Source organism: Barbus barbus (assembly GCF_936440315.1).
Source record: "Barbus barbus genome assembly, chromosome: 10".
NCBI lineage: Eukaryota > Metazoa > Chordata > Actinopteri > Cypriniformes > Cyprinidae > Barbus > Barbus barbus.
The window spans coordinates 27,969,906-28,041,994 of record NC_136738.1 but is presented as its reverse complement, the minus strand read 5'-3'; the positions used below and the strand labels follow the sequence as shown (position 1 = coordinate 28,041,994).

The 72,089-nt window shown below is 36.5% G+C and overlaps 3 protein-coding genes and 2 pseudogenes across 5 annotated transcripts; 4 read left to right on the top strand and 1 right to left on the bottom strand.

The window, feature by feature from the left end:
* Nucleotides 1-22,367: 22,367 nt before the first annotated feature.
* On the bottom strand, nt 22,368-25,255 carry retsatl (retinol saturase (all-trans-retinol 13,14-reductase) like; the record flags this gene model as incomplete). Its single annotated transcript, XM_079427259.1, has 11 exons — nt 22,368-22,513; nt 22,594-22,750; nt 22,835-23,001; nt 23,089-23,198; nt 23,274-23,412; nt 23,535-23,654; nt 23,781-23,978; nt 24,063-24,258; nt 24,339-24,580; nt 24,667-24,849; nt 25,096-25,255. The coding sequence occupies 11 exons, from the start codon at nt 25,253-25,255 to the stop codon at nt 22,368-22,370; spliced, it is 1,818 nt and encodes a 605-aa protein (XP_079283385.1).
* Nucleotides 25,256-30,852: 5,597 nt separating this feature from the next.
* Nucleotides 30,853-48,671, top strand: LOC306875672 (villin-1-like). The gene is made up of 20 exons (XM_079426351.1): nt 30,853-31,056; nt 37,449-37,554; nt 37,650-37,724; nt 37,808-38,004; nt 38,648-38,756; nt 39,782-39,892; nt 40,023-40,225; nt 40,313-40,391; nt 41,238-41,336; nt 42,009-42,162; nt 42,992-43,092; nt 43,172-43,309; nt 43,514-43,672; nt 44,201-44,380; nt 44,482-44,627; nt 45,089-45,233; nt 45,321-45,509; nt 45,588-45,656; nt 45,851-46,006; nt 47,943-48,671. The coding sequence occupies exons 2-20, from the start codon at nt 37,477-37,479 to the stop codon at nt 48,054-48,056; spliced, it is 2,502 nt and encodes an 833-aa protein (XP_079282477.1). The 5' UTR covers nt 30,853-31,056; nt 37,449-37,476; the 3' UTR covers nt 48,057-48,671.
* Nucleotides 48,672-49,999: 1,328 nt separating this feature from the next.
* On the top strand, nt 50,000-54,594 carry LOC306876229 (spermine oxidase-like; annotated as a pseudogene). Its single transcript, XR_013785850.1, has 3 exons — nt 50,000-51,829; nt 52,715-52,898; nt 53,921-54,594. The product of XR_013785850.1 is annotated as a spermine oxidase-like (transcript).
* Nucleotides 54,595-55,404: 810 nt separating this feature from the next.
* LOC306875655 (spermine oxidase-like) lies at nt 55,405-57,548 on the top strand (annotated as a pseudogene). The gene is made up of 3 exons: nt 55,405-56,594; nt 56,816-56,999; nt 57,429-57,548. The product of its transcript is annotated as a spermine oxidase-like (transcript).
* Nucleotides 57,549-58,452: 904 nt separating this feature from the next.
* Nucleotides 58,453-71,541, top strand: dnajc10 (DnaJ (Hsp40) homolog, subfamily C, member 10). The gene is made up of 23 exons (XM_079426879.1): nt 58,453-58,528; nt 59,075-59,350; nt 59,442-59,610; nt 59,722-59,772; nt 60,498-60,580; nt 60,685-60,816; nt 60,909-61,002; nt 61,352-61,429; nt 61,522-61,565; nt 61,697-61,828; nt 63,293-63,382; nt 63,588-63,698; nt 64,138-64,252; nt 65,028-65,155; nt 65,425-65,541; nt 66,595-66,696; nt 66,789-66,944; nt 67,810-67,943; nt 68,029-68,082; nt 68,336-68,483; nt 69,216-69,338; nt 69,436-69,543; nt 70,488-71,541. The coding sequence occupies exons 2-23, from the start codon at nt 59,153-59,155 to the stop codon at nt 70,497-70,499; spliced, it is 2,379 nt and encodes a 792-aa protein (XP_079283005.1). The 5' UTR covers nt 58,453-58,528; nt 59,075-59,152; the 3' UTR covers nt 70,500-71,541.
* The last annotated feature ends 548 nt before the right edge of the window (nt 71,542-72,089 follow it).

The following is a 72,089-nucleotide window of genomic DNA, read 5'->3' as shown; positions in this document are numbered from 1 at the left end:
CTTCCATAACGCACCTTTTCCGTTACTGTGTCCAGAGCTGGCTCTGCCAGGACGGATGAGTGCAATCAAATAATGCATGCAATCCACAAATAAACTAAATGCTGAGATTAATCTTCATTCTCAATTCCCAGAAAATATCATCTGGAAAAGATTAGGAAGTATGAAAACAACAATTTCAGAAAGGGTGAGTAAATCATTTCCATGGAAAGTCTGATTTGAGTTTATAGATTTGTCTGCCTTAAAATAAAAATGATACACAACCTTTAGTTGTGCAAATGCTTGCAAACTCTGAGCTGCCCAGTGCTGGAGAATAACTAACTCAAAAGTAGCGATCATTTTATGTACAGTTTTCAGTAGTGTAAAAATGGTTCAGATTTGACCATTAAAGCTAAACTTTTTCCATCTAGAATCTGTTTTTACAAACAAGTAGCAGTGTGGTGTGACAAAAAAGCTAAATTTTGTGCCTCCGGCTTTAAAGGAATGGTTTGACTCAAAATTAAAATTTGGTGGAAATGTACTCACCTTCAGACCATCCAAGATGTAGATGAATTTGTTTCTTAATGGAAACAGATTTGCAGAAATGTAGCATTGCATCACTTACCAATGGATCCTCTGTGGATTACCAATGGATACCATCATTCACCAATGAATCCTCTGTAGTTAATGGGTGCCGTCACAATGAGAGTCTAAATAGCTAATAAAAACATCAATAATCCAGTGACTCCAGTCCATAAATTACTGTCTTGTCAGGTGAAAAGCTGTGTGTTTATAGGAAACAAATCCATAATTAAAGTGTTTGAACTTCAAACCATTGCTTCTCCATAATAATGCTTATCCATAATGGGATGTTTTTAAATTTGATTCAAATGAAAACTAAAAGACTTTCAAATCACATGAGCCAATATTTTATTCACAATAAAACAGAGAAGAAACAGAAACAGAGCTCATTTCAAATTTGATGCCTGCTACAGGTCAAAAGATTCAGCTGGGAGAACATCTAGCTACTAATTTAGTTAATTGACATCAGGTCTGAAACATGATTAGCTATAAAAGGGATGTCTAAGAGAGGCAGAGTCTCTCAGAAGTAAAGATGGGCAGAGGCTCTCCAATCTGTAAAAGAGTGTGTAAAACGATTGTGGAATACTTTAAAAACAAAGTTCCTCAATGTTAAATTGCAAAAGCTTTGCAAATCTCATCATCTACAGTGCATAATATCATCAAAAGATTCAGAGAAACTTAAGAAATCTCTGTGCGTAAGGGACAAGGCCGAAGACCTTTGTTGGATGCCCTCAGACGACACTGCATCACTCATCGGCATGATTCTGTCATTGACATTACTAAATGGGCCCAGGAATACTTCCAGAAACCACTGTCGGTAAACACAATCCACCTTGCCATCTGCAGATGCCAACTAAAGCTCTATCATGCAAAAAGGAAGCCATATGTGAACATGGTCCAGAAGCATCGTCGTGTCCTGTGGGCCAAGGCTCATTTAAAATAGACCAGTCCAATTAAAATGGACTAGTTAAAATGGACGAGTCCAAATTTGACATTCTTGTTGGAAATCATGGACGCCGGTCCTGATGGACCATGTCCATTAGTGTCCCTGATGGTATGGGGGTGCATAAGTGCATACGGTATGGGCAGCTTTCATGTTTTGGAAGGCACTATGAATGCTGAAAGGTATATAACGGTTTTAGAGCAACATATTCTCCCCTCCAGACGACGTCGATTTCAGGGAAGGCCTTGTGTATTTCAGAAGGACAATGCCAAAACCACATACTGAAGCTATTACAACAGCATGGTTTCGTAGTAGAGCAGTCCAGATCTTTCACCTATAGAGAACATTTGGTGCGTCATTAAATGAAAAATACGTCAAAGACAACCACAAATTCTTCAGCATCTGGAAATCTATATCAGGCAAGAATGGGATCAAATTCCAACACCCAAAACTCCAGAAATTCATAACCTCGATGCCCAGACATCTTCAAACTGTTTTGAAAAGAAGATGAGATGCTACATCATGGTAAACATGCCCCCGTGCCAACTATTTTGAGACCTGTAACATGCATCAAATTTGAAATTAGCTAATTTTGTGCATAAAATTGTAAAATTTCACAGTTTAAACATTTGTTGTATTAGCTATGTTTTATTGTGAATAAAGTATTGGCTCATATGATTTGAAATTCTTTTAGTTTTCAGTTTATCAAATTTAAAAAAATGTTCCAACATTTCCGGAATTCAGGTTGTACACCTTGTATATTACCAGCACATTTTCATTTTTGGGTGACCACTGTGCACATATTTCCACACCACAATATTTATTTGAAAACATTGCTGTCAGCCAAACCAAGATTCATTTATTCAAAATCCCCCATTGTTTTTTATCCAGCATAGTATGCTAATTATGAATTGACCTCTTTCAATAGCTTCAATGTCATTGACTACTTTTTGTTAGTAGCTTGTAGTGTGGCTAATTACTTCTCAAAAGAAGCACTGATGTACTTTGAATTATGTCGCTTTTCAAAGACTAGTGAAGAGAGTCTATGAATAGATTGAGTCATTTCAATCAGAGGGGTCGATTTTGATGGTTCCTGGCCCTGCCAAAAGAAGGGGGTAAAGAGGTTTCTCAATAAAGTGTTGATGAGCCGTGAGGTGACTTCAAAATATAAGACAGACATTCACACAGGTTTGGGACAACTTGAGGCTTAGTAAATAACAAAAGAATTAAATTTTTTGGGGGGTTAGCTATCCTTTTAAGAGTGAATTTGTGCATACATCTATAAGGAAAGTGCATAGTGTGTTATTGGGAGAAATGTGTTATCAAGTAGGAAGATTTGACAGCTGCAGTTAGCTGTTGTCTCACTTTATTTTGCAAAGAGAGCAAGATATAAGACTGTATTCTGGAAATAAACTCTTCAAATATTGTAACTACCCATATTTATAAGCAACTTTGTGAGAAAACAAACTTAAAGTAGCTTATAATAAGAGGACATGGCAACACTGACTAAAATCTGTCTGCATCTGTTATGGAATGAATGTGGATTGTGGTTCTTGTCTGTTATGCGCACAGCTGAATATTTCAAAACACTGGGTTGTAAGATAAATTAGCCTGAAAATTATTGTTTCTTCAGCATGCATTTCACCTAAAATGAAACTCCAAAACAAGAGGAACAGACTCGGTGCGTCAAATGATTTTCATCAAACCATATGAGTCACCATATTCTCTTTTGCAGTCAGTACAAATACCATTTTCACTGAGTACACAGAAATGAATTGACACCAGCCGAACGACCAGCTGCCTTGTACAGACAAACATTCAAAAGCCAGGATGGAGAAAGACAACATTCAAACCAGAAAAACAGTGATTATCCTGATAGCCTGTCTTTCTCTACTTGGGGACAAGAAATAATATAGATATCTAGACCTTATTTTCTCCATCCACAAGTGCAAGTTCACAAGTACCTTGATCATGAGATGAAACGTGCCCTGTGGACTTTCACTTCACATCCAGTGTGTTTATGAAGTATTATTCAATACTTTGTTAATGCTTTCAGCAGTCAGTAAGTGTATAGTGCTCTCAGCTCAGTTTGACAAGTTTTAACACGATTTCCCCCTAAAATCAGTGTGATAAATGCTATGGGCGTAGTATAAGTGGTGCATAATCACATTGCTTTATGGGAATCCTTATCACTTTAAGGGAGTCGTATGCGTCTCATTAATATCCGGGTGTTATGTTTTAAGCATCGTATTCTGGTGTGATTATGGATTGCTGTGTTCTCGTATGCATGAGCACCAGTGAAGATGACCTCATTTCTCAGTGGTGAATTCAGCCCATGTCGTTCCACATCAGTGACATCAGAGCGCTCATTTGGGGGACGTGGGCTGCATTGATTGATTATCTAACACTGGCCGCTCAACAGACCTCAAAGTTTCCAAGTTATCCTTTTGGGGAAAGCCCATGCACACTAAAATGGAAGGAACAGATAGAGATATAAACAGTCACAGGAGAGTGTGAGTGAGAAATAACACAATTTCAGTTTTCATAATTTTCATATTTTTCCATTCCACTGAAATGCTGGTATAAGAGTTATTCAATAACAAAATCCTGCCTACTTAGAAGGAAAAACAATCAAATCATAATGCAATTCAATCTTCTCACTGAGGCACAGAACAGAATATTACATCCTCAAGGACTGATTAGAAAACATTAAATAACAGATAAAGAGTGTGGAAAGGACAAGAGCATAAAGAGAAACATAGTGAGGAGGAAGCAGGAGGACCAGGCATCATAGGGGTCTTTGCACCTGGGGGTCAAATCTGCTGGACACATAGCAACCCAAATTTTATCCTGACTGAAACGTGCAATTATAAAGCAAAAGGGCAATGAAATGTTTGAATGCAATGATAATGCTTATTCGCGAAATATTGGTACCATATCAGTTATTGGCTGTTATTAGAGATGTTTTTTAAATTCACACTGATATTGATTTTGTACGGATATTGAATACATATCAGCCAGTATATTGAATATTTAATTGTGCATACTCATTTACTCATTTTTTTTAACATTTAGATTAGCTTTACTGTCATAACACTAAAATAAAAAGACTAATAATTTATCCACAAATTAAATGTTAAATGTAAACTTTAGCAAATGTATTATTTTTTATTTTGTACATTATGATGTCTAAATACAGTTTCAAAAATATTTTAATTATTTGTTTTTATTTATTTACATATTAGTTTATATATTTTAATTTTAAAAGACGAAAAGGTATAGTATTTTAATACCTGTCTTTTATTCCATCAGCCATAACATAATAATTATCTGCAATAATTTAGGCATTGTACATTATAAAGCCTAAACTTTTGCAAATATATATTTATTTATTTAAAAAGTCAAAATAGTGTATCATTTTCATATACCAGTCATTTATCAGATATCATAACATCATAATTACAGTATCTATAATAATTTCAAGATATTGTATTTAGGTATTGTGCATTAGAATGCAAAAAAATTATTTATTTTGTTTGTTTTATTTTATAAGACAAAATAGTACACAATTTTAATACCAGTAATTTATTGGATATCATAACATGATTATCTGCAATAATATTAAGCTTTTAGTTTCCTCTGTGTTAAATCAGTCTTACTTTTGCATACAAAAAAATTAAATAATCATTAAATAGTTTTCAGTCTACTTGAGCTTTTCCTGCACATCTAGACCAAAATTGTACCTTAAGACCAAAGGGTTCAAGAGCTGCAAGCATTTCATTTTGAGTGCTTAAGAGGGGTTAATAACTCATGTTGATTTCTAAAGTAGCTTTACATTTGAAACTGTCCAGAAATTCATTTAATTTTGTACAATAAACTCAACATCAGTTGTATATACTCTCCAAAATAAACACAGCAATTATGGAAGCCCAGACTGAAATTCATGCAAGGGAGACAAACTGAATGATGATATGTGGATTTACATAATGTTTATATAACTATGCAGAGCAGAAACATTCACTGTAATGGAAACAGCATTGACTGTGTATTTAATTGTAACTGTCTGCAGGGTACTGACAGAAATGATAAGCACCATTAGCATATGAGCTCTCATTATGCTCAGAGGTCATTTCAATCAATAGCTAGTTCTGTGGGCCTGTTTTACCAACACACTGGGAATAAAAAGAGAGTGAAAAATGGGTTTAAGAGAAAGACAAAGAGAAGAGAAAGAGAGAGATGAGCTAATTTAATCTCTCTTCGTGTGAGGGTAAATCTCATCAAACCTGTCAAGAACATGCCCAGGCCACATTTCACCCAAAATAATCAACCAGAAGAAATAAATTATATTTTGCATAAAGAAAATAAAGATTTTTTTTTTCATAATTTTTTTGCATCAAATTTGCATGTAATGTAATGTGATGTAATACACAAAAATATTATTTTTTTTATATTATTTCAAATGTAAAGCATTCATACAGAATGATATTATTGATTGAATTATCTATCATTTATGCTGATTAAAATAAAAAAGTGACAAAATATTTTATTTATTTCAAAATGCAAAATACCCCTTAAAAAAACCGTACTATGCAACCCTTAGATTTAGGGATGAAAAGTGACCTGGGCATGTTCTTGACCTGTTTTGTGAGATTCACCTATGAGCTTTGTCGTGTAATTATATTATATTATTATATTTATGTTGTGTAATTTATTAAAAAAGAAATGCACTTTGCTTTTGCTACAAGAGAGACAATATTTTCTGAGTGGCGCTCCTATGCAGTGTTATGAAATGTGGTAATGATTCTTTTTTAAGTGACAAATAAACTGAAACACATGCACCTAGAGGCTTTTAGACACTGTTTACAGGAAAAATACAACCCTGGAGAAACCGAACTGATACTAAAGCAAGACAATATTAACAAATAAGCATCATGCAGTGAAAATATAAGGAAATTGAATCTCATCGTGCTCAAAGATAATAACACCTATGAATTCACTGGGAATAAAATACGTTGGGTTTATACTCTATCGACCTGGAATACGACTCCAATATGGGTCTAGAGAGCCACTCACTGCCCCGGAGGGAGAGAGGCTAACGGTTAACAGCAGAGATTGCAGGGAAGTAGCTGTGCCGACAGATTTCAATAAAGCTAACAGGAATTCCTCGCAGAGGTTTTTCAAATTAATAGTCCAGTTGAGGAGTCGGGGCAATCATTCTAGTGGAGCTGTCGGAGCATGGCTGCGGCTCCTGAATAATGAATGTGCAGGGGCAGACAGTGTTTGGACATGGAGCAGAGCTCCGTTAGGCCCCCGTGTTCTGCTCAGCTGTGACCTTGACAAGTTGCCGCCGCTGCAGACAGGTGCAAGTCAGAGCCCAGATGGGACTCCAGCAAAGAAAACATGTATATGTCATGGAGAGCGTCGGAGGACTCTGGGAATATGTGCTATTCGTGAACACAAGTTCATCAGTTTGGTAAATAACCTTTGCTGTGATATACAGCAGTTTCATAAAGGCTATCAACTCACCTCTGCATCAAAACTTTCATTAGATGGTAAAATACCAGTTGAGGAGATTTTTCAATAACTGTCCTCAGTAACTTTAAGAATGACCCGGACCACCACCAAGCAGACTGCAGCAGTTTGTTATCTATACCACCACAGCACAGACAACAAATCTGTTGTACCACCATTATAGAGGAGAACAGGAGTGATAGGGATCAGGAGGAAGCTGTTATCATACCTCCCTGCCACCAGTGGAGAGCACAGAACCCGATCCAGAGCGCAGGTGGGCTGGTGTTTGCCTTGATCACGTCTCCTCCGCTCACTGGGGGTCTGTCCCGCAGCGAAAAATGATAGTTCTCTATTTACAGACCTTAATCCTCTAGCTTGAAGCCACTTGTCATCTTCCCTGTCAATTTTCCTCTCGTCACAAACTGTCTGTCATAAGTACAAGTAGGCCAGCATTGCATAAAATGAGAGACCTGTAGTCAAGAGGAGATAATGAGAATGCTTTTAAGGAAATGTTAATTCTTATAATTACAGTGCAAGAAAATTATTTGATTTGAATGTTGTAAGCAACAACAGTTCCATAAGAGTTCTTACATGTTACATTTACTGTTTCTCTATATTTTGCAGAAATTGTGAGAGTAGTACAGTAGGACCTTGTTTCAAGCACAAAAAGTGTTGTTTTAGTATAAATGATATGCTAGTATTTATTAATATTTTAAATTAGCCTTTTTCAGTTCTCATTTTAACTTTAATTTTAATTAAATTTTTAGTGCATTTCTGGTGATTGCCATTTTTGCAATTATTTTGTTTTTTATTTTTAAAGAAAAATATATATTTTACATTTTTATTCATTTAGTTCATCTATTTAGATTTGATTTACGTCAGTTTTTGGTGATTTTAATACTTCAATTTAGACTTATTTCTAACTCTTACTTTTTAAGTTTAGTTTTTTTTTTTTTATATGAATATTTTGTTGTACCTTTATTTCAAATAATGATTTTTTTTTTGCAGTTTTAGTTAACAACACTGGTGAAGAACACTGGTGAGCTGATCATCTGCTAAAACATGGATCAAATTAGAGGAGATGGAAAAAAGGATCTCTGTAATCAAAAACATGAGAGCTATGACAGATACAAAACTATATCTGATCCTCAGAGCAGTTCAGATTAGAAAGCATGACATGAAAAGAACAAAAACACATGGTCTATGTTATGGTTGGTAGATTTCAAACAGCTTTGCACACTGTTGCCCCTAGTGGCAGACTGCTTATCCTACAGTATGAAATGGGTCAATTTGTCGGTGTTTTTATACGTCTATATGACTGAAATTAATCTTAGACTGCGAAATAAACAGTAAGTCTAAACGTGGACATGAAGTGATCTGAGATTTGAGGGTGGTTAAATAGATAAATGTAATGGATTTAAATCTGTGTATTTGCTAAAACTGCAAACTAATCTACACAAGCCATACAAACCCAATATAAACTAGACAAACTAATATTTAAAGGCCATGTTTAACTGAACACAATATTCTCAGTGGAGTTAGTGGACTGTATTGTGTTTGTCCACTTTAATTGCAAATGTGCACTGAGATTGAGTACCGCTTATGAAGAAGCTGAATGTTAATTTTAAATGGTCTCCTAGGAATTCAATAATTGAATTGACAATATAATATTTCCTGACCATAATATAGATGCAAGCAGCAATTAGGGGATCAAGCTAATCAACTGGAGCATGACACGCAAAATGAGCATGTCTGAAAAATTGAACGATTCCAAAACAACAGAGAAATGGAAAGATTATACATGCATTCCAGTATAGCTCAAATAGTAGACCGTAACACCCCACAACGCCACGGTCATGGGTTCGGTTCCTAGGGAATACATGAATTGATAAAATGTATAACTCAATTACAATACAGAAATTTTAAAGGTGCAGTATGTAATCTTCACAAATACTGTAGCAGTTAAAATGGGCACTGCAGTCCAAATTCTAAATATTGGAGAGTATTGTTTTTCCTTCCCTCTCCACCCCAGACTCGACACTCACGTGGGTTCCCAGATTGAGGATATGCAACAGGAAAAAAGACAATTGACAATGGAAGGTGACAATCCTTACACTATGAGTTGATTTATCCATTCTAATAAGCCTCTCGTCATGGAGCTTTTTAGCCAAAAGCCCAGGCTTTTTAGGTTGGGTAGAATCTGAAATCTCCAGCCCAGTTTGTTTGCTGGCTTCCATGGCTGCAATAGACTGGGTTTTCCACCAACTAGAAACCCAGGGTGTCAAAATACTATTAGGTAAACTGTCAGTCGGCAGAATCACACAGATCAAAACAAAAACAGACATTCCGACATGGAACGGACATTTCAAAGAATAAATTTTTATGCTTTAGTACAGTCAAAAAGTTAAAGACAGAACTTTTAAGGTTAGGCCTGGCCTTAAGATAATCTAAAGTCTGGAACACATGCACAACCTTCATAATTTTAATAGATTTTAAAAGGCATTACTTGCCTTAACATAGACTTTGTAAATAGTTACAGAGAAAAACTGGGCATTGCAAGCTAAAGGAATGAGGATCACACACTACCAGACTTTTAAGTCGTTCCAAACACAAACTCACAGAAATATGTGCCTCATTGCTAGGAGACAAAAACATGTGGGCTACATAATGGTTGGTAGATGTCAAAGTGCTGCACACACTATTGCACAGTGTTTCTACAATAAGAAATGGGGAAATTTGTCTGCTAACACTGCAAGTAAGCTATGCAAGCCACACAAACCTGGACAAAATAACAAGTGTTCTAACATCAGCACGTTTGATATCCTCAGACTGGATGGAATCAGTCTGTGAAGCTAAAAATTCAGAGTGTGTGCCCATCGTACACTGTCATTTTCTGTGAAATACATCAACTACAATTACCCAAAATCTGCAGACTGGTTCTGACTTCGGGCAACTAGCGTCGACTCGTCCAGACTGCATATTATGAAGTGTCCTTCTGCCTTAAGCAAACTTTCATGAAGACTGAACAAAGTTTCTAAGAACTGTAGTGAAAAAAAGAGAAAACAGATTTTGTAGTTATTCAAAACAACAGTTTGTCCTGTTGGTCATGCTACCAAGACAACATCTGCAAACTACACTTGTCAAATGACATCAGTGTCAACAAAACATTGACTTTTTAAACGCATGTTAATCAGATAAGCTGTGTGCATTGAGAAGGCAAACGATATGACCTATATTAGACTCAAATTATTTTCACACTGTCTAGACAGCTTTCTTCTGAGCTCATATTGAGACAAACATGCTTCCCCTTTCACAAGTAAAATGTCACCTGTCAGAAGACATCGGCAAATATGCGGTGGTGGTGGTGGGGGGGTGGGGGGCAGTGTCCATGCATGAAATTGCAGCATAGACATGCATAATTTAAAGCGCTGCTGACTGCTGGTAGCTTTGGCCTCAGATGTGTTATGCAGCACAGATTTCAAATCCTTCTTTTGAGAGCGATACAGTGGCATCGTAAACACCAAACAAACAAAAGTGTGTTTACTGGCAATATTCTGATGTGCTTGAACAGATGCAATTACATGCATGGAGCCAGTCCCACATGTGGCCGTGAGGGAAGGAAGCTGCCGAGTCAGCAAGAAGGCATTTGCCGCACTGACGCACCATTCAGCCTGGCAAATCATCCTTGCAGACATTTCAAGTTAAGACCGAACAAAAACTGACCATATTTTAGTTTCTTAAAACAGGTTCCTGGTCTCATTGTGTGCAATAAATCAACGAAAGTTATTATTATAAAATTTCTTTGGAATCTTTAATCAAAACGGGATTATGCTCCACCTTTGCACTGAATTTCTTTTCTTTTGATCAGCTGTTTGGACTCTCATTCTGACGGCACCCATTCACTGCAGAGGATCCATTGATGAACAAGTGATATAATGCTACATTTGTTTTGATAAAGAAACTAACTCATCTACATCTTGGATGGCCTCAGGCAAATTTTCTCTGCATTTCTCTGTTACATATTATATTTTCTTAAATCAACACCTCTATTCACCCTCATTAACAGAGTCTGAAAGCTTTTCACATCAAGAACCAAAGGCAACATACTTCAATGAAACAAAAACACTCTAAAGACCCCTTGGATCTGTCTCAAAGAAATTCATTCCATTTAATGCATATCTTTGGCTGCAGTGCAACTTTCTGCTCCGTCAGCCACTCCTCCTACTCATGCGGTTCAAAGCACTGCAGGCCCAGGCTAAACTACAGGAAGAGGAAGTATAAAGTGGGCCTGCTTTACACTACAGCTGACCTCTCCATAAATCAAACATGCACTATAAACGGGAGTATAAAGAGGGATTACACACCCACTTGCAATGCCAATCACTGCTGGACCACAAACATCCTGAGAGAAGAGAGAGAAAGACAGCAAGAGACTGATGGGCATTAAGAGGAAATGAGAGAGTACTGAAATGTACTGAAGAGAGATTTTTCAGCATAGCTCTCCAGCATAAAAGCAGGGCCAAAGCCGTCCATTGAGAATTTTAATCCATTCTTACATGCACACATTATCAACTGAGTTTGGAGTCCCTCTGAAGAGTGAAAGGAAAAGCGGAGATATCTGTTCTCACATACCTTTTTTTACAAACTATGATTTCTCTGAACAAAATGTGCTAACAGATCCAGCAGATCAGCAAACAAATAGGTGCACTTAGCTATTATATAGTATATGCAAAAGGTATGTCAAATGAGAAGCATGAACGGTAGGTAAGCAATACCTGGATGATCTACTGCATCCACTGAGAATTTCAAGTGGACACTTTGCTACTCCATAATGCCACAGAAGCGGAGGAGCCATCAGATCTGAAATGTTGAAAAAAAATGACAGGAAACCATTTTATTTGAATAATTTTAATAGTGAACATCATATGAGGTGGAAGATACAGTAAAATACTAAAAATAGACTGAGTTCTGCACAAAAGGCATTCTGATAATATAATATAATATAAAGTGGAACTAAATATTATAAAACAGACCTGTTTTACTAGAAGAGCACTGGGCATAAGATACCTCCAACTGTTCTTCTGAAACACTGTAAGAACAAAAAAATATATTGCTGTGAGGTACAAATGTACTTTAGTGCCAATAAATATGCTGCGCATCACATGAAGCTGCTCTCAGTAATTAAATTGATCCAATTAAAACTCTCTGATAGGAGTTTATCTCTTCGCCAGTAACAAGCACCCAAGGGACATGAAACAAGAGACAAGGGAATGAAAAAAATGGAACAGATTTTTTATTCCTGCGCTCTGTCAGGAAGGCATTTTATTTTGCACCCCTGACTAAGCATGACTGGTATGTCAATTTGTTTTTTGCAAAAACGGTGCTTAGTATGTTAGAAAAAAATGGTACATGTTAGATTGTGAAGATGTGCACATAAATATAAAATTAATCAAAAAAGAAATCGAAAGTAAAACAATTGAATTAAAGTAAAAGCAAAAAGTACAATTTACCAGATTTTAAAATCTCACAAATTTCATGATCAAATAAATAGAGTAAAAAATAAATAATAATTCAACCACATAAACATTAAGCATTATATACAGTGCTGTTCAAAAGTTTGGAATCAATACAATTTTTTATGTTCTTCTTAGAGTCTTACCAAGGCTGCATTTATTTGATCAAAAATATTGTGAAATATTAACATTTTAAACAACTGTTTTCTATTTAAATATACTTTAAAATATAATTTATTCCACTGATGCAAAGCTGAATTCTCACCAGCCATTTGAAGTCTTCAGTGTCTTTCTAATATCATTCAAATATGCTGATTTATTATCAGTGTTGGAAACAGTTTTGCAAAAGAACAGCGTTTATTCAAAATTGTGTTTTTTTCCAAATCATTTTTTATCAATTTAACATCCTTGCTGAATAAAAATAATAATTTCTATAAAAAATGCCTACTTTTGAAATGTAGTGTTTAATGTTATAAAAGACTTACTTTAAAATAAATACTGTTCTTTACTTTTTATTCATAAAAGAATCCTGACAACAAGTATCATATGCATGTGTGTGTGTGTGCACCTGGTATTTATCACGTCCTGGGGACCAAATGTCCCCACAAGGATAGTAATACCAGTAAATCTTAATCTTGTGGGGACATTTTTTGGTCCCCATGAGGAAACAAGCTTATAAATCATACAGCACAAAGTTTTTTGAAAATCTAAAAATGCAGCATGTTTCCTGTGAGGGCTAAGTTTAGGTGTAGGGTTGGTGTAGGGCAATAGCAAATACAGATTGTACAGTATAAAAACCATTACGCCTATGGGATGTCCCCATAAAACATGGAAACCCAACATGTGTGTGTGTGTGTGTGTGTGTGTGTGTGTGTGAAATTTTGAATGTCTAAACGCCTATTTCAAACATATCAAAATACTGCATAATGCAGAAGTCAATGGTTTCTATAAGGCCCAGGCTGTTTTTCAGTCCCAGTCCATCTGTATGTGTCAGTTCAAATTCAAGTGTGATCATTTCTCACCGAACCAGGGTCCTGAAGGAGAATGGAATGTTTCTATCCTCTCTCTCCCTCCCTCCCAATTCTGCCATAAAGTCCATTTCAAACTTTTTTCCTTTGTGTGTGACCTAGTTTAGCAGCACCACTTTTCAGGTGAGCTTAGTGGCTTCAGCCCTGATGAGTACTTGTGGATGTCATTTCTGTACGGGATTTTTCTTTTTCTGTTTGGAGCTGGGGTAGCGTGTATTTGGTTTGTCATCGTGGATGCTGTCACATTAGTCTCAGACTTAGACAGCAGAGCTGCCTACAGTCCTTCAGTGACTGTCTGGTGCATGTGGCAAGCTCTAATCTGATTGGCTGGCTTAACACAACCTCTGGGAGTAAGGACAGACAGGATTTTATCAGTCTTCCTGGAAACAAAGTGTTTATGAAAAGTGCATCTTATATTAACTTTGTAAAGAATGAATCACAGGAACTATCAATGGTTATTAAAGATACTAAGTACAGTTTTGCTTGTTGGAAGCATATTAAAGGAATGGCCCATCCAAAAAAGAAAATTTGCTGATTTACTCACCCTCAGGCTATCCAAAATGTGTATGAGTTTGTTTCTTTATAAGAACAGATTTGGAGAAATGTATTATTACGTTACTTGTTCACCAATAGATACTCCGCTGTGAATGGGTGCCGTCAGAATGAGAGTCCAAACAGCTGATAAAAACATACATAAGTAATCCACACAACTCTAGTACATCAATTAACATCTTGTGAAAAGGTGTGTGTTTGTTATAAACAAATTCATTATTAAAGTGCCCCTATTATGGGTAATGAAAGGTTCATATTTTGGTTTTGGGAGTCCCCAACAACAGGTTGACATGCATGCAAGGTAAAAAAAAAAAAAAAACACTTTCATTGTCTTATAATATGCATTTATTTTTACCTTACTTGCTCAACGACTCCCAAACGATTTGCTCGATTCATTTTTCCAAACCCCTCCTCTGTGTGACGCTAATCTGAAGGCGACTGAATCCATAATAGGGACAATTTACAGCATTTTAACATTTAAGGATGTAGAAAAAAAAAAAGAATTCCAAAAAAGAAATGCTTTTAAAAAATAAACTTTAAATAGTGGCTTGAAATTAATGAAGGCATGAGAGAAGGAAGGAATAAAAGAATGAAAGGAAGGACGTTTGTTCATTAATTTGTTCGTTCTCTCATTCGTGTTTGCTTGAAAACGCCAAAATCTTCAACATTTAAATAAAATGACAAAAAAATAAATAATTTTAGCTACTTCAAATCAGAAAAAAAGAGCTACATTACATCAAGAAAATTCTTCCTTTACCCAAATGGTGACTGGCTCCTAAAGGCTTCCTTTCCTTTAGCCACCCTATTCAGCCTTTCAGTGTCTTGCATTAGTTTTTCTGCACGTGGTCTATCCATCTCAGCCCCAGTCAGCAGCACAGGAAGCCCTCACAATGCAGTTTACAATGTCTCAGCTAATATTGAATGCACCAATGTCTTATCAATACAGCCCAAGGACAGGCACACGATGTACAATGCTTTTTTTTCATTAGTCTGTTCAAAATAACTGCACATCAGGAGCATCAATCAAAATACACAGACTTTAGTAAAGACATCTTGGAATAAACCAGCAAATCTGTCAGCGCTGTGCATTTGAAAAGAGAAAAGCCTCCACATTTTTATATATAAATATATGAAAATAATCCTGCTTTCTACAAATTTATAGAAAGTCCTGTGTGTGTTAACGACCCGTGAGCAATTTATTGTGAATTCTCAGGTTAAGCGCACACCTGACGGAACGTCTTGACTGTTTGCTGAGAGATGCTTAGGGTGGGGAATTGGAATGGGAATAATGGGACAGAGTCAATTCAGAAAGATGAATTGCACACAAACACGCACACTGCCTGCAGACAGGATAGTCCATCCGGAGAATGTTCCAGAGACAACGGCACCACGCCAACACAAAGGACTCCAGCACAGCAGGGACACTCTCCAAGGTAAAGTTCGGAGCAGTCCATTAAAATGGAAAAACAATCATGAGCGGGCGGTGATGGAGTGTACACCATTTCACGGTGGTGTATTGAGAAAAAGACTTATTCCTCCCCCTAAATGCTAAAGATTTCCGAGAAGGGGCACATTGTATGCACAGTTGGATAATAAACTACTAAGTACTATGCAGAATCACCGTCTGATTCATTCAAAAACAATGCGGAGATAAACACTAGTGTGTTATGGACACAGTGAGAAGGGGATTTTGTTACATGGCTCTTAGGCTGCACACAGGCCTTGACCAATCACGAAACTTCAGAATGGTTCACCTAAATCCTTTCAAGAAAGGAATAGTTCACCCAAAAATTTAAATTTGCTCAGTATGTACTCATATTCAGGCCATCCAAGATGTGGATCAGAATGAAAGCCCAAACAGCTGATAAAAACATCACAGTAACCCACAAGAAATCCACACGACTCCAGTCCATCAATTAATGTCTTGCGAGTTGAAAAGCTATGTGTTTAATGTTAAACTGTCACTTCTGGCCAAAATATGAGTCTATAATAATCCATAACACTTCTTTCAGTGAAAAAAATCTATCCCCTGTTGTCCTCTCACATAAAAAAAACACCAAAATATTTGTTTACGAGTATTTTGATCTGTGCATATTTCTCTCCTGATTCAGAATTACATGCCACTCTTTCACTGGAAGCGACAGTTTGAAGTTAAAAACATCTTAAAGAGAGATTTGTTTCTTACAAAGACACAGCTTTTTACTTCACAAGATGCTGATTGATGGACTGTGGATTACTTGTGGATTATTGGGATGTTATTATCAGCTGTTTGGACTCTCAATGTGACGGCACCCATTCACTGCAGAGGATCCACTGGTGAGCAAGTGATGGAATGCTAAATTTCTCCAGATCTGTTCTGATGAAGAAGCAAACTCATCTGCAACTTGAATGGCCTGAGGGTGAAAACACTTTCAGTTTTGGATGAACTATTCTTTTAATTCCTCAAAAAAAAAAAAAACTAACAATGAACTAACAATATTTGTAGAAAATATTGAATATATAGAATTTAGAAAAACCCATGCATACTATAATGTGAATACATTCTTTCTACATTTTTCTTTATCTAAAGTTGTTTATTTTTCTTTCTTTTGCAATGTGTTCATAAATGAAAAATGACAAAAGCTTAACTTAAATCAAATTTACATGCTATTCAGAATATGTAAATAAATATGCTGTTGTAGTAAAATTATGATATACATAATACCCTAAATAAGTTTTAAAGCATGAAAATGCATTAACTTTTAAAATGTTAGTAATGTACGTGCGTTATCTACAATTTAGAAGAAACAGTTTTCATGTGCTGTATTTTGTTTGTCTTCATACTTGACACATTTAAAATAACCTAATGTGAAAAAATATGACAAAACGACCAAGAGAGAAAGAATGTTATACAAGTCCTTGTCTTGATTTGCTGTTAAAGAGAAAGGATAATAACCGCAAACACCAGTATCCTACATGCATTTCTATTCTTGTTCAAGTCTAAACAAGTAGGCAGGCTTGTGCTAAATCATTCTGGAAACTGAGAATAATAAGCGCAGCAGGGGGTGGAATGAACAGTGAAATGTTGTCAATTATCACAAAATGTAGAGCAGTTGGATCCAAATTTCAGCTGAGAAAGTTTTCACTCTGTGAATGTTAGGTTTTAATCACAGCCCTCATACAACAAATAATTTGAGCTGAATTCAAATCATGTACTTGTAAGTTAACTATATGTATACTTCACAAAGCCTTGCTTGAACAGGTCACAGTACAAAATGGAACAGGTTATGTACAAAAGGATGGTTTTCATAGAATGACATATGATAAACAGACAGATAGAATTCCAAGTCTAATTTAACCTGAAAAAAAATAATAAAAAATTCTGAAATATTCTAAAATAAAGACACAAGTCACAAATCAAATAACATTTTACTTAAGTCTTTTGGCTGATATACAGTGGTGTGAAAAAGTGTTGCCCCCTTCCTGATTTTTTAGCATGTTTGTCATGCTTTAATGTTTCAGATCAAACAAATTTAAATATTAATCAAAGATAACACAAGTAAACAACATGCAGTTTTTGAATGAAACAAAATCCAAACCCACATGGCCCTGTGTGAAAAAGTGCTTGCCCCCTAAACCTAATAACTGGTTGGGCCACCCTTAGCAGCAACAACTGCAATCAAGCGTTTGCGATAACTTGCAATGAGTCTGTTACAGCGCTGTGGAGGAATTTTGGCCCACTCATCTTGTTGTAATTCAGCCACATTGGAGGGTTTGAGCATGAACCGCCTTTTTAAGGTCATGCCACAGCATCTCAATAGGATTCAGGACAGGACTTTGACTAGGCCACTCCAAAGTCTTCATTTTGTTTTTCTTCAGTCATTCAGAGGTGGATTTGCTGGTGTGTTTTGGATCATTGTCCTGCTGCAGAACCAAAGTTCGCTTCAGCTTGAGGTCACGAACAGATGGCCGGACATTGTCCTTCAGGATTTTTTTGATAGACAGCTGAATTCATGGTTCCATTTATCACAGCAAGTCTTCCAGGTCCTGAAGCAGCATAACAGCCCCAGACCATCACACTACCACCACCATATTTTACTGCTGGTATGATGTTCTTTTGCTGAAATGCTGTGTTACTCTTACGGCAGATGTAATCGGACACACAACTTCCATAAAGTTCAACTTTTGTCTCGTCAGTCCACAGAGTATTTTCCCAAAAGTCTTGGGGATCATCAAGATGTTTTCTGGTAAAACTGAGACGAGCCTTTATGTTCTTTTTGCTCAGCAGCGGTTTTCGTCTTGGAACTCTACCATGCAGGCTATTTTTGCCCAGTCTCTTTCTTATGGTGGAGTCATGAACACTGACCTTAACTGAGGCAAGTGAGGCGTGCAGTTCTTTAGATGTTGTTGTGGGGTCTTTTGTGACCTCTTGGATGAGTCGTCGCTGCGCTCTTGGGGTAATTTTGGTCGGCCGGCCACTCCTAGGAAGGTCCACCACTGTTCCATGTTTTCTCCATTTGTGGATAATGGTTCTCACTGTGGTTCGCTGGAGGCCCAAAGCTTTAGAAATGGCTTTATAACCTTTTCCAGACTGAATTACTTTCTCATTTGTTCCTGAATTTCTTTGGATCTCAACATGATGTGTAGCTTTTGAGGATCTTTTGGGCTACTTCACTTTGTCAGGCAGGTTCTGTTTAAGTGATTTCTTGATTGCGAACAGGTGTGGCAGTAATCAGGCCTGGGTGTGGCTAGAGAAAGTGAACTCAGGGCAAGCACTTTTTCACAGAGGGCAATGTGGGTTTGGATTTTGTTTTCCCTTCATAAAAAAAAACAAAAAAAAAACCCTTCATTTAAAAACTACATGTTGCGTTTACTTGTGTTATCTTTGATTAATATTTAAATTTGTTTGATGATCTGAAACAAAGTGTGACAAACATGCAAAAAAAATTAAATCAGGAAGGGGGCCAACACTATTTCACACCACTGTATATCATCTTACAAGCATCTTCACTACTGGTCTCAGACATTTTGACTTCTCTTCGTATTTAACATTATTTCTCTAAATGGCAAAACGGCAAACTGAAAGCTCTTGAAGTACACTGTTCCTCGTGCCAAGATGCAAGTCAAGCATTTACACATTTTCCAACATGGAGGAAAATAAGTTCATAATCTGCACATCAATTCTAATGAAATATCAAGGACTAAAGATGCACTATAGGAGCATTTCGACCAGATTCCATAGTGCTTGTGCACATATCAACAGATCAATTCAGCAGCTGTGTTGTATTGACAGAGAGCCTTTGAAGTAACTTTTCCAATCAATGTCCAAGGTACACATCTATGGAGTAAAAGATTTGTTGCCAAAATATAAATAATTGTAATCCATCCTAAAAAAAAAAAAAAAAAAAAAAAAAAAAAAAAAAAAAAAAGAGGCTGCTAACTGGACCAGGACTCCAGTCCAACAATATCAGCTAGCTAAATATAAAATAGTTTATTTATATTAAAATAAAATAATTGAAAAATCGCATTGCTTTAAAATCCAAATTACAAAAATTAACAAACGCAGTGGGTCAGGTTCAGAACTATTCGAAATGTGAAAAAAAAAAAAAAAAAAAAAAAAATGTAGTTTGTTCTTGCAGAATATAAAATGATACCCTCATATATATATATATATATATATATATATATATATATATATATATATATATATATACACATATATATTTTATTTAAAAATAAAAGGCTTCTTTTAACCATTTGTTTATAGTGTGGACAACATTTTAATAATCTGAATAACTTTTTCCACTTTCTAGAACCTTTTGTGCAATGAAAACCTTCAATAGATGTTAAAGATTCTTCATGGAAACGCAGATGCCAATAAAGAACCTTTATTTTTCACATTGCAAAAAGTAGTAAAACATGTCTCCTGAACACTGCTTACAGTTGGGTAAATAGCCATTTTCCATACTCACCAATGATGCTGCTGTGTTGGGCTTTTTGGGATTTTCAAACAAACAGATAGCACCACAGAGACAGTGTTTACTTATTATTTGGGTGGAATTATGATAAACCAGTATTAGAGAATGTATTTCACACAAAAAAAGCCCACCTGCATTACCCTGTGCGGCTTTCCATTTATTATAAAAGCTGCCTAGGTGAAACAAAGATATAGGTTAAACAATATCTTGTGATTCGTCATTCCTAATGGAAGTGCGGGATGCAGAGCAGAAAGGACATTTTAAGCTAGATGTCAAACCGATGAGCAAGAGGTGAGAATATGTATGAAGGAGACAGAGAGACACACTCAGTGTGTGTTTGTATTTGTGTACAACAGTGTGTGTGTTGTGGAGAGAGAGAGACGCACTGAGGGATGAGGCAGAAACTGCTGCTATTTATATCCCCTTCTGTAGCTACAGGGAGCAGCCACCATCTGCATAGAACAGGCAAAATCAGAACCTGAATTTTCACAACTAGAATCCATGCAGCTTCTGAAATAGCAGTGGGAGCCAATCCTGGTAATAAAGAGCATGAATAACAACATTCAATTATACTGCAGTGTTTGTATTAAATATTAAAATTGGATTTGTGCAGAAGGCTCCATTCACCTCTGGTTGAGATGGATTGCGTGCTCGCTTACATCAACAGCTTCCTGTGGGGAGCTGGCCGCAGCATCTAATACTGTCGGAGTCGCCGTTTATATGCTTGGGCTATTTATACAGCAGCAGCAGCTTTTAATAGCTCTGTTCGCCCCTGCACACCATCCTGCTGCTGCACTCACACTACTGCAGTGATCTGTTCTCAGCACACTGAACGAAAGTGGCAAGAGACAGAAAAAAAAAAAAAAAAAAATCATACATCGAGTTGAAACAGGCCAGAAATGCATTTAACTATTTCTGCTGTATGTACCGTATATAAAATATTGAGCACTCTCACAATGGAGTGCAGTCACTTGACTTGTTTACAATGTGAAAAGAACATGCAATGTGGGTAAAAAAAAAAAAAAAAAAAAAAAAAAAAAAAAAAAAAAAAAAAAAACACACCTGCAAATTTCTGCATACAAAGAATAACAAAGACCAAAAGTGTACTGAAGAGATGTCATTTTTGTATCAGACTGGTTCCCCTGACAAAAACTCAGGATTTTCCATTGGCTTTTGGATTGCCAAAAAAAAAAAAAAAAAAAAAAAACACAAAAGTTATTCATTTTGTTCATCACAACTGAATATTTTATGAACTCCGTATCCTAAACACAATTACCAGACGGAAAAAATTTGTACACAGCACATAATTCAAATGAGTAAGCAATCTAGTAACTTTAAAAAAAAAATTTAGCCATGATCAATATTCTTTGAAACAAACCCTTAAACAATTTAATAACTGGCATCACATTGAAAACTTAAAAAGCAATTAAGAATTCTTTGAAAACTTGGCATTGGCTCTGCACTCAACTTTCTACCAACAGCAGGTTTTTTAAAGTTGTAACAGAAAAGGACAAGGTCAAACCCTCTAAAAAGGACCACTTATTTGTCCAGGAACCCTCTTAAGCATTGCATATTCCATCTCTAGCTAAAAGCGCTGAGGATTTCCTCTGGTTTGTGAGCAAACTGCTTTGTAAATATTTTTACACAGCGTTTCAGACCACAAGGTTTAACAGCACATCTGTAACCTTTTCTCTAGCGTCTAGCTCCTGTAAATTAAATGTCACATGTGAAAACTAGTTTTCACAACATATCCTGATCAAAGTGAACGGACGAACACAAGCACATTCTAGAGTAATTCTGTAATGCAATCGGTTGCAACCCATTTTGTGCATAAGATGGCATGGATTTTCTCCAAGTGTAACGTCACCAGCACCATAGAGTCTGGCTGTGGGCTGAAAGTCCTTGAAAACTAGAGTATAAAGCAGCAGATTGAGCACTGTAATGCTGCCATCTAGTGACAAACCATAAACACTTAACCAACAAGTCAGAAGCCATTTAAAGAGCCAAGTTAAGTGTACAAGAGGCCTGGTGGATGAAGAGCTGAGAGTCACTGGATATGCTAAGGCTTGACACCCCTTAGAGTTAATTTTGGGACACATATTTGGGATATTTTCCGTTACAACCACTTGTCAAGTCTAACCACAAAACTCAAGAGACCTAGCACTGGCAGTATGAAGACAAAAGTTTGACCAAATTCCATTACCAGTAACGCATTGTGCAATATTCAATTTTTATTCTGAGTTGCAGAGAACAAATGTGCAGCACAATACAGCAAGAGAACGGTGCAAATGTAACCCCTCATTTCTCACTCTAGTTTCTTGACCACCTTCCTCTTCAGTTTCTTCTGTTGGAGCAGGAGGTCAACATACAGACACCGATCCATAAGAGTTGAAGCACAAAGAAGTCCACCATGTAGAGCACCAGAGTAACCCCCGGAGAAGACATCTTGCCCTGAGGTGATACGAGACATCTTAATATTATAAGCTTATAAAATAAACATTAGACCACACATTTGACAAACTCCGTATTACCTGACAGGTAGAGGTTCTTGACAGGTGTGTTACACCTGGTTGTGGCAATATTCAGAGGCTGGTATCGGTCCAGACTGTGCTCTGCAGACAGCATGGATCCATACGCGGCCTCCAGCCCATGCATATTGATGGAGGTGACTGCATGCAACATTGCTAACTACAAAAGCCCCAAAAAACACCCCACCCACAGGGTTACACTTTTGCAGCAGTTCAAGCAGCACTCATAACTGACAAAGTTCACCTTCTCTTTCAGTTTGGGGAAGTGGACACAAGCCCATTGAAAGAGATGATTAGCAAATCTCATTTTGTATCTTCCATATTCTTCATCCCTTTCAAGCTCATTGACATCGTTCCACTGTTCAAACCACTTTGGATTGACCATGGTATGGATCACCATACGTGACTGCCCTAAAACACAGACCACCCACAAAAGACAATTTAGTTGGTTCGTTTAGACTGATGGTTTTGGATGTACGACAGGGTGTGAAATTTAACCTGGGAAACGAGTGCATGAGGTGGGATCCTTAGCAGAGGGGAAGGAAACATACATCATGGGTATGTTTTCAGGTGCGGCTTCCTTGTCTGAAGCCAAGTACTCTTCCATCCTAAAGCAATAAAGGAAATTGTTACAGAGATGCACCTTTTAAGATGCAGAAAGGTGAATGGATGTGGACGCCTACATTTCATCCATATTGTTACTCCTATAGAGTCGCATGTTGGTTGAGGAGATGCCCAGGTCTTCCATAGTTGCGTTAAAGCCTGCAAACACCTGGAAAAATCCTTTGCCTGGTTTCAGAGTATGAAGATAGTCTTGGACCTCTGGGAGAAGCAGATGCACAGATTACCCCAGAAAAAAAATAGAAAATACTATCCAGTAGTGCAGTTTCATGTTAAGAGAAATGACTATTTTCAATGCAAGCGGTACAAGGCATTTCACTTACTCTGATTTGCCTGGACCTCCGGAGGCAGAAGCTTCTTGAAAGTAGTAAACATGCCAGCATTAGAAACGATCACAGGAGCCCGAACTTCAAAGTCTTGATCTCCGCTCTTCACAGTTACTCCTAGTCAAAGAGAACACTGTGATAACCCTTGTTTTATTCATCTGCAAGTAGTGGAGCCCAATATGCTTTGGATGGGGCAATCTGTTAAACTTAAAAAACACAGCCCTAGCTCATACAGGAACTCACCATATGCATTTTGTTTTTTATCAACTAGAATGCTGGACACCGGAGCATTGACGAGGACCTTCCCTCCATGATTTTCCAAAACCTGGATGATGTGGTATGGGATCTCACTGGCGCCACCCTTAGGATAGTACACGCCACGCTTTGAGTGGTGCAAGAAGAGGGCATCAATCATGCAACTGGATTTTTTGGGTGGGACACCTTAGAGTAACAGTAATTCTAGTTAAAACCCACAAACACATTGAATGTAATAGTAGTTAGGAACAGGAGTAGGCAGTCTCTTACCATAAAATATTTGAGAAAACACTGTGAGGAGGTCCAGGTTGCTGGTAAGAGACTTGACTACATCTGTTGTACTGGTGCGGGAATATTTAAAAATTGGGGATATTAGATCAGCAATTCCACTCCACAGTATGAAGCGAGCAAACCATAGCGGAACCATCTTCAGCATACACAGCAGATGGACCTTCTTGGAACAGATCTAAGGAAAATACCATTTAAGAGGACATTAAAAAGGCCATACACCGTGTGATAAATATAAGCTTTAGAGTATGCAGATACCTTCATGATTTTGAAAAGCTCCTCCACTGCTTTAGTATCATTGGGAAACTGCTTCTTTAGATGAGCCTCCATCTGCTTCTTACCATTGTAGATCGTGTACTCTTTACGCTGAGTTCCTGTACCAATAACAACAGTGTCCACATGGGAACCCTGCTCAGCAAAATGCACCTGGCCATCAGTGATCAGATCCAATGCAACTTTCAGGAAGCTGTTCTCATGAAGTTGTCCAACATAATGAAAGCCTGACAAAAACATTGAGTAAGTGATAGAAGATATTCAGGTTTTGATCACTAGTGCAGCTCAATGAATATCAATGAGAGCATCTCACCACAATCAAACTCAAAGCCTTTTTCAGTGAAGGTCTTACACAAGCCTCCAGCCTGTTTATCTTGCTCCAGAACCAGGACTTTCTTTCCTAGTTTGCCCAAAACCGCTGCTGCCGTCAACCCACCAATACCACTGCCAATCACAATGACATCCAAGTCCTTGGGTACTTCAAATTCACCAAATGCTATAAGCAAAGTAACATTTGTCAGCAATAAACACTTGTTACTTGCACAAAACACCAAAGACACTGCAGATTGTGCATGTCTCCCTCACTTAACACATCCGATTCAACTTAGTAGAGACTGCAAGACATGAACTGGGTGCAGCCTATGAAGGAGACATACAAAACGTGCAGCGGTTAGGAGTTACCAGGCCAAGTTTGTGAAGCATTAACTTTCACAACACTACTTGCAAACGAAAGCTTATGTACCTTTCCGAAGAAGTCGGTCCTTTTTCTTTTGGTCTACAACTAGTGGGCCTGGAGAGTTAATGGTCCCCTTGCACAGGCCACTTCTCCTGCCAAACAGATACCAGTATGTGCCACGTGCCCAATCCACAAGCCATTCTATGAAAAGCAGAATCCACCACATTTTCAATCACTAGAAAAAGATCAGCTGATGTTCTCAGTTTCCGGAATGGCTGTACACCTTTAACAAGGTGTTTAAAAACTCAAGGAGCTACTCTTCCAGAGACTGCCACCAAGAGTTTAAAGCTGGTGATTGAGTTAAGGCCTTAGTGATTAGTCTAAATTGTGGGAGGAGAGCTTTAACTTGCTTGCCTGCTATTGGTGTGACTTGACTCAATCAGTTTAGCAGACTGATTGTTTGCAGTAGTTGCTTGAAATGATTAACTTTGTTTTGCATGAAATGATAAAAATGTGGGTGTGCAAGGTTGTGGTAACTTAATCAAATTCAGGTTCAATGAGTCAGGATAATGTGAAGTACACGCTTATTCTGAAGCAGCCCTTAATGTCGATCATGGATCAAATCGATCCACCATAGCAAACAGCGACTATTTGTGGTGTTTACTGCATTTGAAACATTGTGTTTTCCTCAGTGCATAACTGATACGTCACAGGTATATTATTAAATCTGTAAATGTCAGAGAGTCATGCAAATATATCCATTTAGCTGTCAGGAGTGGATGAGGTTTACGCGAGAGAACGAGCGCTGCGGGGCGCATGCGCGCTACACAGACGGAGCAGAATAGAATACTAGCGCAAGAATTCTGAATAAAATATACATTCTGCTAAAATATTTGTTGTTGGACATTAAATGTGACATAATTTTAATTTCCTACATATAAGTGTTTTTTTATGATAGCAGCAACTGTTAATCACTAGCTCAAAATATGTGTTCCTCTTATCAGTTAAAATGTACTCTGATTTCTATTATTTATTTACATTTTTAATTCAGTGATTTTAACTTTTGATTGTGTTTTTATGCTTTAATGCTTTAAAGAGCCATTTTAGATGTTTTATGGTTCTAATAACCATAAAAGGTACAGCTGTCATATTCAGAGAGAAAGGCTGCATGGCTAGAAACTTCTGATCAACTGCATGCACAAGTAGCCACAATGTTAAAATGTCATTCGCCTGCATTTTGGGCACAATACATTAAATACAGTTGGCTGTAGCCTATTTTTTATTTATTTGATTATTTAAGGTGTATTTTCTGTATACTTTTATTTTTGGACCGATAATAAATTAAACTGACTGTATGTGAGAGAGTCAGTGGTAATATCGATGCGTTCCTATTGGTCAGAGTTAGAGGAGCTCAGCCTAGCCTGACGGTTAGCCTGCTCCTGACCAGGTTAGTTTGCCAGCATAAGTTGCCACAGTGACTGAGCTTGAGCTATGGTAATTTTGCTTTCAGAAACCAAATCAAGTGAAAATAAGTCAGAATTACTGAAATAAGCCTGGCTTATTTGGTAAACTTGTTTTATGGAACAGGCCCCAGGGGACTGTTTCATAAAAGACGCAAAGAAAAGCGAGGATTAAAGTCCAAAACCTGACTTGAAATAACCTAACAAATCAGTCGGAACTAAAGCGGTTTCATAAACGACAATTTCAGTTCAGGCAATCTCACTAAATCGACCCAGGTTCAATGAGTCAGGATAATTTGATGTGCACAAAACAGCCCTTAATGTCGATCATGGATCAAATCGATCCACCATGGCACACAGCGAATATCTGTGCTGTTTAATGCATTTGAGACATTGTGTTTTCCTCAGTGCATAACTGACACGTCACAGGTATTTCCATCTGTTAATGTTAGAAAGTCATGCAAATATATCCATTTTGCTGTCAGGAGTGGGCGAGTGAGTGCATGCGCGCTATACAGACGGCGCAGAATAGAATTATAGTGCAAGAATTCAGAATAAAATATACATTCTGCTAAAATATTTGTTGTTGGACATTAAATGTGACACATAGAATTTTAATCCTACATATAAGTGCATTTTCATGATAGCAGTAAATGTAAATCAAGTGTTCCTCTTATCAGTTAAAAGTCGTCTGATTTCTATTGTTTATTTAAATTTTTAATTCAGTGATTTTAACTTTTAGTGTTTTTAAAGATCCATTTTAGATGGTAATGTTTTAATGTTCTAATATGTTTTTAAAATACAGCTGGCATAAATTCAGAGAGAAAGGCTGCATGCCTAGAAACTGCTGATCAACTGAATGCACAAGTAACTAGTTAAAATGCCGTTAGCCTACATTTTGGGCACAATACATTAAAAAAGTATCATAAAAGTAGTCTATATTTATACAGTACACATATGTTTTGAGCTTGACTGTATAAATAAACATCCAAACAAAGTCATAAAACCAGCATTTATGTTCCTGTAACCATTTGACATTTGAAAAGTGGCATACAGCACCTAGCCTACATCTCGCTGTAGAGCCGACAATGTAAATATAGCTCTCTGTGTGGGAAACTAAGCCATATTTCATAGGCTGATGTGGTACATAGACCATTTGTACGTCTATGGCAGTCATTTGTTTGAGATGTGTCACCTGCATCACACTTACTTCTGCTAAAAATATCATCTGCTTTTTTCAAGTTCACACTTTTCTGTTTGATGCCTTGCACAGCTGCTGCAAAACTGCACAGGTATAGGAAAGGTTTGTTTTCATTACTAAACAGCAATGACAAGCTCATTTTCCATCATTTTAAATAGATTAGGAAACTGAACTATGAGGAATTATGATAATAAAGAATGCTGTTTTACACTAGGAAATGCTTCAGGCAGTGTGTCTGAGGGGCCTTCTCCTGTTGTTGGTGGGAAGACAGGGTACGTGCATTGCATACATATTATGTTCTTTACACTGTGTCCAAAACCTGAAAAATACTGCCTGTGCAAAGGTGGTAATAATTTCCTGTTCTGCATATAATATCTTCCAATCCTGTGCATGCAGTTTGTTCAAAAAACAAAAATGGCGTCTGATGTTATAGTGGATTGGAAGCCAATCAGAAATCAGTTTCATTTGGACCCAGCTAAGCCTTGTTTGAAGAATTTTGGAAACGATTTAATAAAAAAATCAAACAAGCCCCTGATTGCTGGTGCAAATCCAGTGCAAATCCAACCACAAGAAATGCAACTTTATCGTAGACCAGGTATGTTACATTCTTACAAATCTACTGTATAGCTCATATAAAACAACTTTCTTTTTTAGTGTACGTTTGAGCCTGACTTTCAGAGAACAGAGGTGACTGAATATGTTGTTTTCTCAGGGTTGCCCCAAACTTCTGAACTAAAATTTAAAAGGGCAGAAGGCTATCCAGTAGCTCTCTACTACCTAATGGATCTCTCATACTCCATGAAAGATGATTTGGAGAATGTGAAACAACTGGGAAATAATTTACTTACTGAGCTCACTAAAATCACTGGCAATGCCAAGATAGGTAATTTGACAAGTACTTTGTCAATGTTCTTAAAGACAGAGGTAGACCCAGACACAATATCTGAAATATTAAAACATGCACTAGTTACTTTGGTTCTGTCATTGTTCACCCTCATGTCATTCTGAACCCTGCTGTTGTAAGAATTTCTGAATAATTTTTATTGTCTTTCTCTTTCTATACAACAATACAGTAGTTTATAGTGACAAACAGCTTCAAAAGTAGTCATAGGACTTTTTTATGATGATTTTCATACTTTTTGGAGCTAGGCAGCATAAATAACAGTATAGAGGTTTGCAACAACATGAGGGTGAGTAATTCATGCCAGAATGTTCTTTTTTGGACAAATGTTCCAGTTTGCATCAAGATTTCTACCTTTACGTTTCTTGTGTTAGAATGTCCTGAGGTGCCAAACATAGCAGCCATCGTAGGAGGATCTCTGGTAGCTGTGGCGTTGATCGGTCTCCTGATCCTCCTCATCATCAAGGGAGTTCTGTATGCAAGTGACCTTAGAGAATGGAAGAGATTTGAAAACATGAAAAAACATCTGTAAGTGGGTTTTCTTTAACCAAAAAACCCTACCCTTCATATTCATGAAGCACAAAGAGAATGTGTATTAATGAATCTAAGGGTCTGATGCATGATTATTCAATAAAATAAAATAGCTTTAACTTTTGTTAAAGTTCAGTGAGACCTTTAGCAACTTTAGAGAGGCATGAATGTTTGCAAATTCTTTGACATTTATATATTGGTTTTATTGTATTTCAAATGTTTAACGTCATACATTTTTCATTAAAACAGCTTTTTTATGATTTCTGTGATGCATAAAGATTGGTCACAATAGATTTATTTTTGTATACACAAAAATATATTCAGATATATCAAATTTTATACTTATTGAGCTTTGATGACAATGAAATTTAGCCATTTAATGAGTGCAAATTGTCCCATCTGGAAGTCATTTATAAATGAATGTGTCATTCACATGTGTGGAGTAACTCTTGCAAAGATTTTGGCAGTTCCACTGCTGTAAAGATTTTTATGTCTCTGAAGTTGTGCATTTGTAAAAGCGTTTATGTTTTATAAGCTCTCAATACACTGACATTGTATGTTTTGATGTCTGTCCAGATGCAAATATCTGAAAACTGAGATCAGTATGCAATGCCCCTGTACTGCATTTCACAGATTCCTCATCATGAAGCGTGTACTGAACATATACATTGGCTTTCCACATTATTAAGATAATAGACTTGTAACTTGAACCTTTACTTATAGCTTTACATTGTAACCTGCCTGTTGGACTTTGAAAATTTATAGAATATGTGTGTTTGAGGGCTCTGTAAATGTCTTAAAAATAAATAATACAATTGCACTTTCCAGGAACTGCCATGTGATTTTATGAATTTTGGACATGCATTTAGTTGTCGGATGGCACAAAGCTATTTTAAAGCTGTAAATAAGACATTTTTATTTCTATAATTTAGAAATTTGAAATAAAATCTAGGAAAATAAATGCAAATTTTTGAATAAATGTATTTTATTTTATTTGATATTGTCATTTTGAGTACTTGAGTATATTTTGAGTATGTACTTTCTTCTTTGAATGTACATTCCTTGGCTTCAGATTGGCTTCCAAGGTCCCATAATGTCATGTCTCATGATCTAAAAGGGAAAAAAAATAAGTTTTAGACAAAACCAACTAAATGAGTACAATGCTTAGTTAATGGCAAAAATAAAATCATAAATAAGAAACACTGTAGTCCTTTAAACACCATTTTTATTCTTTCTTGTACAGAATAGTTGGATATCATAGGCAGTTATGAGCATATGTAGAAGACTGCACAGGTTAAAAAAGGTCTACTAATGTTCAGTATTGAAGCAGTATTGTTGAGCATGAGAGACTTCAACATTAAAAACATATGCAGACCCTAAACTAAGACAGTAAGACAATACCAGTATATATATATTTTGAAGTTTAAAAAGAAAAATCAATACAATCCAACAGTTCCATGGGGCTGTAGTAGACCTTTACATCTCCACTGCCTTCAAGAAAAGACCAGATGAAGGCATCTTTGTAGACATGATGTTATGCAATCATTTGGACCTGTTTTGATGCCTTCCTACCTTGGTTTACCTGTAAAGGCAGTATTTTTTAGATTTGGCACAGAATGGCTGAAGCCCAACCTCCACTGAGGCCTAACACACTCTGCAGCACATTCACAAAAGCAGGTTCATGGAGTTGAACTAACACCGTGTTAACGTGTGCCCTGGATTATGTAAGAGAAGGGGTTGAGTTAGAACTGAAGTACTGGTGGCTCACTGCTTTCTCCCTGGGCGGCAGGGGCTGGTTAATGAGTTTGAGGAAGGAGAGGGGAGCGGTCACATTCTGGAGGCTGAAGTTCACCTAGAGACAGACTGAAAGTGAAAAGATAGGAGAGGAGCCTTACATTCAGCTGCCAAGGACAGAAACACCCTGTCTAACGAAGGTAGGAAATATTCCCTGGCAATGCATAGAATTTCTTTGAACTAAAATCTGTAATTTCAGAGACTTTTGATGGAGTTCAAATCATTTGATGTAAACTTCATGCATTATCTAATGCTAGAGCTTGTGCAACCCCTATTGTGGTCCCATTTTATGGTGGAATGTGTGTTGCAGGTTAAGGGAGGGTCTTGTATATCATAAATTTGTAAATCCAGTGCAATTTTGTTCTCGATTTGCGCTGTTTCCCATGCATCTTTCACAACGTCATTCTCAAAGGCTCTACTGTTGGGTTACTGTAGTAGGCTAACAGTGAGCCACTGTAAATCTCACTAATCACCAACCCACTTTTGATGGTCTGTTTAACTCTAAAAAGATCTGACCAGCTCAGTGGTGCCCGGGTGTTTCGTAACCTACTCGCCATAAAAGATGGTCTGCATTGATGCTATAGAATACACGGATGAATAGAGGGAATATGCTGAGGTTCACAAAGGGCGGATTCAACTAGTTCACAACAGAGGAAACATTCAACATAACCTGCATTTATTTTTAAACCTTTAATCCACTTGTCATGGCATACTTGATTAATTTGGTAATTATGCATGGACTTTGGACTTGTAGTAAGTTAACCTACCAGTCAAAAGTTTGGACACACCTACTCATTATTTTTTATCATGATTGTCCACATTTTATTATTATAGTAAATATATGTATATGTATATATATATATATATATATATATATATATATACATACATACACACACTATATTGCCAAAAGTATTGGGTCACCCCCTTCTAATGAACAGGTTTGACTAGTAATTTCCATGAGTATAATGTTTAATGTTAAAGCATATAATGATATTCTAGGGAATTGCGTGCTTCTAATTTTATAGCAACAGTTTGGACAGGACCCTTTTCTATTCTAACATGACAGTGCCTCTGTGTATAAGCCACGGTTCAAAAAGACATGATTGATTCAGTCAGTGTGGAAGAACTTGACTGGTCTGCAGAAAGTCAAGTCCTGATCCCAGCTGAACACCTCTGGTGTGACTTTATATGCAGACTTTGAGCCAAAAACTCATCACCAAACACCAATGACTTGTACATACACTATATGGGCAAAAGTATTGTGACACCCTCTTCTTTAGAACAGAAAAAGGCACTAACAAAACTGTGGCAACAAAGATGAAAACATAGTTCATGTATTTAAAAATTGTATTTCAATCTCTGTTGAAACAGTGTTGAAAGTGTCTAAAATGACTGTACCCATATGTACAAATCATTGGTGTTCGGTGACGAGATTTTGGCTCAAGGTCTGCATATAAAGTCACACCAGAGGAGCTCAGCTGGTTAACAGTATTAGAAATATAAGTTCAGTCAAGTGTGTCCAGACTTTTGACCTGTATTAGTTGCATGTAATACCACAGAAGTGAAAGATTTAACCAGTAATACATTCCAGTCCAGATTAGAGCTATTTTCGCACTCTTTGAATTTAAGATCAAATCAGGGTTATTTTGACTCAATACATATTTTTATTATTTTACATTTCTGTTAGAAGACTTTAGCTTCTTAGAAAAGTCTATTTATAAGGATAGTTCATTTAAAAATGTTAATCCTGCCATAATTTGCTCAACCTCATGTTGTCCCAAACCTGTATGACTTTCTTTCTTCTGCAGAACTCAAAATGGGATATTTTTGTATAAGTGTTTTTAATCCCACAATAAAGGTAAATTGGGACCAAAACAACACTATGTTGACAAATACAGACATTCAAAAAATATCTTCATGTTCTGCATAAGAAATCTTGGAACAACATGATGGCAGCATTTTCATTTTTAGGTGAAACATCCCTTAAAGGTTCACAAACAAGCTGATGTCATCTAAGTAACCACCATTATCTCATAGTTATATATGACCTCAGGCTTTTGAGCCTCTCCTTCTCCTTAAGTGTATATTTGTTTCTGAGCAGATCAGATATGAGATAAAGTATGCAGAACTTAAGGGAATGTGTTCCCAGAACACAATTCCTCCTGCACAAATAAAGAAATACATACTGCACTTGGGAAATTTAGGAAATGTCTTCAGGTATAAGAAATCAGGAAAAATATATGGAATTCCATAGAATATCTGGGAATTTAAAATATATAAGGGAATAAAATAATATAAGGGAATTTTAAAAATAACTGAAGACAGACCGGAATGTTTTAAAATAAATAAATAAAAATATAAAACAATAATGAAAAAGGTATGGAAAATATTTAGAAATGTATTTTAAAATTTAAATGTAAAGCCATTGAATGTCATACCTGGGAAATATCACAAAATCATGAAAGATAGTGCATATATTTTTTTCTTGTTATGGTCAATACATTTTTCAACAAATAAAAAAATCATAATTTTGCATCAATTTGGAAAAAAATTACTGGAACTGAAATTTAGTGGTCAGAAGGAGATATCAATGGTATCAATATCATTTCAAAACAACACAAAATGTAAAGGACAAGTATGTGCGACACCAGATGGGCTGGGGGTGGAGAGGTAAATAAACAAATTTGTTTCGCTCTATTGCTCAGAGATATCTACTGGGGAGGGGGGCGAGATGAACGACTTGTGCCTGTAACCACAGATATGACACACCTGTATGCATATCACCTGCTCTTGCCATATATGGCCCTGAATGAATGAACACAGAGAGAGATAAAGTGCAAGGGTTGTAAAGTAGAGAGAGAGCGAGAGAGTGTTGCACAGTCTCCACCACCGTATGTGAACCAGCAGCACCTTTACCTGGCTGCTTCCTTCTCGATTCCTCCGGTGGCAGGTGAGTTCCTCTTACTCTCACGCATTCCACTGCAGAAAAAGACCTTTAACTGTGAAGATGCTCATTAAAGTGATTCATTAGTCAAGCAGACTGTAAAAGTTGACCCTGTAAAAGAAGAAAAAAGGAGTACCCAGTTGTTAATTTAGTACATAATGCAGCAATGCTTTTTATTTGAAATATAAGAATAATATTAATCATTTTAATTAAACTTCTGTCATCAGCGGTAAAAACAACAGCTGAAATAATAAAAACGATTAAAAAGCTTTTAGAAATACGCTGGACAAATGCCTGTCTTTTGTTTGAAATCTAACATTAAATATATTCCTTGAATCAATTTAAGTGAATAATTTGAAGTGTTTGACAAAAATGAACAACACATAAATTTATACTTAAAATATTCCCTATTATTCCGAATGAGAAAGTCCATTTCCGACTGTCTTTTCTAGGATAAAATGCCTTTCTAGGTGAAATTTCCTTCGCTTGATATTGTTGGTTTGGAAATATCTGTTTGGTGTTTAAGCTTGTTTGCTGTTATTCATTTTGAAAGTTCATGCCAAAAGACGATTAATGTCGATTAATGATTGGTGGCCAAAAACATCCCTTTAATATAGTGGCTTTATATTTGAATTTTTCTATATTATAAATAATTATGCATTGCATAATCTGATGTGCTCATATGCTTTTGTCTGAAACAGAAGGTTAGATTAGCCATGATGGACAGTCTACAGGAAGAATATTAATCAAGGTTATAGGGAAGGAGGTTGGGATGAGACATGTACACAGCGCTGTCAGGCCTGATCAAACACCGGCCGGTTACATAAAAACTCTGCACACTTTCCTGTTTGCTCAGACACACCGCATCTAGTAATTCTAGAGGGCAGATAATTTGTAATACGCCATTGTTACTGTAACAGCAGAGTGGAGCCGTTAAGACATTATTGCATGTAACTTCTGGATTTAGTTAGGAAATATGAACCTTTGCACAGGACCGAGGGTTTGTGATTGGTGACTTAAGGGTTATTGCAATCTGCTCGATACAACCCCCTAATAAAACCCAACCATCCAATCAAACAACAGAGGCTGAGTCATCCGCATTATCACACCATATCAACATCTATGCTGCTAGGTACCAGGCAAACATAAAAAGATGTTGATAAGAAGGCTCATAAATTTGGGATATGCAAACAAAAATGATCCTCTAGGGGGTGTGTAGATATATATAGAGTCTGTATATTATATGCGTGTATATTATTTGTTGATAACGACCGGCTTGCTGTACATGAGCTGAGATTTTGCTTGGCTACTTGTAAATAAATTGATTTTAGTAAAATTATTTTGACGTGAGAAGAAAAAGACTAATGTTTTATGATGACTATCGAAACTGACACTGTAAGGATGAATATGTCACATTGACTGAAAGATGTCGTTAGCACAACGTTCCATGTAAAAGCTATTATCAAGTGCGATGAATCCACATGATTTGATAGTAGCTTCCTGCTTCATTTGTTAAAAACAACACCACAAATTCATGATAGTAACCAAGCAATGGCAAGTTTCTTCAATCAGTGTAACCAGGATGTGGATTTGAGGACAGACAGGAAGTGGTTGGTAGAAGTCATAGCTTTGAAACTGAGACACTATTCCTCTCTAGCCACATAGTTTGCAGCATATTTAAAGAGATGGGTGGTTTGCACAAAACAAAGACAAAGCAAACGCAATATAATCAAATTTTTATAGTCCCCTGACTATCGTAAACCATGTACAACTTCCTTTAGAACATAATGGTCAGTTACCTGAGCAAATGTAGAGAACATTAATATAATAAATAGTAAAAGTGGATCAGTAATGTATGGAAGCCCATTTCCGCCACTGAATTAAAAAAATTAAAAAAGGTTATTGCGACTTTTTATCTCACAATTCTCACAATTGCGACTCACAATTCTGACTTTTTTCTAAGAATTGCGAGTTTATATCTCACAATTCTGACTTAATAACTTGCAATTGTATGTTATAAAGTAAGAATTGCAAGATATAAACTCGCAATTCTGAGAAAAAAGTCAGAATTGTGAGTTTATATCTCGAAAATGTGAGAAAAAAAGTCAGAATCGTGAGTTTATATCTCGAAATTGTGAGGAAAAAAGTCAGAATTGTGAGTTTATATCTCGAAATTGTGAGGAAAAAAGTCAGAATTGTGAGTTTATATCTCGAAATTGTGAGGAAAAAAGTCAGAATTGTGAGTTTATATCTCGAAATTGTGAGGAAAAAAGTCAGAATTGTGAGTTTATATCTCGAAATTGTGAGGAAAAAAGTCAGAATTGTGAGTTTATATCTCGAAATTGTGAGGAAAAAAGTCAGAATTGTGAGTTTATATCTCGAAAATGTGAGAAAAAAAGTCAGAATTGTGAGTTTATATCTCGAAATTGTGAGGAAAAAAGTCAGAATTGTGAGTTTATATGACTTTATTTCTCAGAATTGCAACTTAATGTCTCACAATTGCGAGTTTATATCACGCAATTGCGAGTTTATATCATGCAATTCTGAGAAAAAAAGTCAGAATTGTGAGATAAAAAGTCGCAATTACCTTTTTTATTTTTTATTCAGTGGCGGAAACGGGCCTCCATAGTAATGCAATAAAAGTTATGGTTAAATTATTTAATTAAATCTGTACTGATTAAATGTATCTAATCAATTTTGTATCTCATCAAGTTCAGTGCAGAAAAAAAAAAAAGTTTTGTTTTCAGAAAAATACTTAAACATCCATTAAACAAGATCTAACAATTTCATGAATTGGCAATTAAAAACAAATATTTTGCATAAAGAAAATTAAGCTTATTTTAGGAAGATGTTTACATTTTGATATTATTTTCATAACAATTAAGTACCTTTTTATAGAAAAAGGAAGAAATAACAAAAGTCTAAAAGGGACTAAAGAGAACAATCAACTAACTAGCTTTCTTCCGTAAGAGTTCAAACTATAGTTTAGGGTCTGGGTTTACTAATGCATGAACTGAATTGCACTGACTCCTATTTAGGCCGCACCCTCTTTTGTCTTTGAACGACACTGGGGAAGCCTAATAGGAAAAAAATCATTAAAAAGTATATTAAAGGAACAGTTAATGCCGTTTCAAGCTGCTCAGATTTATACAGTTTATAGTGACCAAGTCCAAAAACACAAGGTTTATTATATAGCTTCATGGGATGAACAGATTTCATTATTATCAAAAAATTATTATTCACTGAAAATCTTCCTGTTTATTCCAAGTTAAAGTACTGTAATATCAAATACAGCATGTTTAGGGAAAAAATAACTGCCTATAGGTTGACATGAAGGTGAGTAAATAATGACGGAAGATTAACTATTTTTCCTTGTCATACAGTAAGGTCTGATGAAGGATAAAGTGTAGATAAAAGAAAACCGGGTCCATAAATGGCTATAAAAATAAAAGGAAAATTAGATGCACAAACACATTTTTGAGTAGTTCATACACAGGATATGTATGCTTTGTAGTTCTAAGAAAACAATCTGGATCTTTGAACTCAAGTAATTTCTATCCAACTCTCTCTCTTTTTCTCTTCCAGGTAGTTCCCTGAGACATAAGCTGGCACCATGCCACAGGATGTCAAGACCGATGTTCCCAAAGTCCTCAACAAAACTACACCAGGACTTCAGATATGGAGAGTGGAGGTAACACTACTTTGTCAAATCAGTGCAGTTGACATTTGAGACACTGACATCTTTAGCAAATCACTAATCAGTCTTCTTTTTAAATTATTGGTCAGAATATGGAGCTCGTGCCCTGTCCAGCTAATACATACGGGCAGTTTTTTGAGGGAGACAGCTACATAATACTCTACGTAAGTATCAGCGCTTAGCGTCCTAATCGACTAATTTAAGCTGACAAAAACTAACCGCTAAAGAAAAACCTTCTCATTTTCAGACTCACAAGACCAGCAACAACTACACCTACGACATCCACTATTGGCTGGGCAAGGCCACCTCCCAGGATGAGCAGGGAGCAGCAGCGATATACACTACGCAGATGGACGAACACCTAGGAGGCGCTGCTGTACAGCACCGTGAGACCCAGGGCCACGAGAGCGCCACCTTCCAAGGATACTTCAAACAGGGCATCATGTAAGCCAACTCCTGACTGATGTTTAGGGTTACCTTGAACGAATCTAACCAGCACAAAAAAAAACAACAACAACAACAACTTTATTTTAAGGTGTCCTTGTTACACATATTACATGTACTTACTATTGTATTGACACTTGATTATGCATAATTACATGCAAGTAACCCTAAACCAACCCCTAATTCTAACGCTAACCATAAAGTACATGTAGTTAATGTATAATTACAGTGTAACAAGGACACCTTAATATAAAGTGTAAAAAAAAAAAACACACTTAATGTTCCTAAAAATTACCCTTCATTTTATGTATAAAAAACATCATTTCAAAATGTTTTATAATTTGCTTTTGAGGGTGAAATATGACCCTGACATTGTTGACTGCAGTCATCCCTTATTTTATGGTATAATCAACATACACAGTTCATACACACTGCACATATTTTCCTTTAATCATAATTTCCACCACTGAGCCTCTTTATTTTAAGATAATGAGAGACGAATATGACATTATAATGCTTCTCTTAGTCACAAAGATTCAAAAATGCAGAAGTTTACAAAGACTTCATTTCATTTTACAAGAAGTGGTCAACTTTGAGAGAGTAAAAGTGAGTTGCAGTTGATAATGTTTTTTCTTTTTTCCAGATACAAAAAAGGTGGAGTCGCATCTGGGATGAAACAAGTGGAGACAAACACGTACAACATTCGCAGACTGCTGCATGTAAAGGGAAACAAGCATGTGGTTGCAGGAGAGGTAAGAATGGCCCCTTTAGCAACAGAGGAAGTAAAAAATCCACTTTAAAAAAACATGAGGTGTTAAAACCCCTGTGACATTTTACTGCTCTTTTTTTCATGTGTCAACAACACAAAAATCAACTGCCCACAATAACCTTTATTGAAAATCATCCAGCCCATGTTAATTTTAAACATATTTTAAGCTACTCCACATGCCATGCATTTATTTGCTACTTAAACATCTAATACACATTTCAAAATGACGAAAAAAGGATAATAACGAAATTACTTTAAGAATAAAATCTGCGTAAATATTAATATAATATGCATGCACATAATGAATTGCTATTATATACAGTTTCGAATGCCGATATGATTGTGATTGCATAAATCATTTTATATGGTCAAGAGGCAAAATTTAAGGTACCATTTGTTAACATTAACATACAATTTTAATATGTAATAATAGATTATTAAAATCAAAAGTTTATAATATTATTTAATGGACCTGAGCTAACACGAGCTAACAATGAGCAATTGTATTTTAATTCACTAATGTTAACAGTGATGAATAAATACGATAACAAATGAATCGCTCATTGTTACTTAATGCATAAAAGTGATAGTTCATCCAAAAATGTAAATTCTGTCATCATTTATTCACCATCAAGTTGTTCCAAACCCATATAAATTCCTTTCTTTTGCTCAACACTAAATAAGGTATTTTATTAAGAACAGTTGGTGGTCCCCATTGGAAAAATTGTAAAAAATTATATTATGAAAATATGATATTACTACTATATACTAAGTCAATGGTGATCGTCAACTGTTTGGTTACCCCCATTCTTCAGTGTCTTTTACGTTCAACAGAAAAAAGAAACTCATACATGTTGAGTACAAGTAAATGACAGAATTTTCATTTTTGGATGAACTATAGTGTTGCCTTTAAAGACTATATGTGTCCTATCCCAGATGACAGGCAGCCAGTAAGAAGATTTTCCCCCAGAAAGTGTAAATAATGAGGTTCAATCCCTCTACATTCAGGTGGAAATGAGCTGGAAGAGCTTTAATCAAGGTGACGTGTTCCTGCTGGATTTGGGGAGCCTGATCATTCAGTGGAATGGACCCAAAAGTAACCGAATGGAGAGGTTAAGGGTAAACCATTAGAATTGATTTGCAGTTCAAAAATACCCCTATTCAGTGACGTAAACTATCACGTTCTTAATGCAGAGGGTGTATAATACCACATCTGCACAGTAAGTTCACTAAAGACTTGTTTCCATAGGGAATGAACCTGGCGAAGGACATTCGTGATCGAGAAAGGGGTGGTCGAGCACAAGTGACTGTAGTGGAAGGAGATGATGAGCGCTCTTCAGAGGAAGCAATGAAACTGATGATTCAGGCACTGGGGGATAAAAAACAAATCAAAGATGCCATAGCAGATGAAATTGTGGATGAGAAACTCAAGACTGCCATTAAACTTTTTCAGTGAGTTCGACAGTTTAAACCACAAATTATGTAAAACTGTGTTAAAACATATGTGCTCCGACTAAAACAACTGTCTTCTGTGAAAAGTATTTCAGATGCTCAGGGGAACCTTGTAGTGCAGGAAGTGGCAGTGAAACCTCTCACACAAGACCTACTGAAAACTGAGGTATGACTGACCCTGACCGGCAACCACAGCATAAAGCAATTCTGTATAAAGGCCATGATGATAGCATATATATAGTTAAATGTGACTCTTATACCTATGTCAAAGTGCACAGGTGCATTTCATTGATCGCAGCTGGGAGGGACATGTGATAAAATAGTTAGGCTCATAAAATAGTTAACCCATGATAAGGGGTAGTCAGAATCAGCATAATGTGTACACCTACATAGTGGATGCCTGTCAAGATAAGACATGCTCATGATGCAGATGTCAAAGTCATTATGAAATGCTGTTGGCAAACCATTTTGCTTCTTATTCGAGCATAACTTCAAGACAAAAAGGATGGTCAATGTGAGAAATGTATTGCGAGACTTGATTTTATTAATGAGGAATTGATTGAGAAAAGTGAAAGTTAAAGCCAAGGATGGATCTAAATATAGTTGGAGGAAATAGGTTTTTAAAGTTTGTGGCTTTAACTGCAAAATAAAGTTGTTTCAGATATATTTTGATAGAAGATAATATAAAAATGAATAACATGCATCAATGAATTGTGCACCAAGACCAAGAACATACATTTAAAAGAATATAATCTTGTCTTGAAAATGACAAAATGTTGATTTGAAATGGAGAAGTGGAACAAAAAGGCATCCAGAAATGAAACAAGCAAGTTGCGTGATGAATGGCTATTCAAATGCTAAACGAGTGTGTAATCCTCATTGTGATATACAAGATGCATGGCTCTCAAAAACAAAAAGTTCGACACTTTTGCACGAACATTGAAGAGAAACAAAACAAAAAAACACTTTAAAAGCAGAAAGTATGCCAATTGACATCTGATACCTGTGACAGGACTGCTATCTGCTGGATCAAGGTGGAATAAAGATCTTTATCTGGAAGGGCAAAAAGGCATCAAAAACTGAGAGAGCAGAATCTCTGAAGAAAGCAGAGGTGAGTCTTACACCAACGATGCACCAATCAAAGTATGCTTTTCAGAAGGATGCATAGGACTCATTCACTAATTGAGTATATGAAAGTGAAAAAGTGCATGTGACGTGTGGCCAAGTATGGTCTGCATTTAACCCATCCTAAGTGCACACACCCAGAGCAGTGGGCAGCAGCCGGGGAGCAGTTAGAGGTTCGGTGCCTTGCTCAAGGGCACCTCAGTCGTGGTATTGAAGGTGAAAGAGAGTGCTGTACATTCACTCCCCCCACCTACAATTCCTGCAGGACCTGAGTCTCGAACTCGCCAACCTTTGGGTTACGAGTCCGACTCTCTAACCATTAGGCCACAACTGCCCCAAGTAAGCAAGTATCTGTGCATAAAACCTGTGTGAAATTGATCCTACAAGACCTTAAAAGTCAAATCTTTAAGTTACTATTTTAGAGGAAAAAAAAGGGGAAAAAAAGAAGATCTGGCATAGATTCTGGAATTCCAAAAAAAAAAATAATAATAATAATAGCGTCAGAACCATTTCTGTGACATAAGAACATTTGTATACAATTACAGCCCAATATTTCTAAACTCAGCATAGTAAATTGCACTAAATGTTAATGCAATCATATATCAAATTCTTTCTAAAGCAACACTTCATCATCTCACTTCATGTTTTATTGTTCTAGGCCTACATAAAGGCAAAAGAATATCCTACATCCACCTACGTAGAGACAGTAAGCGAGGGAGCAGAATCATCAGTGTTCAAACAGCTCTTCCAGAAGTGGACGGACAAGGGACAGACAGCTGGATTGGGCACCACTCACAGTCCAGGGAAAATAGGTGAACATGGCTTAGTAATGTAAAGAAAGCATTATAAAATAAATACATCCTAATTTATATAACTGAAAACACAGTCATGAACAGTGGCAGTGACTGTTTAAAAATGCCATGCAAGGATTCAAATCAGTGAATCGCTTCTTGAGTCAATTCCTTTAACATGAACCTTTCGAACAAAATGGTTCACAATATCAGTCCTTTGAATGCGATATATGAGAGAGGACCATTTAAAAAGAGAGCATTTGATCGATGGCTTACACTGCATGCACAATACTGCTATGCAGCCTATTTTTTGCGAAAAGTAGTTTGTTCAGAAAAAGTGTAGTCATAGTTAAACATTTTTGTTACTTGAAATAAATAAACTGAAAATAACATAAAGCTAAAATAATACTAATAAAGAATAAAATTATAATGATATAAAATAACTTAATTTCAGCTTGTTGTCAAAGCAACATTACTAAAATAACACTAAAACTAAAGTAAATATTTAAAAATATATATACTGTATATGACTAATACTTTAATATTAAAACAAAAAAATCTAAAAATATACTGACAATCTGATTGAAACTAATATAACACTGATCAGGAAAAAAAGCAATTTTGAATATTTTCACACCAATCATCTATGTATAAGAATAGAGGATGTGTTCTTGTGTTAAAAATGGCTGTGGTAAGATGCTCATAAAAACACTGACATCCGTTTGCTCTATGTACACTGGTCAACAATTTAAAAAATAGCATAAACAAAACAAGAACGCATCCTATTTGAGTGTCCCCTTAGAAACCCATGATTCTGACTCTACTATGTTATGATTTCTGCTTTCTGTAGCCAAGGTTGAGCAAGTCAAGTTCGACGCCACTTCAATGCATGCCAGACCTGACTTGGCTGCACAGCAGAAAATGGTGGATGATGGGTCAGGTGAAGCCGAGGTCAGTGAAATGACCTGTCATTGCCTTTCATTCATCTCAGTGAAACAGAACTCATTACATGAATGTGTTTATCTCTCAGGTTTGGAGGATCGAGGACAATGAGCTCGTCCCTGTGGAGAGGAAGTGGCTCGGCCACTTCTACGGTGGAGACTGTTACCTCATTCTCTACAAATATGAAGTCAACAGCAAACTACACTACATTCTGTACATGTGGCAAGTAAGTGTCTCTTCTGTCCTTATTTAATTGTTTTATTTTGATCCTGTACAAAGAAGATTTTTTAATGTTTTTGAAAGAAGTCTTGCTCACTCATTCCGTTCAAATTGGAATTCTGCATCCTGCAGTTTAAATTCAATTTAAAGCCAGGAATTTAGAATTTTAAAGACATTCTCAGTTCAATCCTGAATGTTGATGGCATTTTAGGGCCGTCATGCAAGCACAGCGGAGCTGACAGCTTCTGCATATCAGGCTGTGATCCTGGACCAGAAGTACAACGGACAACCAGTACAGGTCCGCGTTCCCATGGGAAAGGAGCCTATGCACCTAATGGCCATTTTTAAGGGCAAACTGATTATTTATGAGGTAAGATTGTCAGCCTGTTCCTCTCTCTAGAATCAGCACTTGGACATGTCTTCCACTGTAACAATGGAAACCGAAAACATAAAATCACTTCCTCTTTTAAAAATGATTTTGTTTCTGTTCTTAAAAACAATTTGCTGCTTGGGCAGTACCTTCAAAAGTACAACTTTGTCCCTTCATAAAGGGTGTTTCTTAGGAGCATAAAATACTAATATGCACCTTTTAAGGGCAGTTAAGATACAAAGGTGTACTTTTGATGGTACTGCTTTAGTAGCATGCTAAAATAATTTTTTGCTATAAACATAGCTTCATCTGTCCAGGTTTAATTTGCAAGGACAATTAAGGTAAGCTACACATAGCCTGGCAAGAAAAGTGTGCAATGTGTGGCCCCTTGAAAACATTTGTCAAATAGGGACAGTAGGAGTGTTTTGGAAACAATTGTGCACGGTGCCACTAGTGGTGCAGAAATGACACACTTTAAGCCTTGCAGTGCATGCATTCACCTCTTCACTGGTTGTGACTGACTAACAGGAAGGAAGTTCCAGAGAAGGCTCCTCCCATTCTCAACCATCAGTAAGACTGTTTCACATCCATGGAACAAATGAGTTCAACACACGTGCTGTTGAGGTACCTCCACGCTCATCTTCTCTGAACTCCAACGATGTGTTTGTGCTCAGCACAGATAAGTGCTGCTACCTGTGGTACGGCAAGGTTGGTAGTTTCAAATGCTGAGAATATCTGGCATATTTCAGAAGAGGTTTCTGCATATTTCTTACCTGTCTGTCCTACTTGCCTTAAATATTACTGTGCAGGGCTGCAGTGGAGATGAGAGAGAGATGGCCAAAACGCTGGCTGACATCATCTCCAAGAGGGAGAAGAATGTTATTGCAGAGGGTCAGGAACCAGCTGACTTCTGGGTAAACCTTGGTGGAAAGTCGCAGTATGCCAGCAGCAAAAGGTACAGTAACATTTGCACACTGTACATTGTACATGGTAAAAGAAAAATATTATCTGCTCGGCTGTTGTCCAAGTCCTACTGAAAGAGAAATGTTGTGAAATATTATTATAAGGTAAAATAACAGTTTTCTATTTAATTTATTATGTAATTAATAATGTATTAGCAAATCTTGTGGGTTTGGACTTATAATGCTTTTTTTCCCTATGGGAAAAGTAAATGGAAAAAATACTTCTGGAACCAACATCGCAGAAAAAGTGGGTGGTAACTGTTGCACTCTATAGAGCTTCTCAAATGAAGAACACAGGAGAGTGATATAGACAATTGATTTCAATAGGGTTTAGGGTTTAGCATTGGAGAATGCATTTTGGCATTGCTTTCTTTGCAAAGGATATATGCAATGCTGCCTACATAGACAGTTCACAAGTTTTAGGACACAGCTTATACATTTCTTCTTTTCTCAGACTTCAGGATGAGAACTGCAATATCACGCCCTGTTTGTTTGAGTGCTCCAACCAGACGGGTCGCTTTATAGCGACAGAGATTACAAACTTTAACCAAGATGACTTGGATGAGGACGACGTGATGTTGCTGGACATCTGGGATCAGGTGAATGTCGGCGTGGTTTTCTCTCTTCACAATTGTTCATATCCTTTCCAGACCACTAGAAATCACATCACAAATATGTTCTGTCAGGTGTACCTGTGGATCGGCAAAGGTGCCAATGACAAGGAGAAGCAAGACGCAGTGGTTACAGCACAGGAATATCTGAAGTCCCATCCTGCAGGGCGTGATCTGGAAACACCTATCCTAGTGGTGAAGCAAGGGTTTGAGCCGCCCACTTTTACAGGCTGGTTCCTCGCCTGGGACCCACAAAAGTGGAGTGTAAGTAGATGACGTGTTTCTGCATGGCAATTTACTTCACAAGTGTACGGCATAGTCAATGATTATTTTCTCTTTTAGGGTGGGAAATCCTACGACCAGCTTAAAGCAGAGCTTGGCACTGCAACTGATCTCATCGAAATTACTATGGTAGGTTATTCATTCTTGAAATGAATAGCATTTCACTAGCAATGTCAAGGTCATGGGTTCAGTTACTTAGCGGATGCATGAACTGATAAAATGTACAGTGTAACTTGAATGCTTTTGTGCAAAAAGCACCTTCTAAATGCATAAATGTACAGTACCAAGAGAAAGTGAAAAATGGTTTAACACCTTGTGCACAGGATCTGACCAAACCAACCTCAAACCAAACCAACTCAAGTAACTCAACTCAAGGGGGTAATTTACCCCGGCCTGTCACAGAAACCTTCCCTCCAGAGAAGCTGGTGAACGTTCAGACAGAAGACCTGCCTGATGGAGTCGACCCCACAAGAAAAGAGGTAAATTCTTTCTTACACAAATCTCACATACACAATTCCATAATGCAATGAAACATTCCTCAAAACAACTACATTTGTAACATTTTATTCCGAAATTACATAATACGTTTTATTTAAATTACCAAATAAAGTCTATATATATATATATATATATATATATATATATATATATATATATATATATCTTTTTTTTGGGGGGGGGGTCTATTTATATTTTCATTAATATTTTTTGTGTGTACATATATACAGTGGTGTGAAAAAGTTTTTGCCCCTATCCTGATTTTTTTTTTAGTTTTTGCATGTCACACTTGAATGATTCAGATCATCAAACTAATTTTAATATTACACAAAGATAACCCGAGTAAATACAAAATGCAGTTTTGAAATAATGATTTCATTTATTAAGGAAAAAAGCTGTCCAAACCTGCCTGGCCCTATGTGTAAAAGTAATTGCCCCCTAAATCTAATAACTGGTTGTGCCACCCTTTGCAGCAACAACTGCAATCAAGCATTTGCTATAACTGGCAATGAGTCTTTCACATCGCTGAGGAATTGTGGCCCACTCTTTGCAGAATTGTTTTAATTCAGCCACATTGGAAGGTATTCAAGCATGAAAGGACTGTTTAAGGTCATGCCACAGCATCTCAATCGGATTTTAGTCTGGACTTTGATTTGGCCACTCCAAAACCTTAATTTAGTTTTTCTTGAGCTATTCAGAGGTGGACTTGCTGGTGTGTTTGGGATCATTGTCTTGCTGCATAACACAAGTGTGCTTGAGCTTGAGGTCACAAACTGATGGCCGGACATTCTCCTTCAGGATTTTCTGATAGAGTGCAGAATTCATGCTTCCATCAATTATGGCAAGTCATCCAAGTCCTGAAGCTGCAAAGCAGCCCCAGATCATCACACTACCACCACCATGTTTGATTGTTGGTATGATGTTCTTTTTATGAAATGCTGTGTTGATTTTATGACAGATGTAACAGGACACGCACCTTGCAAAAAGTTCAACTATTGTCTCATCAGTCCACAGAATATTTGCTCAAAAGTTATATTTTTGGCAAATGTGAGACGAGCCTCTGTGTTCTTTTGGTCAGCAGTGGCCTTGGAACTCTTTTGCCTTGGAACTCACCCGTGGATGCCATTTTTGCCCAGTCCCTTTTTATTGTTAAATCATGAACACTGACCTTAATTGAGGCCTGTTTTTAGATGTTGTTCTGGGTTCTTTTATGACCTCCTGTAAGAGTCGTCATTGCGCTCTTGGAGTAATTTTGGTCGGCCGGCCACTCCTGGGAAGGTTCACCACTGTTCCAAGTTTTCTCCATTTGTGGATAATGGCACTGACCGTGGCTCGCTGGAGTCCCAAAGCCTTAGAAATGGCTTTATAACCCTTTCCAGACTGATACATGTCAACTATTTTGTTTCTCATCTGTTCTTGAATTTCTTTTTGTGCAAAGAATTTGTGCAAAAAAACCCAAAAAACAAACAGGAAGGGGGCAAAAACCTTTTCACGGCACTGTATATATATATATATATATATATATATATATATATATATATATATATATAAGGAACATTTTTAAATAGGAAACATTTAAAAAATAAGACATTTCTTTTAAAGAAAGTAAAGCTTTTTTTTTTAGGACTTTTTAGGATTTTGGCCTTATTTTCATGACATTTAAGCTTATTAATGATGATAAATGCAACAAATCCTATTCTCATTTTCCTTGTTATTATTATTATTATCATCAATATTAATTATACATTATGTTAGCATATGCCTTCAAATTTTCTGATTTAAATAAATAGTATTATCACAATAAAAAGTTTTAATAGCACACTTTAATTTTCTTTCTTTGATTTTCGAGTGAAATGTGACCTTTTTGTGATGTTCATCCATTGATAAAACTAACACATACCTCTATCATCTATGCAGGACTATCTCTCAAACGACGACTTTAACCTGATCATGGGGTTCTCTCGGATTGATTTCTATTCTCTGCCGTCCTGGAAGCAGCTGAACCTGAAGAAAGAAAAGGGCCTGTTTTAGGATGGGCACAAATACTTTCCTGTTCTGCGAGACAGACTTCCTCTCATGCTAAACTGTATGAATGCTAGTAATGGTGCGATGCAAAAACAGCACACTACAGTCAGGATCATTTCCTTTTAGAGTTTTTAGATTTACATGTTTAATTACTTTATTTAAATGTGTTGTTTTGATTTATTTGAAATTGCCATATGTCATGAAGTAGAGTTAATTAATTTAAGAGTATAATTTTATAACAGAAAATATGTATGATACGGGAAAATTAAGTTTGCAGATCTGTCTTTTTTTACACAGGGGTTTCTATTAAAGCTGCACGGTAAACTTACAATGTAATATTTCCTTAATGCATCTCAAGGGGAAACCTTCAAGCACTGAATAAAAGCTGCTTTACACTTAAGTGGCTTAAGCACTACAATATATTTTAATATATTTCAAGAAAGTTTTATGTGAGGTTAATCATGTATACTGAGTATAAATTATAAAAGACACTTGGAGACTTCTGTAGGCTATACTGTCTAATGTGTAATTTCCATTGGTATTAATCATTTACTGCATACAAGAGGCACACCACCTGTCTAATGGAGAAGTCAATAAACAGGAAAAGACTCATTGTAATGGAAAATCTTTTGTTGCCTCTTTGCTAATGCAAATATTATACATTAACTTATGCACAAAATCAATATTGTATTGTAAAACTTTTTTTGTGGCCCTAAGGAAAGCATTCACATCTCAATCTAACAAAACAGCACTTGTTACAGTTACTTGTTACAAAAAGAGTTTTAAGAGTGATAGTCAAATAAGGGCAGCCCACTAGTTACTTAGAAACAAGATGTTCAAGTCATGTGTACCACCATCCAAGCAGGGAGGAGAAAATGCCATTTAAACCAGTCTAGGCTAGTTTGCTCACTTTGCTGGTCTCCAAAATTAGTCTAAAAGCACCAAACCAGACCAGCCTGCCTGGGAGAACAACAAACCAGTTTAGGCTTGTTTAAACTGATCTTTCAGCAGGGATAGTAGTTAGCAAAGAAAAAAAAGAGTTTAATCTGGGGCATGACAAACTTGAAAAGCCTTTGAAAAACAGACTGTCAGTTTTAACAGGTAGGATTAGCCTACCTCAGACACAAGTACAGAGAAACAACGATTACGAATGAATAGATATATGAATATGTCTAATATATCTACATTAGTGAGAAACTGCAAATACCAATCTTGAGGTGGTTGTATAATGTAACTTCACATGGCGTTCATTAAGTAGGCTAGCAAAGGAAAGGCGTTGTCGTTTTCGTTGGTTTTTCTATTTGGAGGTGTTATAGTTGTTTAGAGGTTTTCGAAGTATATAGTAATTTTATGAATATGTCTAATATATCTACATTAGTGAGAAACTGCAAATACCAATCTTGAGGTGGTTGTATAATGTAACTTCACATGGCGTTCATTAAGTAGGCTAGCAAAGGAAAGGCGTTGTCGTTTTCGTTGGTTTTTCTATTTGGAGGTGTTATAGTTGTTTAGAGGTTTTCGAAGTATATAGTAATTTCATAAACAGTTCATGAAGTTCGGATGAAATCACCTTTACCTCAGCAGCACGCACAGGTGACCAAATAGAATAGGGCTTCAGTATAATTCCCTAAAACGTTTTTGTTGTTTTCAGGAAAAAATAAATAAAAAATAACTATTTTATGCTTGTTAAAAAGTTTGTACGTTTGGAGTTTCCATTAAAAAACAGATTCCTATGGCAAATTTGCACAATTCATAAAGTGACATACATAAAAATACATTTAAAAAGATCAAATATATCTTTTATATGAGAAAAATATTTTATATGAGTATATATTTTATTCTTAATTTTAATCATTTAATAATAGTTTTGTTTGGGGACCAAGTGACTTTTTAATTTTAATGTGTTTTAATATTTCCATCCATCCATCCATTATCTCCCGCTTATCCGGAATCGGGTCGCGGGGGCAACAGCCTAAGCAGGGAAACCCAGACTTCCCTCTCTCCGGCCACTTCGTCCAGCTCTTCCAGGGGGATCCCAAGGCGTTCCCAGGCCAGCCGAGAGACATAGTCTCTTCCCGGGTTTTTAATATTTTTTTTTCCTAAACAGACATTTATTTTGAAGTTCAGTTTGCAAAAAAGTACCGTCGCTGTCTTCACACACATCTACAAAGCAGAAGTATAAAAACAATGTGTTCATTTTGGTAGCAAAATCATCATGCAGCCTTAAATGCAAACTAGAGAACGTCGTGTTTCTGTTGCTCGTGAAAATGTTTCTGTTTATTTGACAAATATTGCATTTAATTCTCTCTATCCGTGATAAGAGCATGCAAACACAACGTCTCCTCTTTCAGTTTCACTCTCGACTGTAATATCTTATTCTGCTATTGGTTGTACCATGGCCGCCTGATCTCGTAAATAATTATATGTTGTATGGACCACAAAGGTCAGGTTTTACCGGCACATAATGGAGCCTCTTTTAGTGCATAGTACGCTACTCTCTTATCACCTGTGCAAGTTTTTGTGCGAGAAGTTGCTATTTGTTCTCACAACTACATTTATATATTTTCAGCTTTTCAAAACTGCTCAACAAAGCAGCAAAAATGAGCTCTTGTTCTGGACCAGAAGATGCTAAAGTTGTAATTGTAGGTTCAGGTTTTGCAGGGTTGGCCGCTGCAGCCACGTTGGTGAAGGCAGGATTTGAAAACGTCCTGGTTCTTGAGGCGAAGGACAGAGTTGGAGGTCGAGTGCACACCACTAAACCCTTCACCGAGAACATCATTGAAGTTGGAGCAAACTGGATCCACGGACAGAAAGGAAACCCCCTGTACAAGATTGCGAAAGAGGAGAACCTGCTATCTGAGGGACCTTCTGCATCCAAAAACATGTGCCTGCCCCGTTCTGTAACCCCTCAAGATTACTTTTTCAAAGAAGACGGGAAGCAGGTCTCCACTAAGTTTGTAGATCAGGTGTGTTCGCATTTCAGCAAGCTCACTGACAAAGCTTTTGATGATGAACTCAAGCAGAAGCACAGGAAACTAAGTCTGGGTGATTATCTAGACGATGCCTTTGGTGAATTTCCTCTAGCGGCGACAGAAGACGGCCAGCAGGTTTTTGAATGGTGCAAGAGGAGACGAGGCTTGCTCTAGCCTCTATGAGGTGTCTGCATCTCAGATTAGCTATTACACTGCTTTAGAGGGAGGATTTTTTAACACTTTGGGACCCGGTGGCTATCGAGCAGTCTTAGATGTCCTCCTGAGAGATCTACCTTCAGGAACCATCCAGTGTAGTGCACCTGTCAAGAGCATCCGATGGGATTTGGTCAGAAAAGGCCATTGTGAAGACCAAAGGTATCCTGTTCAGGTCGTTTGTGAAAATGGACAGTGCTTTGAGGCAGACCATGTGATTGTCACCGTTTCTCTAGGGGTTCTCAAAGACAATGCTACGACCATGTTCGAACCGCCCTTACCGAAAAAAAAGCTGTCTGCGATTGAGAATCTCGGCTTTGGGATAGTAGATAAAATATTCCTGTTTTTTGAGAAGAGATTCTGGCCAGATGACTGTGTCGGGGTGCAGGTGGTGTGGAAAGAGGGGCCTGAAGATAAAGATGTTTATGAGTCTCAGTCTGAAGGAGAAGCCTGGAAAGAGACATGGTTCAAGAAGATCACAGGTTTTGATACAGTGGCCCGTCATCCCACGGCTCTGTGTGGCTGGATCACAGGTAGAGAAGCACTGTATATGGAGAATCTTCAGGACAGGGAAATAGGAGATATCTGTGTAAGGTATGGTAAATAAATGATTAAATATATGACATACAATCATTTTCCCATGTTTCAATCAAAATTATTCACCCCCTTGAACTTCAAGGCATTCTGCTTTAGTGTACAACATTTTATGAAAACAATTTAACAAAGGCAAATGTAAACTTTTATAGAAATGTTCACATTATTTTGACCAACCCCTGTATATATAATGTGAACACCCATTATTCCATTATAATAAGAGTAATATAGTTTAAATAAGCTACAGTGGAAAAAAAAAACATTGCAATTATCTTTTATTATTTAATTGTCAGTGTAATATAGTTCTGACATGTCAGACTTCGAAAAAACGGCAACACATGGGAGCTTGTTTAACAGGAGCATCTGTAACCATAGCCCAATTATTTGGTGTTTAAAGAACAACAGTCTTTACAATTATGACTGCATCTAAAAATTATGGCGTGACTTAACCAGCGAAGAAGAATAGTGGACGAAAACCAAACATGAATAATAGTGAGGGTTGTGTCGAAGGATTGTGGGAAACAACTAAGGATTGTGTCAAAACAACACAGAACTGCTGAAAAAGTGACCAAGTGACTGAAAATGCCCATATTCACATTGAATAGTTTCCACAAAAACCAACCAGAGAGAACTTCACACAGCCAACAGCAATGAAAGGGCTAACTGCTAAAAAATTAAATTAACTGCTAAATGAGAAAATATAATCATAAAAAACTAGAGTTGGATCACCAAGATGAACTTTAAAATCTGCCCTGACTTAAATATTATCAAACCACTGTGGGCAGTTTTGGAGAGAAGAGTGAGAAGCATGTGTTGGCCAAAATAAATCGGTAAATGGCAGTAATAATCTGAAAATGCTGACAAATTCTGTTTATGTCTTTGAAGGCTGCTCAGGTCTTTCACAGGCTGGTCAGTGCCAGAGGTTTCAAAGACGCTGATCTCCAGATGGGGTTCTGATTCTCACGTCCGTGGCTCCTACACATTTATTCCTGATGGTGTTGATGGGGTGGAAGCGCACAAGGCATTAGCGTCACCTCTTCCACCTAAGGATAAATGCAGAGGGAGGAAGGTAACCTCTTAATAACTTTAAATATTTATATACATTTAATTTTTACATATAATACATTTAACTTATTTTATAGCATTTAGCTTCAAGGCAACATTTCTACATTTTCATTTGAAGGGATAGTTCACCTAAAAATTTTAATTTTGTCATAATTACTCACGCTCATGTCGTTCCAAACCTGTAAGACCTTCGTTCATCTTCGGAACACGAATTAAGGTATTTTTGATGAAATCTGAGAGCTTTCTGACCCTACATAGACAGCAAAGCAACTGAAACGTAAGGACACTTAAAATAGTCCATGTGACATCAGTGGTTAAACCGTCATTTTATGAAGATACGAGAATACTTTTTGTGCGCAAAGAAAACAAAAATAATGACTTTATTCAACGATTGTTCTCCTCCACATCACCGGCCGCTGCCATTCATGAAAGCACCACGACGCATGCGCTTGGTGCTGCTGATGTAGAACACGAATGTGCTGCGCCTTGTTTACAAGTAGAGGAATGCACACGCATATGTCGTGGTACTTTAACAGTGACACGGAAGAGAAGAAATTGTTAAATAAAGTCGTTATTTTAGTTTTTTTGCGCACAGAAAAAAATCTTGTAGCTTGGTTGAAGCACTGATGTCACATGGACTATTTTAACGGTGTCCTTACTACCTTTCTGGGCCTTGACTGTGATAGTTCCCTTGCTGTTTATGGCGGGTCAGAAAGCTCTCCGATTTAATAAAACGTATCGTAATTTGTGTTCTGAAGATGAATGAAGGTCTTACAGGTTTGGAACAACATGAGGGTGACTAATTACTGACATAATTTTCATTTTTTTGGGTGAACTTTCCCTTTAAGTTGTTCTTTTAACTTTTATATATTTTTTTTTTTCAGTGAACAAAAAATATTATTATTTATTCACATATTCTGATATAAATTGCATTAGCGATAAAGATAATTACCAGATTGCATTTTACAAAATCAAGCAGTGATGAAGTTAATAACAACATGATTTTATTTCTCTTTGTTTTTGAAGCACCTTCAGGTGTTGTTTGCTGGTGAAGCTACACATGTGAACTTCTACACCACGACCCATGGAGCGTATCTCACAGGGGTCAGAGAAGCAGAACGACTCATAAGTTATTACGCTGATTGAGCATACGGTCCCAAAGAGAGAACACCGTATACTTCGGTTTCATAAAGATAGCATTTTATGAATGTATAACATTTCATAGATTTCCTCTCACACCCTACAGACTTACACTAGTTTGGTGTTTGAACGACCCATAGGTAGTTTACAGCTGCCTGACAAACATCATTAACTGTGAGGGTTTACGTCCAGCTGGTCATGGTACCATGTATATCTCTGTACTGTTAACTGTTACAAATCTCTGTGTTGTACGTGTAGTACTGATGGAGAAATATTCTTTCACAATCTCCTATCAAGTTTAAATAATTTTTCTAAAAAATGAAGATGATTCATTGAAGTAAATGAATTAAATGAGTGGTTCTTAATCTGTAATATGCATACAGTGCCCTCAGGTGATATGCATTATGACACATGACAATTTTATATTGAACAACATAAAATGTAAAGAACTTCTGATTTAGTTTGCTGTGTAATGACACAGTGCCTTGATTTAAATGAATTGTTTATCTGGGAATGTCTATAGTTGTTAATTTAAATGAATAAACTACTGTCAATCAGGACATTCTTTCCCATTCCTTACTATTACTATTTTCCTCTATTATTGTTTAGAATAATGAAAAAGTCGTCAAAACTATGAGATAACATGTATAGGCTTGTTTAAGCTGTTCTTTCAGCAGGGATACAGTAGGCCTGTGTGTTTGGCGTATTATTTTCTTTTAATTTCTCGCTTTCGTTGTTTTTTTTTAATCCACGGTATTCAATACACCAAAAATTGTTACTAAACCTTTACTAGAATAAAACCATGGCTAATTTTCATAAGGGTTATTTTATAGGGGTATATATTTTATTTGTTTACTTATGTATTTAGTTAGTTTGGGGGTTGGGCCAAGCGTTCTTTTTTTAGGCCTATATGTGTGTTTAATTTTTTCCTAAACATACATTTATTTTGAAGTTATTATATAATAAATATATATATAATAATAACGTCACTGTCTTCACATTGTCACTACTATGGAAGCAGTAATGTGTGTTTTTTCATGCAGTTTCATTGGGTAGCAAAACATTTTATCATCATGCAGCCTTAAAAGTGCAAACGAGAGAACGTCATGCTACGTGGGCTACTATAGAATGTAAAATCTTCATCTGCCACGACTATGCAAATAATTATATATTGTATGGACTACAAAGGTCAGGTTTTACAGGTGTGTATGGGTACATAAAGGAGCCTCTTAGGGCACAGTGCGTTACTTTCATATCTCCTGTGCAAGTTTCTGTGAGAGCTGCTATTCTGTTCTATTCTGCTGTTCTTACAACTACATTTTTACATTTTCAGCTTTTCTCTCTCTAAACAGATCAACTAAGCAGTAAAAATGAGCTGCTGTTCTGGACCAGAAGATGCTAAAGTTGTAATTGTAGGTTCAGGTTTTGCAGGGTTGGCCGCTGCAGCCACGTTGGTGAAGGCAGGATTTGAAAACGTCCTGGTTCTTGAGGCGAAGGACAGAGTTGGAGGTCGAGTGCACACCACTAAACCCTTCACCGAGAACGTCATTGAAGTTGGAGCAAACTGGATCCACGGACAGAAAGGAAACCCCCTGTACAAGATTGCGAAAGAGGAGAACCTGCTATCTGAGGGACCTTCTGCATCCAAAAACATGTGCCTGCCCCGTTCTGTAACCCCTCAAGATTACTTTTTCGAAGAAGATGGGAAGCAGGTCTCCAAAACAGTTGTAGATCAGGTGCGTTCAAACTTCAGCAAGCTCACTGACGAAGCTTATGATGATGAACTTGAGCGCAAGCACAGGAAACTAACTCTGGGTGATTATCTAGACGATGCCTTTGGTGACTTTCCTCTAGGGGCGACAGAAGACGGCCAGCAGGTTTTTGAATGGTGCAAGAGGACTGAATGCACAGACGAGGCTTGCTCTAGCCTCTATGAGGTGTCTGCATCTCAGATGAGCAATTACATTGATTTATAGGGAGAATTTTTTAACACTTTGGGACCCGGTGGCTATCGAGCAGTCTTAGATGTCCTCCTGAGAGATCTACCTTCAGGAACCATCCAGTGTAGTGCACCTGTCAAGAGCATCCGATGGGATTTGGTCAGAAAAGGCCATTGTGAAGACCAAAGGTATCCTGTTCAGGTCGTTTGTGAAAATGGACAGTGCTTTGAGGCAGACCATGTGATTGTCACCGTTTCTCTAGGGGTTCTCAAAGACAAAGCTACGACCATGTTCGAACCGCCCTTACCGAAAAAAAAGCTGTCTGCGATTGAGAATCTCGGCTTTGGGATAGTAGATAAAATATTCCTGTTTTTTGAGAAGAGATTCTGGCCAGATGACTGTGCCGGGGTGCAGGTGGTGTGGAAAGAGGGGCCTGAAGATAAAGATGTTTATGAGTCTCAGTCTGAAGGAGAAGCCTGGAAAGAGACATGGTTCAAGAAGATCACAGGTTTTGATACAGTGGCCCGTCATCCCACGGCTCTGTGTGGCTGGATCACAGGTAGAGAAGCACTGTATATGGAGAATCTTCAGGACAGGGAAATAGGAGATACCTGTTTGAGGTATGGTAACATAAATGAATGATACATGGTTAGATATAAATATATACAATTCAAGACATGGGATCTATTCCAATAAGGCTGGAAGCTGTATTAAAGACAAATAGTGCCGAAACTCCTTGATAAACAAAAATTGACTATTTCCTATGTGTTTGCATTATTTTGTCAAACCTCTGCATATGTATATACACACACACAGTTTAACTCTGTTTATGTCTTTGAAGGCTGCTCAGGTCTTTCACAGGCTGGTCAATGCCAGAGGTTTCAAAGACGCTGATCTCCAGATGGGGTTCTGATTCTCACGTCCGTGGCTCCTACACATTTATTCCTGATGGTGTTGATGGGGTGGAAGCGCACAAGGCATTAGCGTCACCTCTTCCTCCTAAACATAAATGCAGAGGGAGGAAGGTAACCTCTTAATAACTTGTACAAGTGTTTGTTTATTTATATTATATACATAGCAGTACATTGCATTTTTTTTATCACTGATGATTATTACAAAAACCAGTTACATATCAGACCGTTATTTTAGTATTATTTTATTTTCAGTAAATTATTCAGTAATATTTTCTTTTATATTGGTATATATTTTATATTTCTATATATTATGTAGCTTCATTGTTATTATTTAAGTTTGAATCAACTGATTTTACAGTGGTATTTCTAATTTTCATTTAAGTTTTTCTTTTAACTTTTTCCATTTATTTTATTTTATATACCCACATATTCTGATGTAACTTGCAATAGTCAAAAAGATAATTACCAGAATGCATTTTACAAAATCAAGCAGTGGTGAAGTTAATAACAACATGATTTTATTTCTCTTTGTTTTTGAAGCACCTTCAGGTGTTGTTTGCTGGTGAAGCTACACATGTGAACTTCTACACCACGACCCATGGAGCGTATCTCACAGGGGTCAGAGAAGCAGAACGACTCATAAGTTATCACGCTGATTGAGCATACGGTCCCAAAGAGAGGAAAACATACACTTTGTCTCATAAGGATAACATTTGATGAATTTCACATTTTATAGACTTGCTTTCACACCCTAGTTTAGTGTTTAAACAACCCATAGGTAGTTTACAGCTGCCTGACAAGAGGGTTTACATCCAGCTGGTCATGGTACTATAGATATATCTATTCTGTTAATTGTTAAACATCTCTGTGTTGTACGTGTAGTACTGATCAAGAAATATTCTTTCGCAATCTCCAAGAAATGTCAAAATTGAATAAGATTGCATTCATTGACGTACATGAATTAAATGAAGTAAACGGGTGGTTATTAATTGGTATGCATACAGTGCACTCAGGGGTTATTCAGCATGATCTATGACAATTTAATATTGAACATAAAATGTAACCAACTTCTGATTTAGTTTGCAATGACAGTGTCTTGATTGAAATGAACAGTTTATCTGGGAATACCTGTATTTGATCATTTCAATGAATAAACTACAGAAAATCAAATGTCATTCCTGTTTATTACTGTTTTCCTTATTTATTGTTATTTAGAATAACAGAAAATACATAAAAACTATATGACATTACATATGGGGATTGGGGAATGAATATGCAATGACCATTGAAAATGACCTTCTTTGTCATGTTAGATAGCTTGTTAATTGCATTTAATAGATTGCACTATAAATAAAACATTTGCATTTTGTTTGCAAAATGTGTTTTTGTGCATGTTGAGTTTTCGTTGCATTTACACCATCGGTTCAGTTGATTCAAATAATAGTAAATAAATGTATGCATACACACAATTTCTATTTGCCAACAACACGCGTTTAAACACAAAACATTTAGAGCTCACGAGAAACAAATGCAGTTATATTGAACTCTTATTATGAAAACATGCGTACTTCCGGGAGTGTATAATGTCTTTCGGCTGCTCGCTTCACACTGGAGGAGTAATAAAGACTATTTAACCAAAGGTGAGACAGTAAACACACTATATCGTAATAAATGTGCTAATGTTACTAACATTATCTCTGTGAATCACTTGCAGTAAGTAATTAGGATGATCCAACAGCTCTAGTCTGCATTCTCACATGCAACATTCACTAAAAAAATGAAAATGCATTCAAATAATTTAGGTTTGCATCTAAATGTTATACTAAACTAACGAGTCTTGTACTAGTTTGCAGTTTTATCTTTGCACAACTAACCTGAGCTGATTTCATTACCCTGAAATTATTATAATCTGTGTTTTATGTATTTGTATATTCACGAGAGCTAAATACGTGTATTGTATATTTAAAATACTAGTGTTGAGTTGCCTTTATACTGTGTTAAATAGATTGTAGTTTGTGCTATTACAGTGATAAGAATCATAATGAGAGAATACAGGAATAATGCATATGATTATAAAAACATGAATGACTTGCATCAAAGATAGCTCCGCCCTCTGTAAACACCTACGTGTTCATTTCCAATAGCACCAGAGTTGAGCTCTCTTCCCTTTCTTTTTCACTTACTAGGTGTCTTCATTGGGGGTGATCAGCACACTCCTGTAAGCAGTTCTCCAGCCTTGAAAAGTTTCAGATCTGTCTTCAACCATGGAGATCTTCCAGAATCATCAGAGACCTTCTAGGAAGTTGTTTCTGTTTGCTTTCCTCACAGTATGGCTTTTCGTTACCATTTCCTCTGATGAAGATTACTACAAGCTGCTAGGTGTTTCGAGAGAGGCCAGTACTCGTGAGATCCGGCAGGCTTTTAAAAAGCTCGCTCTCACAATGCATCCGGATAAAAACCCGGTGAGTAGCTTTATTATGGCATAGCAGCCAGACATATATGTGTCTTCCTTCGTTTGTGATGCTTTTGAGAACACTGCGATTGTCTTCTCAGAATGATGCAACGGCCCACGAGAAGTTCTTGAAGATCAATCGAGCCTACGAGGTGCTGAAGGATGAGGACTTGAGGAAGAAGTACGACAAGTATGGAGAGAAAGGCCTGCAAGATGAGCAGCAGGGAGGAGGAAGATATGAAAGCTGGAACTATTACAGATATGATTTTGGTAATGTTACGATCTGTGCGGATATTATTTCACGGTGTTATAGTACAACACAGTAAGATATGTGGTGCATGTCTCTATACTGGAGAAAAACCATGCATCTGTGTTTTTCAGGAATTTACGATGATGATCCAGAAATTACTACACTAGACAGAGGAGATTTTGGTAAGTGATAAATCCCTCAGATTATGATCTTATTTTGGATTTCTACACAAACTGATAAAGCGTTTTGTATGCTGGAGTCTCACAAATGCATGTCCGGGTCATATTATACCCCCAAATCAAAAGACAAACAAGAAATTATATTTCGCATAAAGTAAATTATACATTTTTTTACTGACTAATGACTAATTTTGCATTTACGGTTTCTTTTTTTTTCAATTTACTTTATTGTCATTAGATTATCATCATTATAATAGAGAAACCTTTTACTGTATTACAGAAGCAAAAAAAATAAACCATAGTAAACATTATATAAACATAATAGTACTTTATAAATAGTTCTATAATGATTCTAATAATAGTTATAATAATTCTGTAATAGTGTGAAATATAAATCTCTGATGTTGATCATAATAATAATAATTCTCTGTAATAGTGAGATATTTTTTGTTACTCGATGGGAACTGGAGGGGAAAATCTGCTTAATATTTCTAAAATATAATGCAAAAAAATGGCTAAAATAGTTTTCTTTCTGCAAAATTAATTTTATTCATTTTTTGTAACATATGGGGTGAGATATGACCTGAGAATTTCTTGTTGGGTTTCTTTAAACCCACCAATCATGTCGTTTTAGCTGATCTTGTAGAATTCAAATGGAGGCCTAACCTGTTTTTTTTTTTTTTTCCAATGGTGGAGTGTTGTGACACCAGTTTTGTCTTTTTCCACAGATGCAGCTGTAAATTCTGGGGAGGTCTGGTTTGTGAATTTCTATTTCCCACGCTGCTCGCACTGTCACGATCTTGCCCCCACGGTACGTAACTCTGTTTTCTCCTTGTCAGTCACTTCCTCCTCACACCTGTTAGGATTGTTAAAGCTACTGTAGGTTATTTGACTGACGTGTGATGCACCCCACAGTGGCGGGAGTTTGCGAAGGAAATGGACGGTGTGATTCGGATCGGTGCTGTGAACTGCGGTGATAATGGCATGTTGTGCCGTAGTAAAGGCATCAACAGCTACCCCAGCCTCTATGTGTTCAGAGCAGGAATGGTGAGAACGTTCTGCCTTTATCAGCATATGATACATAATGTATGTTTAATGTCTGTAGTGATCCTAAAATATAAATGTCATCATGCCAACAGAAGCCAGAGAAATATTATGGCGACAGAACAGAATCAAGCCTCACCACATTTGCAGTGCAGTTTGTGAAGAGCAAAGTGACAGAACTATGGCAAGGTATTCAATTTTAGCATGAGCGTTTACATTTTATTTTCTTTAAATCGAGAATTTTTTTTTTTTTCAGAGTTCATGCAACTGCTGTCATTAAAGCAAAAAAATAGCTGTACTAAAAAAGAAATGAATGCAAATTAATAAAAAAAAATGCTGTATTTATTAAGGGAAATACTTATCTGCCACTATTTATTCATTTTGTGTTATTCATTAGGTTATTATTATTATTAGACTTTTTTCATTAAAGTAAGTAATGCAAAAAAAATGTAATGTATTAATATAATATAAAATTATATAGTATTTTATTGTACTGTCTTTGTTGAAAATTTTATATAAAATATTTTATTATTTTTAGGGAACATTTTTAATGAGATTGATCGAGCATTTGCTGAAAGAATCGGCTGGTTGATAAATTTCTGCGCTGACACTGGGGGTGAGACAACTACTGAAGCTTAATATTAGAAATGCCAACCCATATTCACTCTTGTTTTATTCTAAAAAGCCTCTTTTTTTTTTTTTTTACAGATTGTCTGGAACCTCAGACAAGGCGGAAGCTTGCTGGAATGTTGGTAAGCATGGTTATGATTCACCAAATTAAATTTCAGCGTCACAGTGTCTCAAAGCATTTAATAACAGTTGTTTTTGTCTTGTGAGCATGAATGAACATTGTAACCTCTCCTCCACTTGTTTCTCTCTACAGGATGGTTTGGTCAATGTAGGATGGATGGATTGCTCCAAACAGGCAGATCTGTGTGAGAGCTTTGAGATCACCACTAGCACTGCTGCCCTCTTCCCCCCTGGCAGCTCTCTTGCGCAGAAAGACAGTGTAATGGTACAGACCTTATTTATAAATATGCATCCTGCCTAGTTCTTGAAGGAATAGTTCACCCAAAAATGAAAATTAGCTGAAAATGTACTTATCTTCAGGCCATCCAAGATGTTGTTGAGTTTGTTTCTTCATCAGAACAGATTTGGAGAAATTTAGTATCACATCACTTGCTCATCAATGGATCCTCTGCAGTGAATGGGTGCCGTCAGAATGAGAATCCAAACATCTGATAAAAACAACATAATAATCCACACCACTCCAGTACATCAACTAACATCTTGTGAAGTGAAAAGCTGGATGTTTGTGAGAAACAAATCCGTCAAGATGCTGAAAACGCTCATTCTTCAAACTTCAAGCCATTGCTTCCTAGGGCTGCATGATATATCGTTTCAGCATCGATATCGCGATGTGTGCATCGCCGATATAGTCACATTGCCAGATGTGCGACGTTTAGTATACTGATGTTATATTTATACTGATTGTTTTCGAAACAGGTAACGCATACGCGCAAAACTGTCAAAATGCATGTCTCTGCAAGTACCCTTGTAAACACGTTGCTTATGAACTATTGAGAAAGTAAATGGATAGTATATTGGTTTAATGTTCTTGAGGCTTTCTGTGTCGTGAATGTTAATCAAACAACAAAAGACATAGAGAAAAATCACTTGATTGAATCATTTGATTATTCAATTTCTGTACCTAAATACTGCTAGACTTACCTGAAGAATATAAAGCACTGTTTATTTAATTTGTATAATTTTTCTATTATATTTATCTATGTTTGTAGTTTGCTTATTTTCTGTTCTGATTTATTCTCCTACAAAATCATCCCAATCATTGATTTTTATTTTTATTTTTTCATATCGCAATATATATCGCAGAAAAAAAATCGCAATGTGAGTTTTTTTTTGTTTGTTTGTTTTTCCCAATATCGTGCAGCCCTATTGCTTCTGGCTAGTGTCCTCTATCTATAATATTGCTTTATCTTGTGAAAAAGTTGTCTCGTCTGAATCAGGAGAGAAATATGCACAGATCAAGCACCATTTACAAGCAAAAACAATTCTAAACAAATATTTGAGTGGATTTTGATTTGAGAGGACAACAGAAGACAGACTTTATCACTGGTGGAAGCTCTGTTATGGATTGTGGACTTGTATTCTGGTCAGAAGCAATTATTTAAATTTAAAATGCCTTAATGGTGTATTTGTTTCTTACAAAAACGTAGCTTTTTTTCACGTCACAAGACATTAATTGATGGACTGATGTGGATTACTTGTTGATTATTGTGGTTTTATCAGCTGTTTGGACTCATTCTGATGGCACCCATTCACTTGCAGAGGATCCATTGGTGAGCAAGTGATGTAATGTTAATTTTCTCCAAATGTGTTCCAATGATGGCCTCAGGGTGAGTAAATTTTCAGCTATTTTTGGGGGGGTTGAGCTATTTTTTTATTTATTTTTTTGCAGTTTATCCAGAGTTTGGATACTAAAGAAATATATGCACAAGTGTTGCAGCATCTACCTGACCTGGAGATTCTTACAAAGAGCAGCTTTGAGGTAAGAGTCAAAGTCACTTTATCATGAATATCATATGTTTGCCGTCGTCCTGTACCACACCCAGCACTACCTGCAATACCACTGTTTACACAGTAACTGACATGCTGCATGAAATATGATTGCGTGGCATAAAATGTCATTAAAGACATCCTACTTATTTTTAATGATGTATGTTTTTTCTGGCTTTTCTCTTCTGTCATTTCAGCATAAATTGGCTCATCACCGATGGCTCATCAGTTTCTCCTTTGGACATAATGATCTGGCGTCACATGAGTATAAAAAACTCAAAGCTGTTCTGAAGGACTCTCACATACAGGTTCTTTCTTTATTTATTTTTGATGTCCCTGATTTGATTTAGTTCACTCAAAATATAAAAGGATATTTAATTTACTCTCATGTTGTTCCAAACCCGTAAGCCTGACTTTCAATCATTAAAACACATGCAAAATTGTCCAAAAAGCACCATGTAAGTAGTTCATATGACTTGTGTGCAATATTGCTTTGAAGCTGTAAGATATAAGATTTAGTTTGTTTATTACACAAAGTTTTCTTATGGCTTCAGACAACTTTTGGAGTGTCGTATGGACTGCTTTATTGTACTTTTATGGTGCTTTTGCCAATTTTTTGAGGTCAACATGAGAGCTAGTGAAACGACAGAACTTTTTTTAACGTTGTTTTACACAGTACATAGGTCATATGACTTCTGGAATATGGTGCTGTTATGTTGGATTAATTGCATTTATCTGTTTGCACAGGTGGGGAAGGTGGACTGTGTCGCAGATTCAGAGCTGTGTGCTTCTTTATATATACAGAAGCCCTGTGTGGCTGTTTTTAAAGGAGTTGGAATTCATGATTTTGAGATTCACCATGGTGAGTCTTAAAGAGCTTTAGTGAGACGAAGTATTTTGCATCTAAATAAAAAAAGAAAAAAAGAAAAAGCTTTTTACCATCTGCATGAATCCTTAAATACATTAATGCATATTTATACTAATATATTATGTTGTCATAATGAAAATAGCAATAATATACGTTACCATTCAAAGGTTTGGGGTTAACTTTTTTTAAGTCTCTTCTGCTCAACAAGGCTGCATTTATTTGATAAAAAAATGCAATAAAATGTTATTAGAATTTAAAAGAACAATTTCTATTTTCTGAATTTTCAGCATCATTACTTCAGTCTACAGTGTCACACACATTATACTAATTTGCTGCTTGAGAAACATTTCTTAATATTTTCAATGTTGAAAACAGTTGCGCTGCTGAATATTTTTGTGGAAATCATGATAGCATGAAACCATGAAAGAGCAGTTATTATTTTCAATAGTTTTTTTGTAACATTATAAATGTCTTTACTTCACTTTTGATCAGTTTGATGCATCATTTCTGAATTAATAATCTTTCTGACCTCAAACTAGGGTAAAGGTCAAATGTGGTTGACCTTCACACCCTAAATGGCTAAAAATGGCTTTTAAAGTTCTCCACTGTAGGAAAGCAGCATCAGAGGGTTAAAATACATTTTGGTTTAGCCAGTAACACTACACTGCAAACCCTGATATAAATTGATGAAATTTAGTTTGGTATTGCTCTGAAATTGGTCTAAAATGCATTCTGATGCCAATTACTCTGTTAAATGTTAAATCTCCAGGTAAGGATGCCCTGTACAATGTTGTGGCCTTTGCAAAAGAGAGTGTGAATGCCCACGTCACCACGCTGAGGCCTGAGAACTTCCCCAGCCATGAGAAAGAGCCCTGGCTGGTTGATTTCTTTGCTCCTGTGAGTTGTTACATCTAAACCTCTCTCTGCTGAAGCCTCTGTTTGAACGCTAATGATTATCTGCTGAGCACGTACTTACATTGCCATGGTAACTTCCTGCCGATGGTTAATTCATCAAGCTCAGGAGGGTGAGAAATGATCTGTGGAGGCAAGCACAGTGAACATTACTGCCACAGTGTGAAGTCAATGAAATTAAAAGGATAATTTGCATCTGTGTTTGAAATTTGGTCGCTTTAAAAATCATTATGGGTAATTATTCTGTCCCGCAGTGGTGTCCGCCATGCCGAGCTCTTCTCCCTGAGCTGAGAAAAGCCTCCATCCAGCTCTTTGGACAGCTGAAGTTTGGGACTCTGGACTGTACTGTGCACGAGAGGCTCTGCAATACGGTACAGAAATATTCGCCTCTTGCTCAAATGATGCAGAATTGATGGTTGATTGGGCATGATGGCTTATATTTGCATTTTAATGTGGTTTCCTGTAGAGTGTGTTCTTAATTGGGATTCAGATCCTCTTTAGCTTCCTGTCTTACCAGTTACCAGATCTGTTTATAAAATGATCGTGACACCTTCTGAATCTTTGCCACAGGAAACCACAGCATCTGACTTATGCCTTACATTCTGTTCATAAGCGGTGTCATTTCTACACCACTAACAGCTAAATTATCAAAACAATAATAATAATTATCAAAAATGACTAATAATGCTTTTTATTGTCTTGTATGATTAAAAGAATTGATTAATAATAATTATTCATAATTTATTATTTTTCTATTACAGTAATTATATATGTCAGTGCGTACAGATTTGTTTACAGAAGTATCATAACTTTATGCCACAGGAAACCACAGCATTCGGCTTGTTACTTAAAGGTGAAGTGTATCATTTCTGCAGCACTAGCAGCAACAATAATTATTAATTTAATATGATTATAATAAGTAGAAGGATATTATTATATATTAATATTACTATTAATAGTATTAAACTAATTTAATAATAACATTATTAAATTATCATTGTCATTATCATCACTAATTCATCATTAAGCCAATATTAATATTGTTATATGATTACTATTACTTTTTATTATATCATATTTTTTAGAATAATTTATTATTATTAACAATACTTATGTAACTGTGTACATAGATGTATCATAAACCGTCTGAATCTTTGCAACAGGAAACAACAGCATTTGACTTCGTTTCACTTCGTTCGGTTACTGGTGAAGCATATCATTTCTGCACCACTATAATTATTAATTAATAATAATAATCTTGCATTGTACTGAGAAAGAGATAGTCCTGCCTCACACTGCCTTTGACTGTTTATATTGAACTTTTATTATTTGAAGCCTTTTGATTTAACACAAGCTGATTTTACATGAGTTTTAGTGATAAGGTGAGAGCTGACACTCATCTCTTGCATGCTTCCCTTCTTCAGTACAACATTCATGCTTATCCAACAACTGTAATATTCAACAAGTCCAGCATCCATGAGTATGAAGGTCATCATTCTGCAGATGGCATCCTGGAGTTTATAGAGGTAATGCACAGATTATAGTTATACTTATGCATACACTCATTCAGCATACACACATTATATACAGATGTAATAGATGATTGTGTGTTCTACAGGACCTGGTGAACCCTGTGGTGTTGACTTTGACCCCAGAGTCATTCCAGGAGCTGGTTAAGAGACGCAAGTCCTCAGAGACGTGGATGGTGGATTTCTATGCTCCATGGTGTGGCCCCTGCCAGGCCCTGCTGCCAGAGTGGAGGAGAATGGCACGGGTATATGCGCTCATATATTACACTGACACTTCATCTGAGTGTTAAAGCATTTCCTGTTTTTTACAGTTGTATATGATCTGTGTAATTGGCCTTATTACATAAGCGGCTGTCGAAAAATGTTTGATTTAATCATGATGTGTGATTCTTAAGGCCTAAAATCCTAAGACTTTACATTCTAATGTCAATTCTAATATATTTTGCCAACATGTAATGCAACTCTAGAAATGCCATGAGAATCTGTACACAAGTTGTACTCAAAATCATACAAAGTTTAAACAATTTTAAATGACTGAATATTCATAGGAAGTCCAGTAGGACACGTAAAACTTTTAAAGATTTTTCTTTTAAATAATTTAAAAAAAAAATTGTAATTTTTTTTATTATGCTTTGGACAAAATCTATCATAATCTGCTATACAATAAAAATAGTAAATATTAAAATTGGACTGGATTTTTAAAGAAAATTTGAGAACAAAGTGGACCCAACATATTTGTATTTCGTTATTTTAATATAATGATATTTTGTTAATATTTAGATTTAAGAATAATATTCAATAATAGTATAGTTTTTATTTCTGCCTTAGTTTTAGCTATTATAGTTCACGAAGAAACTAAAATGAGAAATTTGGCAGTATAATAACCATAATAACCCTGTGATCCGTATCATTTTAACCTGTGCAAAATTTGTTTTCCAAAGCCTTAAAGAAACTCGATTTAAATGTTTCCGAGTTCTGTGAGAATAAATCAGCCTACTTTTTGTATCTGTATTTAACTTAAACTTTATGCAATTTATTGCTGTCATTTGACACTTAATCACTTGCAGAAATAACATGATCGTGACAACCCTGTTGCTGTGTCTGTTCTAGATGCTGAATGGGATTGCAAACGTGGGAACGGTCGACTGCCAGAAACACCACTCGTTCTGCCAGGGCGAGAATGTACGCGCTTACCCAGAGATCCGCCTGTTTCCTCAGAACAGCAACCGCAGGGACCAGTACCAGTACGTTTCTCGTACATTCTGTAACTCAAACACAATTACACACATCGGTTCAACAAGTTAAGTGGTTCTCTCTGATTGTTAACAGGAGTTACAATGGATGGCACCGGGATGCCTTTTCACTCAAGACTTGGGCCTTGAGGTGAGCTGAAATAATTCTCACGAAGTATTCGCCAATTATGTGAACTATTTTATTGGTAGCTTTCAGTATTTGCATCATGCTATTACTAATTTCAGTTTGATGCTTTTTGTTTTATGCTTTATTTTTGTGGCTTTCTTTCTTTTTTTAATTATAAATCAGTCACTTTTGATTTCATTTCTTTAGGATGCTATCTATGTAGGAAAAGCTATTTTGAATCTTGTACCCTCTAACCCATGGACTCTTCTGTCTGTAGCTCTCTGCCTCGTGCCTCAGTGGATCTGTCACCTGAGGACTTTAAGAGAAAGGTTTTGGGAGGGAAGGATCACTGGGTGTTGGATTTCTACGCTCCATGGTGCGGCCCATGCCAGCAATTCGCCCCCGAGTTTGAAGTTCTTGCCAGGGTAAGACAAATTAATGAAGACATCAGCTGATCTCAGCTGCAACGTTCAAACTTTTTTTTTTTTTTTTTTCTCTACAAGATTTCTGCTGCTTTGCAAGCATTGGCATTTCCTTCAGGAAATGCAAATATAGCTGCAAATACTCTTTTAACAGCTTGGGGCGATGAGAGGAGTGCTTACAGTGCTTCAGCCAATCACATACATTCTTTTCTTTTTAATGCAGCCAAGTAGTTTTACTGTGTATTGTGAAGACTAAAAGTTAGCTGTAAGTAATTGTTGAACAACAGAATTTTTGGTGGAAAAACTACATTATCCATGATTCTGCAAACAAATCTGACCAACTAAAGAATAGTAAGTTCTAATATCAATACTTCAAAAAACTATTTGGTCTTGGAGGAATGTTGTTTCATTAACGTGTTGAATATGGTAGAAATTACTAAAAAATCTACTGTGACTCTGACTCAAGGCTGCGAAAACACTGTTGCACTCTATTGAAGCCCAAGATTCTCATTGGACAATTCTTAAATTATGCTGGAGACCATGAGCTTCAGTAAAGCAAAAGGGCAATTCGGTTAGACTTTTCACTCTAATTGTTGTGCATTTGTAATTAAACATGCAATTGTAATAATGTTAAAAAAGCAACACATGCACTGGCTCTCAACTGGCTTCAGTCAGTGCAGGTGCTGTGATCATGAATCGTTCAGCAGCATCAGTCACCTGTTCCTCCTCCTACAGATGATGAAGGGAACTGTGCGAGCTGGCAAAGTGGACTGTCAAGCACACTACCAGACCTGCCAGAACGCTGGGATCAATGCTTACCCCAGTGTCCGATTCTACCCCCACCTGGGCACCACACGGGTACGACACAAGTGCTGACCTTCCTATTGTTCCAGGTGCTCTCTAAATGATTTCTGTTCCTATTCTAACCGATACCTTTATGTCCAACCTGTTTTAGCGAGATCAAGGAGGAGAGCATATTAACAGCAGAGACGCTACAGTCATCACAGATATTCTCCGACAGAGACTCCAGCAGCTAGCATTACAGGGAAAGTCCAAACTTAAAGTAAGTTAGAACAGTTATGATTTTTAATGTTTTTTAAAGAGCTCTCTTATCCTTACCAGGGCAGCATTTATTAGAATTACAATAAAAACAGTAATATTGTGAAGTACTATTACAATTTAAAATGATTTTTTCTGTTTTATTATATTTTAAAATGTCATTTATTTCAGAGATGGCAAAGGTGAATTTTCTTTCAGAAATCATTGTAATTTGCTGCTCAATTATTATTTGTACTTAATTATTAATAATGGGTCTTATTATAAAAATAGAAAACCATTTGATATATGGAAATTATAAAACATTTTTTTTTTTTAGCATTCTTCAATAAATGCAAGATTTTTTTTTTTCTTTTTTTTTTTAAGGGTTGGTTAAATATGGCAAATTTTGATCAATATTAACATCACAATAAACATGATTACTTTGACTTTGGCAAAAAACTAATTTGCACCACTCTCTTCCGTCACTTAATATTTTATTTTGGTGTGTCAGTCTATTAAATTGCTTTGTTTATTTATTAAATTTTTATTACTATATACCATCAACTGCATCTACTACTACCCAAATTAAAATAAACGATAAAAAGAAGACTACTGTGGATCATGGTCTCATATACTAAATACTTGTTGACTTTGGAAATATCTTGCATTTATTGTTTTTTGTTAGTTTGTTTTTAAACTTTAACAGTTGATTTCCTTGCATGGAAAATGTAAAAAAATAATAATAATAATTTGAGTTTGCTGCCTTTATTGTAAATCCAGCTCAGATCAGCTTGGTTCACATTAAATGCAACAAACTTAATCTTTTTATGTGCTGTGAGTTTAATGTGAAAGCATCATTGTGAAAGTTTTATCATAATTGTTGGAAGCCAGAATCCTAATTGTAAGTATAAGCCACCCAGGCCTAATTCAAAACATTTAGTTGCATCTTTTTTGTGTGCATCCCTACAGGATGAATTATAGGACACATCTTGCGATCCACAGAAGCTGCTGTATATGGAGCGGTGAGAGTGATGGGAGAACTTGTGAACTCACTTTGGTGAGCGCGTGAGAGATTTGTTTGAGTTTGTTTACTGCCAAGTGGACTGTAGAAAGGAGCGGCTTCACCTCCATTGCTTTAGAGGAGGGAATCAGGACTCCACAAACACCTCTAAATGTGTTACTGATGCAGAAGAGGTCACCACAGTGCAATTATTTATGACTTTCTGTAATCTATGAATGTACTGTCTTCATTTCCTCACACAGACTGTATTTATGACTGTAACAATAGATGTATTTTCTCACAGCTGCTCCATTTTGGATTTCTGTGATTAAATGGTCTGGTTAAATACAAAGGAATTGTATTTTCACTCGGCAAAATGTAATTCAAGTGGCATTTTACTTTTTCTTTAAGGTTTTTGTTTTTACGTGCTTCTGGAAGTTGCCAAAACTATCATGTAGTTTGTTATCCAACCAAATTATAGATTGTAGAAGCATCAAACTACACTGGCTATAGATGAAATCTGTAGTTGAATTCCAGCAGGTATATTTGTTCTCAGAGATTCGTTGTAGAATATGTTTTTTAAACTTGGTTTACTGATATTTCTGTATTAATGGTGTGTGAATGTTCTCCAGGTGGCCACTAGGAGGGGATGATTTAACATCAGTGGCTTCAATTCCTCCCAGGCCTGTGAAATTACATGTTGGCAGTCATTGTGATGGATATTCACTATTGTTTTGTAGAAACAGCTATTAAACATGACACAATTCCTGTTTATGCTGAACACTGCTTTCTGATATTTTGTTTCGGAGTTGTCACAATATGGAAATGTTTCCATTTGGGGTTTAATGAGGCACGTTCTATAAAGCACACATTAACTATATTTCTAATATTTCTTGAGAAAACAGGATAAATATTGCTACAGCGTTCTAACGATTACTTTAAGTCGTGAAGTGTAATGTTTAAATGTAATGTTTTAAGACCCTTTATCACTCTCTTTGAATTAAACAAGCCCTTCCCTTCTTGTTTTTGCACATTTTCCTTTTAAAATTTATGTAATGTAAATGGGTTTTTTTGCTTATGAAATGTCTGACATGAAGGGATCAAGATTTAGCTGGTTAGCATTATTTATTTCTTTATTTTATTTAATATAATTTTTTGATTAATTGTTTTTCTAATTATAATTTTATATATATATATATATACTCTATATACACTGAACAAAATTATAAACACAACACTTGTTTTTGCCCCCATTTTTCATGAGCTGAACTCAAAGATCTAAGACTTTTTCTATGTACACAAAAGGCCTATTTCTCTCAAATATTGTTCACAAATCTGTCTAAATCTGTGTTAGTGAGCACTTCTCCTTTGCCGAGATAATCCATCCACCTCACAGGTGTGGCATATCAAGATGCTGATTATTGCACAGGTGTGCCTTCGGCTGGCCACTCTAAAATGTGCAGTTTTATCACACAGCACAATGCCACAGATGTCGCAAGTTTTGAGGGAGCGTGCAATTGGCATGCTGACTGCAAGAATGTCCACCAGAGCTGTTGGCCGTGAATTGAATG

Excerpts from the sequence above, each read along its gene's own strand:
- LOC306875672 (XM_079426351.1), top strand. The coding sequence starts at position 37,477 with ATGCCACAGGATGTCAAGACCGATGTTCCCAAAGTCCTCAACAAAACT. Across the intron at positions 44,628-45,088 it reads CAGTATGCCAGCAGCAAAAG|ACTTCAGGATGAGAACTGCA; the intron begins GTACAGTAACAT and ends TTCTTTTCTCAG. Across the intron at positions 46,007-47,942 it reads TCGACCCCACAAGAAAAGAG|GACTATCTCTCAAACGACGA; the intron begins GTAAATTCTTTC and ends TCATCTATGCAG.
- dnajc10 (XM_079426879.1), top strand. The coding sequence starts at position 59,153 with ATGGAGATCTTCCAGAATCATCAGAGACCTTCTAGGAAGTTGTTTCTG. Across the intron at positions 59,351-59,441 it reads TGCATCCGGATAAAAACCCG|AATGATGCAACGGCCCACGA; the intron begins GTGAGTAGCTTT and ends TTGTCTTCTCAG. Across the intron at positions 59,611-59,721 it reads CTATTACAGATATGATTTTG|GAATTTACGATGATGATCCA; the intron begins GTAATGTTACGA and ends TGTGTTTTTCAG.